Here is a 71,928-nt window from a genome sequence, read left to right as displayed (position 1 = left end):
GATGTCATGGGATCAGTGTTAAATGGGAGGGAAAGCCTTCCATGGCCAAAAATGTCCACAAAATATCAAGTTACACAAAATGCAGTCATTTATAAAACATTTATAATGCATATTGTAAATGTCCTGGAAGTTTGTCAACTATACTTAAAACAAACAAAACAAAACAAAACAAAACCTACTTAAAATAAATAAGTAACTGTCCAGGAAGGAGCTAGGGTAGGAAGCATGATATAGACTTCTTCAATCCAAGGACCAGATGGGGTTTTGTTTTTGTTTTCAAAGAACACGTGAGTCTTTTGAGGAACATAGTTTAGGAAGCTCTGCTGAGTCATTCATTTTCGGGTTTTACACCTTAGTGAGGGAAACAGCATGCGAGAGAAGACAGGAAGCCAAATTTCTTCCTTCCCAGACCTACGCAAGACCTCCCAGGACTGGCAAGACTTGCTTAAAGGGGGATGCACCATGCTGGCTGTGAGCCGTCATCCCCCCTGGAGCTGCTAGAAACAGCCCCGTGTTCTGATTCAGCAGGTCTGCTGGATCCCAGGCAAATCACACACATCTACATATATAAGATAGATAGAAAGAGATAGATAGATGCTCTCTATATCTTATATAGAATAACATAGATACAGATATTTGCCATTTGTGTTATGGTGATCATGAACATTCTCACTTTAAGAGTAATAGTAAGTAACCTAATGACTCTTGCTTTACAATACTCTTTAATATTTCTCTCTTTTTTTTGCTTTTTATTTTGAAATAATTTCAAAAGTTGAAAGAATAATATGAAGCCATATACTTTTTTTAAGATTTTATTTTATTTTATTTATTTATTTTTAAGATTTTTTATTTATTTGACAGAGAGAACACAAGCAGAGGGAGAGAGAGGGAGAAGCAGGCTCCCTGCTGAGCAAGGAGTCCAATGCAGGACTCGATCCCAGGACCCTGGAATCATGACCCGGGCCGAAGGCAGCTGCTTAACCGACTGAGCCACCCAGGCGTCCCAAGATTTTATTTTTGAGTAATCTCTACTCCCAACGTGGGGCTCGAACTTACAACCCTAAGATCAAGAGTCGCGTGCTCCACTGACTGAGCCAGCCAGGCACCCCAAAGCCATATACTTTTTATCCAGGATTCCAAAGTGCTAACATTTTGCCACTTTTGCTTTATTATCATCTATGTATCTATCATTCTTTCTATATCTACCATCTATCATCTATCTATTCATCCATCTTCTATCCGTCTATCATCTATCATCTTTCTACCCTCCCCCCCCCATGATAAGGAAAATCTGTGTCCTAAGATAGCAAACTGAGCCAGCGAGAGAGTCCCAGTCCTTGCCCTGGGGCTCTTCCGGGTTCTTCTCCCTGCTCTGCTTCCCGCGTGCACCAGTCTGGGTCCTTCTCCCTGCCCCGCTTCGCACACGCCAAAATTGCCAAATATGCGGAAGTTAAAGTGTATAAATTGCCCCTTTTGTTTGTGCTCAGGGCTCAGTCCTTTGGAGACCACTCTCCTCTGAGCCTGCCGCCATTAAATAAGCCTCCCATCCTCCAAGATCTCCGAGTGCCGCTTGGTTCTTCCATCGGGCGATCCAGTCCAGGTTCTGTAACATTTGGTTCCCTGACAGGGAAACCCAATTGCGCTGGGCCATTGTTGCCACCAGTTTGGGGGCAACAGCGGGGCGGTGATGGAACGAGGGATCGTAATGGAGAAGGTGCGCCCTGCCTAATTTTCGGCAGTCTCCCACCCCAGTCGCCTTGGGCCTGCCCCACTCTGCTGTTCCCACCGGACTCGAGGAGACTTGGCAGATGAGGACCTGGTCCCGACGTCGGATTCTGGTAAGGCCTGGGGCCCCAGGACCCAGACAGGCCCACCCCTACTGAGGTGGAAGGGGAGCCTGATCACCTCCCAGAGACCTCTTAGAGGTCTCACAGGTAGGGATTCCCAGGGAGGGAATGTAATAACTTCTGGAATGAATGTGCGAATGAATGTGCAGTCCGACCTGGCTTGCTTAAGCAAACTGATTCTGTGACTCCACGGGCGGGCACCCATAAGGTCCCCAGAAGCCTACGGAGTTGAGTGGGCCCGTCTGCGATTCCGTGGTGAACGGCATACAGTCTAGAGCGGCATCGGAATAGATTCTGATCATTAAGTCACAATGCTGAGACCACTACGGCTAAGCCTCACCTAAGCTCCTTCAGGACACGGCCAGACGGGCATCTGATTGGTCTCCTCATCTCAGGAGACACCCCCGCTTTGTCTGTCTCTGCACCACCACACATGGGGACATCACCATGGGGTCAGGGCAGAGTAAACCTACGGTTCTAGAGACCATGATCAGAAATTTTAAGAAGGGGTTTTTGGGAGACTATGGAGTCAGGATGAACCCTGGCAAGTTGAGAACCCTATGTGAATTGGAATGGCCCACCTTTGATGTCGGTGGCCTTTAGAAGGGACATTCGATGTCCCAACGATTCGTCAGGTATGGTGAGTCGTAACAGGAGAACCAGGACACCCTGACCAGTTTCCATACATTGACTCCTGGCTAGGAATTGCCCAGATCCTTCCCCCCTGGGTGCGATTCGCTTGCAATAGGCAGGGACAGGCCAGAGTCTTAATCATCTCATCCAAGCGACCTAAAGAAAATCAGCAAAAGCCCCTGTCTCCACAGATCCTAGCCGGAGATCCTGAGGACGAACTGACCCTGCTCCCACCGTACATACCCCCAAGACTGCCTACACCTGGCCCTTCAGCTCCAGACACTCTGCCACCATTGGTTTCACTAGTGCCTCCAGGCCCAGAGGATCCACTGGCACCCCCAGACCCAAAAGATCCACCTTCTCCAGGACCAGCAGCTGGGTTGCGGCCTGTGCCCTCCAAATGCTGGTACGAGAGATGAGAGACACGGGAACCCAAGAGACATGATGAAGATGGGATGGTGAAAAAGAAAGCGTCCTTGCTGCCACCCTGAAAGAAAAGGACAACACAAAAATGGGGAGACCCCAACCAGCAAAAGGGGGGAAACCCAGAACCCCCTTGGCAAGGGATCAATATGCCTACTCTAAAGAGAAAGGGCATTAGAAAAATGAATGTCCCCCCCGGGGAAAGGCTCAAAAGCCCAGCCACTACAAGGAAGAACCCCGAGAGGAGGACCTCATAGGCCTTGTGAGAATGGACTCAGACTGAGAGGGACCGGGCTCTTTCCTCTTTGGCCCCCATGAGCCCATGGTCAAAATGAATGTGGGGGGCCAACCAGTGACTTTTATGGTTGGTATTGGGGCCAAGCACTCTGTTGTCACCTCCCCAGTGGCACCTTTCAGCAAAAGGACTGCGACCATCCTCAGGGCCACCAGGACACGGGCAATACAAAAGCCCTTTTGCCAGGCTTGCCAGTGCAAACTCGGGGGCCACAAGGTCCCACATGAGTTCCTTTATCTGTCCGATTGCCCCATCCCTCTCCTGGGCTGAGACATACTCTCCAAGCTTAGGGCTCAGATAACCTTTGAGCCCACTGGACACACTAGCCTCTGATTGAACCCAAGGCAAGAGGAGATGGGGTCTCTAATACTAGCAATTACCATGCCAAGGGAAGAAGAATGGAGGCTATTCTGTGCCCAGGCCCAACCGAGCAGCCCGCCGGAGTTCAGACTCGCCTTCCCTTCAGTATGGGCTGAAAACAACCCACCTGGACGAGCCCGGAATTGGGCCCCTATCATTGTTGAACTGATCCCAGGAGCCCAACCTCAGAGGTAAAGGCAATACCCGCTTCCACAAGAAGCTAAGATCGGCATCCAAGAACATCTGACCAAACTCAAAGAAGCAGGTATTCTAGTCGAGTGCCAGTGAGCCTGGAATACCTCACTCCTGCCAGTCAAGAAGCCAGGAGGGGGATACCGACCAGTTCAAGACCTGCAGGCCATCAATAAGGTGACCATCTCTCTGCACCCAGTGGTCCTGAATCCATACATCCTCCTCGGCCAAATCCCCAGGTCGGCCAGATGGTTCACTTGTCTAGATTTGAAGGATGCCTTCTTCTGCCTCCGCTTAGCTCTCCAGAGCCAGCCACTATTTGCCTTTGAATGGTCTAACTTGATATAGGGCGCCATATGCAACTGACTTGGATGCGCCTCCCGCAGGGGTTTAAACACTCACCAACCCTCTTTGGGGAGCGCTGGCTGCGGACCTCACCAGCTTCCCAAGAGAGGCCACACAGTGCACCCTCCTCCAGTATGTGGATGACCTCCTCCTTGCCAGTGACACACAAGACTGCACAAAAGGCACAAAGGCCCTCCTATAGCTCCTGTCAGACTTGGGATACCGAGCCTCATGGAAGAAGGCACAAATCTGCCAACAACAGGTCCGATACCTTGGTTTCCTCCTCACCCAAGGGAAAAGAGAACTAGGGCGGGAGAGGAAAAGGGTCATCATCTCCCTGCCACAGCCCCAGACAAAAAAGGGCCTACGAGAATTCCTGGGGGCTGCAGGATTCTGCCACATCTGGATCCCTGGGTTCTCGGCAATAGCAAGACCTCTTTATGATCTCTTAGGGGGACCAGATCGAGAATCCCCTGCCTGGACTGAGGAAGCAGAAGCTGCCTTCACAGAGATAAAGACCGCCCTGGGCAGTCTCCAGCCCTGGGCCTACCAGATGTAGAGAAACCTTTCAACCTCTTTGTGCATGAAAAGGAAAAAATAGCACTCGGGGTACTCACCCAGACTGTTGGACCCTGGCAATGGCCAGTTGCTTACCTGTCAAAGAAGCTGGACCCTGTGGCAGCGGGATGGCCCCCATGCCTCAGGGCGCTGGCAGCCACAGGCCTACTCATCAAGGAGGCGGACAAACTCACCCTGGGGCAAGAACTTAACGTCAAGGTCCCTCATGCAGTTGTGTCCCTCATGAACGCACAGGGACACCGCTTCCTTTCCAACTCTCCTCTGTGAAACCTGTGGGTCACAATACCAAGGTCTCCTCTGCGAAAACCTGTGGGTCACCCTCGAAACAGTAAGGACATTAAATCCAGCAACTTTCTCCCCACAGAAGAGGGGGAACCAGACCATACTGTTCCGAGGTGATTGATGAAGTCTACTCGAGTCGTCCAGATCTGCAGGATCAAGCCATAAAGAATCCAGAGCTCATGCTGTTCAGCGATGGCAGCAGTTACCTACAAGAGGGTGCCCGGAAAGCGGGTTATGCAGTAACCACAACCACTGAAGTCCTAGAAGCTAAGGCATTAGCAGCTGGCTGGTCAGCACAACGGGCTGAACTATATGCCTTAGTCCGAGCCCTCACTCTTGGTGAAGGCAAGCGAGTCAACATCTACACTGACTCTCAGTACGCCTTTGCTACTGTACATATACACAGAGCCATCTACAAGGAAAGGGGCCTCCTAACTGCAGCAGGAAAAGCTATCAAGAACAAGGAGGAGATACTGAGACTCCTCTAAGCCATCTGGCTTCCAAAGGAAGTAGCGATCCTGCACTGTAAGGGACACCAGAAAGGAGACAACCCCATAGCGTGGGGAAATCGTCTGGCAGATGAGGCAGCCAAGACCGCAGCCAGTGAGGACATGGACAGAGCCCCTTCCCTCACCATGGCCCTGACACCCCTGGAAGAAGTCCCTCCGCCCAGTTACACTGAAAAGGAAAAGGAATGGGCCATGGCTGAGGGAGCCACCCTGACTGAAAAGGGATGGTGGATGATGCTAGATGGGTGCGTCTTTGTTCCAACAGCAACTGGAGGGCATCTAGTCAAGGAATACCAGAGACTCACTCATCTGGGAAAACTGCATTAGAGGCCCTTCTCAAGAAGCACTACTACATCAGTCAGCTGCCGGCACTATGCCAAGCAACGAGTGAATGATGCACAACATGTGCTAAAAATAACACTCGGTCTGCACCGCGGCCCCCGCCAGGTGTCCAGAGGATGGGAGCAACCCCCTTCGAAGATCTAGAGGTAGGCTTCACAGATGTGCAGCCGAGCAGGGCGTTCAGATATCTCCTAGTAATAGTATGCACATACTCTGGGTGGGTCGAAGCCTTCCCGACCAGGACGGAGCAAAGCCAGGAAGTAGCTAAAGTCCTCTTGCGGGAGATTGTGCCCCAGTTCGGCCTGCCATTAAGAATCCATAGTGACAATGGACCTGCATTTGTGGCAGACATTGTACAGGTCTTGACCAAATCTCTCAACATCACCTGGAGACTCCACACAGCTTACTGGCCCCAAAGCTCAGGGAAAGTAGAGCAGATGAATGGCAACCTCAAGGGAACCTTAGCAAAGTTTTGTCAGGAAACTAACCTCCCATGGCCGGATCTGCTACCCCTAGCTCTCCTGCATGCTCAATGCATGCCCGGGACATCAGGTTTCTCCCCATTCGAATTAATATATGGACGGCCTCCCCCGTGCTTGGGAAGCCTTCCAGGAAACTTGCATCAGGTTGGAGATAAAGGGATAAAGGAGCAGCTTCAGGCCCTGGGGGCCACCCTAAATAAATTACAAAAGTACACCATTGAGAGGGCCCCAATCTCCTTAGGGTCTCAGGTACATTCCTTCCAGACAGGGGACTCAGTTTGGGTCAAAGATTGGAAGAAAGACCCCCTCAAACCGCAGTGGACAGGGCCCCACACTGTTGTTCTAACCACCCCTACTGCCCTCAAGGTCTCAGGTGTCACCCCATGGGTCCACCACTCCAGAGTGAAGAAAGCTCATCATTCAGATGAGGAGCCACACCAGTGGGGAGTCCAGCCAGACTTCACGAACCCGCTCTGGCTTCACCTTCGACGAGACCCCAACGACTGATGGACACCTGCTCACCGTGGTCCCTGGCTCTCATTGGCATGATTTCCCTCATCTTGCGACTCAGACTCTACACTGTTGCCCCTCCTGACTGGACTTTCCCCCAGAGACTTACTATTGCCATTGCTTATTGGGTGTCCCTAGGGTGTATTACTGCACTCACTTGTCCACGGGTTTCATCTGCTGTCGGGTTAGCCATGATGGTTCCCTCTACCTAAGGTCATAGATCCCACTTATATTGGCCCTCTGCTGTCTACTCCTGCGTGTATTTCACCATGGTTTTCCTGGCCCCAGTCAGTCCCTGTCTTCTGCTGCCTGGTGTGCTGTTCCTCCGCACTGCCTCTAGCTGCCTGGCCAGGCAAGGGGGGCAAACTCTCATATCACTGCTACTAGCAAATGGACTTTCCAGCTTATCCCCCTCAGTCCCGCACCAGAGCCCCCACTGACTTCTTCCACCTGGGATGGGCACACACCAAAGGTTAACCTCCATTTTGATGGATGCCAGCTTCTTGATACCCCCTGGGAACCTCACAGACGGTGCTCACTCAGGTTACCAGCTGGTAGATATCTACATCTGTGGGGGCCCTATGCCTCAACAGCCAAACACCTGCCCTCAGTTCTGCTCACAAGCCGGGGGATGCGAGTCATGGTGGCAACTTGGCCGGGAATGGAACGACGGTCCACCAGGTGGTGGCACCTCAAACAGCACAGTGACATCCAGATTTCCTTGTCATGCAACGCCACGCAACGCCACCCCATCCTCTTGCTCTAACAATCACATGTATGTCAGTCTTAGAACCCAATGCCACATCATGGGCTACAGGAATCGTTCTCCTGTTGGGCCAATATCACCCTATGGGAATCGACCCCATGGCCAAATTTATGATTAAGTCCATGTTCACTCCAAGCCTTACAGTCAACCCCCAGAGTCAGACAGAAAATAACTCGCCCTGGCGCATCCCCGGGTCCCCCGCCCACACGCAGCAAACATCTATAGCGCAACTGTTAGGTGTGATTAATGCCTCCCACCAAGCACTTAACCACTCAAATCCACCCCTAGCGTCTGACTGCTGGATCTGTATAAAGCCCAGTCCCGTCCAATACCTAGGTGTCATCCTCAACCAATCTACCATGTCACCTCCCACCTCGGCACCGGGGACCTCAGATTATCCCTTTCTCGCTCTGGTACTGCTGTATGGAAACCCTTCCTCTCCCGTCATGGGTCACAGTCGGGTCTGTGCGCCTAACAACACTTTTCTGGCTTGTGATCAAGGTGTAGACATCTGCATCACCCCGCACAATCAATCATGCATGCTTGTCAGTCTCTTACCCGATCTTTCAGTCCTCCCCGGGAGCGATGCCCCACTCATACGGAGACTTCCTAGCCGCCCTCGATGCTCCCCTGCGGCCATCCCTCTCACCGTGAGCCTGCCGGCTGCAGCAGGTGTTGTCCTCGGCGCCACTGGCGTCGGGATGTCTCAGGTTCAGTACCAGGGGCTAACTCAACAACTCACAGAGGATTTTTCTGCCCTCACTCAGTCAGCCCTGGCCCTGCAGCACCAACTCGATTCACTGGCTTCAGTGGTCCTCCAAAACAGGTGCAGGCTCAACTTGCTCACGGCCGCGCAAGGGGGGCTCTGCCTCTTCCTACAGCAGGAATGTTTTTTCCTTGCTAATGAGTCGGAGGTGGTCCAAGAAACTCTGACCCAATTACAGGAATGAGTACATTGCCGGTGGGAATCACTCCAGCCCTTACTAGGTTTATCACTACTCAAACTGCTAAAATCAGACTCCAGTTACTCCTTACTATCGTCCCGTAGAAGATGAAAATGATGCCCTCTAATCTAGGTGTTTAAAGGGGCATCAGAGGGGGGGAAGATAAGCAAAATCTGTGTCCTAAGATGGCCGACCGAGCCAGCAAGAGAGTCCCAGCCCCTGCCCCGGGGCTCTTCTGGGTTCTTCTCCCTGCCGTGCTTCGCACACGCGCCAAAAGTGCCAAGTATGCAGAAATAGAAGTGTATAAATTGCCCCTTTTGTTTGTGCTCGGGGCTCAGACCTTTGGAGACCATTCTCCTCTGAGCCCACCGGCGTTAAATAAACCTCCGATCCTCCAAGATCTCCGGGTGCCGCTTGGTTCTTCCTTCGGGCGATCCAGTCCAGGTTCAGTAACACCCACATCTATCTATTTTCCCGAAACAATTAAAAGTTGCAGACATGATGCCTCAGTCCCACTAGAAATGCCAGTGTGTATTTACTAGAAGACAAGGACATTACCTACATAACTACAGGTCAGCCCTCAGATGAAGGAAGCTGACATATGGTACCACCACGGAGTCCACCTGCCCCATTCAAATTTCACCTATTGTTCTGGTACGTACGGAAAAAAAATTTCTTTTCCCTTCTGTTTCTGGATCCGATCCAGGATCATGTGTCACATTTACTTTTGATGTCTCTGTAGTATTCTTCAACCATTCTTTATCTTTCATGACTTCAATGTTCTTGAAGAATTCACACCTTTTTTTTTTTTTTTTTTTTTTTGTAGAATCTCCCTCAGTTTGGGTTAGAATGATGGGTTTCTTTATGATAGTATATGCATTTTGCCAGGAATATCACGGAAGTGGTGCTCTTCCTCTGTGCGTGTCATACCGAAGGGCACATAACGTCAACCTATCCCGTTTTTGACAATGCTCATTTTGATCCCTGGTCAGAATCAGGCAGGTATACTTATAATAAGAAACGAGGTTATTGCAACCATTGCAGGTAAGAGAGGTGCCTTTGCTCCAACCCCTGCGCGAGAAGATGAGAAAAGAATCCGGGCTAAAAAGAAAAGCCTAAGAAAGTGTGCTACTGAGGACAGCCAGATTCTCTCATTTAGTAATTTCCTTGATTGTGAACGAGAAGAAAAATATGGTTTTCCTTTTTCTCCCTGCTAACAAAAAAGGGTGTGTTCTGGTTGACACATTCAGGAAGTATCAAATTTGCTGTTAAACAGATTATAAGACATGTTTTTGCCATATCAAACCATGAGATTATTCTAGGTCATGTTTTTATTGCTGACTCAGTCATCCATTTGCATGAATCAATTTTAACCTCCAAACTTATCCAATATAATCCAAACATGAATAGTGCATAGGTTACAAATGGATCAGAGAAATGCCAATTTGGGGCTGGAAATTTGAATTCTGGAGCAGCTGTTTCAAAGATAAGTGGCGCATTGTGGAAACAAGGCAGATGGCCTTCTGAAGAGTACTCAGAAGCCCCGTGGGGGCGGGGGGCAGTGCCAGAGTCCCCGCAGAACAGGGGTCCTGGGCAGCAATCTGGTTAAAACGGGTGGCTGTGAGTTGTCTTAAACCGAGGTCATAGGCAGCGCACTTTTAAAACGTAAAATATGTACAATAGGTCCGAAAAGTAGTAAAGTTCTCTATGCTTTTATATCCACCTTATATACTACTGAGAAAATATCTATTATATATATCAAATAAGACGATCATTTTTATTTGTAGCAAATGGCCCAAATCAATCTGATCAACAGAGATTATGAGGTTCTTCCTGGTAGTGCAGTTTCTTCGAACTGGCCAGTCAGCATTATTTGAGCCCAACCAGTTGGTGGGTCATGATCCGAGCAAGTCTCAGAACAAATAGGTCAAACATATGCACACAGGGGCACCTGGCGGGCTCAGTCGGTAGAGCAGGCGACTCTTGATCTCAGGGTCGTGAGTTTGAGCCCCATGTTGGGCATAGAGTTTACTTAAAGCACAAAGCCAAAGCCGACAGATGCACATATTGTAGCTAGCTAGCAGGCAGGCAGGAGCACTCATGGCTTCGGACCGCTCCCTAGCTGTGGCTCCCCAGGTCAACCAGCATCCTACCAGAGAAGCATCTTACCTGGGGTCCTCTTCCTGACATACTCACAGGAGGAGTGTATAGGTAACATTTGAGTGAGACCAGGCAGGAAGGGTCGTCCGTGGAGTGGAGGGACCCAGGGCTAAGAGACCCCAGATCTGAGTGGGTGTGGACTGCTGAGCCCATGAGCGTGTCGCCCTTGCAAGGTCAATGGGTCCTGTTTCACCACTGCTAACTCACAGACAAATGTAACTCCAGTCCCGGGCTCCTTCTCCTGTCTGACCCCTGAACTCCAAATCCCACTGCCCCTTGACATTACAAATACAACATGTCCAAAACTGAACCCCCAGTCTTCCTCCCGATCTGCTCCGCCCATCTCAGTCAGCGGCAACTCCAACTAGGCCAGAAACCTCGAGCCTTCCTTCATCTCTCTTTATCTCTCATAGTACCCATCCAAACCTGCAGCAAGTTCCGTCAGGCACACTGTCAGAATAATGCTAGTCCCGCACCACGGTCACCATCTCTCTGCTCTGAGCCCCCAGAATGTTTTGCCTGAATTATTGAAGTAGCCTCACAGCTGGTCTTCTTCTTTGTGCCCTTGATCCCCTGCACCACCAGAGTGATACCACTGAAGAATGTGCCAGGTTCTAGAAGCCTTCTGCTCAAAATCAGACGATGGCTTTCCATCTCAGAGTAGAGCAAACTTCTTGAAAAGACCTTTGAAATCTCACATAATCAGTCCCATTTTTTACAGCAGGGATAGATCTTGAGGGCATTATGCTAAGTGAGATAAGTCAGACAGAGAAAGATACTGTATGAGATCACTTATAAGTGGAATCTAAAAATGCTGATAGAGGGGCTCCTGGATGGCCCAGTCGATTAAGTGGCTGCCTTCTGCTCAGGTCATGATTTCAGGGTCCTGGGATCGAGCCCCGTGTTGCGCTCCCTGCTCAGCAGGGAGCCTGCTTCTCCCTCTGCCTCTGCCCCCTCCCTCTGCTCATGCTCTCTCTCTCTCTCAACATCTTTAAAAATAATAATAATTTAAAAATAAAAATGTTGATAGAAGAGGGACTAGAGGGTAGTTACCAGGGGCTAGTGGGTGGGGGAAATGGGGAGATGTTGGTCAAAGGGCACAAGCTTCCAGTTATAAGTTCTGGGGATTTGAGGTGCAGCATGGTGATTATAGCTAATAATACTGTGGTATATACTTGAAAGTTGCTAAGAGAATAGATCTTGAATGTTCTCACTCCCCAAAAGAAATGGTAATTATGTAACATGATGGTGTTAGTTCAAGTTCTACTGGTAATCACTTAGATATATGTAATTTTGCAAATCAACACGTTGTACACCTTAAATTTATACAATGCTTTAGATCAAGTATATCTCAATAAAGCTGGGGAGGGAAAAATCACCCATAACCACACTATCCAGAGAACCATCATTTAAATGCATATTAACTCATCATTCTTTTTCCTGTAGTCATATGTATTTTTGGTGGGGTCACTGTAGACATAGTTTTAAAACCTGCTTTAAAATTATTTGTATGCATATAATTTAGATTTTAAACACATAGCCCCATATAGCCTTTAAGAAATACCAAGCTTGCTGGGAATTTATGAGGGTCCCTTTTGACATCTTCTCCTCCAAAACTCGATCTTATCAGATTTGTTGTATATATAATCCAACCAATATAATAAGTTTGACCCTGATCTTGAAATCTTTCTTAGCTGACGACTTTCAGTGGCTTCCCGGATTCCCCTGTCACCTTAATCGCTTGTCACTATAACACAAACACAAACACTTCCTTCATCCCTAATAATTACAGGGATCCAAGAGAATGAAAATTGAAGTCTTGCTAGAGAAAAATTTCAGAATTTGAGAATCTAGCTTGCTAAAAACTGAAAGAGCCTAATAGTTTGAATTAGGATGCATGGATTAGGATGCATGAATTAGCCAAATATGGACACAAGCTATTATTTCCTAGTGGGTATGTAGGCAAGCGTCATAAACCATAGCTGTGTAGTCAACGACTGTGCGTCGTATGACTCCAAAGGGTTCCATTTACACGGGCAACACTGAGAGGTCGCCCCCTGGAGTTGGGCAATGTGGTGCCCCCCCCCCCCAAATCTGGCCGGATTACACTTAATTCAGTTTTAGGAATCATTTCTAAGATGTTTTCTTTCTCTGGCTCTGCCCCCTGCCCCAATCATCATCTATTCAGCATTTGTCTAAGGAAAGCAGATTTTCTCTTATGATAGCCAATTTTTAAAAATTCTCCTTTTAGACCCTTTCTTCGGTGGACAGATAAGGGGATGCAAACTACATGGTCCAGTTAAATGACCAGACATGTCTGTCAAATGAGTCTGCTAACAGGGTGCTGTAGGAGAGTTGGGTGGAGAGCAAAGAGCTGAACTCTGAAACCTGTCATCTCTAGCAGGTCAGTCAGCATCTGGGAGGCTCCGTGTGTTCCTTCTCTCACTGGGGGCTGGAGGTCTTGCCTGCTTCTCCTGTATCCTCCATCCTTCTGCCCCGAACTCGGGCCCTGTGATGGATGTGATGGGTCTTCTGTATTTGAACCTCATCTTTTCCCCTTGCTGTAAGAAGTTTTTTTAGACCTGAAGATCCTTGTCTACCAAATTAGGAATTCGACAAGCTCTTACACAAAATGTTAGCAAACAAAACAGGTCAAGGCTGAGCTGCTCTGGCTGAAAATGTCCTACATCTCCCCCGATGGGGCTCTTTTTGAATCTGTAGGTCTTAAGGAAGCAGAATCTGAAAACCTTAGACCTCTGCTGGAACTCCCATAAAGGACCCTCCCTTTCCTCCCATCCCCACTCTGGCTCTGCTAGATTCCCCTGGAGGCTAGAGTCAGGCTCTTGCCCAAGGTGCAAAATTTTAGAGGGGGGCACCAGAAGAACTCAGCCATTGACATAAAGATTATTTTAATGTAATATTTTAAACAACCAAAATGAATGCAAGAAAATCCACAGTTAACAAAATATTAACATGTTAAATAAAGAGAGAAGCTGCAAGAGTGCCTTGCTGAGCCATACTAGAGTCTGAACCAAAGGGAAAAGTTAGTCATAATGATACCGTCTTTAGCACGAAAATATTCCTTATCTCGGTTACTGACATTTTGGTGTCCTTTTGATTTTGATCCGCAACTGAGTGCCTCACTCTTCTTGCCTGGCTCTCCTAGTACCCTTTACTTCCATTACTCCATTGTTGTATGACCGGCTGTTTTTCTTGTTCCTCATCCCCCTTAGACTGATGCTCCCTGAAGAGAAGGATCGTGTCATGCTCGGCTGTACCCCCAACATATTAAGCACATGGTAGACATTTAGTCAACCTTTTCTGAATAAAATGAATGGAGCCGGAAACTATTGGCCATGGGTTTTCTTTTATCTGGCTCAATCTCCAACGAGCCTATGATCTTGGGCAAAACATAACGTCTCCGGCTTCAGCTTACTCACCTGTGAAATGAAAGACGTGGCACTTTCAAATGTCCTTCTGTACCTGTCTCTAGGAGGCATCAGTCTGTAGAAGCCCATGTCTCCCAGACGGTCCCTGTCTGGTGCTTGTCAGCTTCAATATAGCAGTGGCAAGAGTGCTGGTCTTTCTCAAAAGATTCAAGAGCAAAGCTGTGGAGCTTTCTGTAAAATGCCCTTTTGGCTAGGGGCACCTGGGTGGCTCAGTCGTTAAGCGTCTGCCTTCGGCTCAGGTCATGATACCAGGGTGCTGGGATCGAGCCCTGCGTCGGGCTCCCTGCTCAGTGGGGAGTCTGCTTCTGCCTCTGCCAGCCGCCTCCCCTGCTTATGTGCTCTGTCTCTGTCAAATAAATAAATAAAATCTTAAAAAAAAAAAAAGAATTCTTGAGACTTTTTTGGTGCAAAATGGTGCTTTTATTATGGCATGGGGACAGGACCCGTGGGCAGAAAGAGCTGTGCTGTGATTGTGAGGACTGACTGATTATATATTTGGGGGAAGTCTCTAAAGGGATTCCCCTATGTTCAAGAAGACTTAGAGGATCCTGTTTGTCTGGCTATTGTTGAGCTAAGGTTGCTTTAGTCTCTAGCAAAGCATTAACATTAAGGTGGTTGTGAGCCCCTTGAGGAATGTCCCGCTCTGCTGGTCTCTGGTATTCATCAATGGCCTGCAGGTTGTAAGGAAATTTAATTTTATCTACATTTCTCTTGCCTTGGCTCTCCTCATCACCACCACCCTTGCTATGTTATTGAGAAGGAGGAAAAGTCACACAAGCGTGAAGCAGGTCATCACAGGTACAGAAACACATGGCCACCAGCACCTACATCTCTCTACCCTGTCAGAGGGATCACCTCAGGGGGAAGCGCATCCCACGCGGTTCCTGTCCTCGCTGAATTTTCAGACCGTTCCAGGAGTGAAAACGTGAGCCAGCAGGTGCCCTGAGTTTGTTATGTAATCAACTGCCAAGACAGTAAGAACGGTAGGAGTCAGAAAGGTGGGAGAAAAGGAAGAAGCCTACTGTGGGAGGACTTGAAAAGCTTACCTCGTGTAGTCTTGGTAACTATCTCGCTGAGTTAGGTGTTAACCTCTCTAAAGTACTGATCAGGACACTGAGGCTGAGAGCAAAAGCCAACCAGGAAGCATTATTGGCTTTCCCGGAGTGTTCACGTACAAGGTCTAATGTATTTGAAAGGAATTACTTGACCTGGGAACGGGGAAGTTTAACTGGATAAGGAAACGCCTTTCTCTGCCTTTCTCCCCCTCATGATGCAGGCCTTGGGTGGGCACCTGGCTTTATTTCACCATCTCGTTCGTGAAGTGTCTGCCTGTTGGAAGATCACCTGGGTTTGGAAAGTCCGGCTGGGGAACTTAAAACAGGCCATTAGTTTAATTTCCATACTACGTATGACCTTGCTAGGGAGCCATCAGAAACAAAGGTCTCCAAGCATCATGTGGTCATTCTGAAAGCTCTGGTTTCCGTGGCCAAAATTCCCCCACCTGGCTCCAAGCTCCAGGATTTTTCTTTCTTCTTTCCAGAGGCAAGCTAGCTTCTGGCTGTTTGCACCAGAGTGCTCAGGTGGAAAGATGCCTCCTCTGTCATTCTAAAGCCATAACCTTGAAATGACAGCTTTGGAGTGGCAAAGCCTGTAAAACTTGTTTGGTGCTTTCTCTCTCCCACTCTCTCTCCATTTTTTTTTTTTTTTTTAATGAGTTTGCCCTGTTGTTGCTATTCTAACTCTCCTCCCTCCTCCACCCTTGACCCCAGGCAGTGGGAAAAGGGGTTAGGATTTAACCATCCATGAACAATGGCAATTTTGCAGTCTTGGAATGGGGAGGTCTTTTTACCTAGAGGTCAAACGGGAGGCCAGAAGCAATACCCACAGCTCGTGCCTCAGCCTCCGTCTGAGGCATCCAACCTGCCCGCTGGGAAGCAGGGGGACTCCACAAAGCTCTCACAGGTTTCTAAGATATTGGCCTGTGTGCCCACGAAGTATTTCTAACTTTAAATAAAATCAGATGGATCAAGAGATAACAGTGACCACCCAACATTTGCGATGTTTGAGGTAGCTAGCAATTACATCAACAAAAAGGGGGCTTTTAAGATCCCACTTTGAAAAAATGATGACTTTGTTTCTGTAGGATGATGATTAAAACTTCTATTCCATATTGCTCAGTGGATTTTTTTTTATTATTATCCAATGAAACCCTGATGGAATTATTGGGGCAGGGATTTTGAATATAAAAGGCAAGTTATCATCACAAAGGCTAAGAATATGAAATAGCAGAGAGCTGGTATTTAATGAGGACTGTGGAACTTTCCGGGAAAGTGCTTTGGATGGTTCCTCCATGGAAGCAGCACGTACTTGCTTTGAGTCAAAGGCATGCATGTCTGCCCGGGTCTCGGGTTGCAGCGGAGAGCACGCTGCATCTGTCTACGGCCACACGGTCTTGCTAGTGCTGGTGGACAGAACGCGCGGGGGCTGACTAGTGAGTCAGCAGTGTAGCCCAAGACGGTGGAACACACTCTTTGGAAACACTCTTTAGCGCTTTAGCAAACACTAGGGACAATAGCAGACCTGTGGGAAAAAAGCAAAATAAGTAGAAACTATGGTCCCTAGAAGAGCTTATAATTCAATTGCATGAAAAGAACCCACATTCAGAGACCTTCTTATCAGCAGGTAGAAGATTCCTGATACACCAAGCACAGGGTGGTGGGGGGGAGCGGGGGGGGGGGGCCAAGGGGCCCATCATATCTGTCTCTGACCTGCACCACCTCTTGTACAAATCGGCGTGCCTCTCCCCACCTCCCTTTACCTGCGTAACTCCCAGTTATCTGAGCTTTTCCAGGAAGCCTCCTGACACCCCAGAAGATGACAGTCTTTGTGCTTCCACCTGTCTATCTCCATCTTTGCCCTTAGCGCCTTCTATTAGGCTATCTTTTGTGTGTGGACTGTGACCTCCATGAGGACAGTGCCTGGGGACTTACTCACCATGGAGCCCGTGGGACTGAGCCTCCTGCTGAGCGTAGGAAATACCCAGCAGTAAGAGCGCCAATCAATGGGCAAACAATGGCTAAGGGTTTGCAATGACAAGGAAGAACGACAGGGTAATCAGGGAACGCTTCTCAGAGGAGTTGAGTGTTGAGTAAAATTTTAAGGGTGTGGAACTAATTGGATTGGTAAGAAGAAGACAGAGCGGAGCATTTATGGGAACTGTCAATAGCTGCATTGTGCCACCCTCAGGGAACAGGGTCCAGGGCATTAATGAGAAGAGGATCAATACACGAAAGAGGAGGGTGGTTGGAGGACTTGAAAGCACTTTGTATTCTGGATTTGATGGGCAGACCGAGTAATTCTTTCTGCTGCCACAGAGGAGAGGGCAGCCACTACCAGCAGTGCCCTGATCCGATTCTCACCAGAGTCTATATTTGGATTATTTAAATCCCACTGTGCCTTCAGTTTAATGCAGCATTTCCCTCGTTTCCTGCCCGAAATCCTTATGCATATTTCAGCGGTGGCTGTGGATGGCTTCCCTGCCTACAGTAAACTATCTCCAGAGAGGTCCAAGCCGACTCAAGTTTTTCCTTAAGGCTACGCGTTCTTTATCAGCAAGCAACCTTAATCTCACATTTACTATGACTCAAGCATCATTTCTCATGTATTCTCATGTCATGAAAGCCTTACTTGAGTCCTGCAATCACGAGGGCACCATCAGGAAGAGGAAATGAGCAGGGTTGTGACCAGAACACGCTGTACCTTTTTAAACATTAACCATTGTTCAGGTCTGCAGACGTGGCTGCTAAAGGAAACGAGGCAAATCAGGAATTAAATGCAAAATAAGATTCTACCTATGGAAAATTTTAGAGTTCTCAGATCTGCCTTGATTCACTAAAGTTTTATTTTATATATATTATGTGTGATATATATATAACATATATGTTATGTATTATATATAATTTATATATTGAAGAAATAAAAGTATAACTAAATTGACCTCTTCTCTGAAAATAGCTCTGTCTGACCCATGTCATGTTCAGAAGAATAAAGTCATTCCGTGGGACAGCATTCAAGCTAGGATGACATCATGGCATTAGAACATTACTATGGAAAGAGCTTTTGTTCCATGAGGAACTTTGTTTTAGGAATTAGAAAGAATTTGATAATCTTCGATACTTGCCGGCATAGGCTAAGCATATATATTGGTTATCATTGATTTTTATAATTCAAGGAGCATTTTTTGGTGCTGTCTTGCTTTTATTTATTTTTTCTGTAAATGTGAATCATGGAAACCAGTATTTAAATGATTCTATCAGCCATGTGATGGCTGCAATCATCATCATTGTTGTCATTTCGTTATTGAGCGTTTCCTACTCTGTGCTGGATACCATGCACATGATTTTAATGCATTGGTTCACAGAACTTGGTGCTTACTTCTGTTATTGTATTTCTCAAGGTGAACTAAAATATGCTGTATAAGCATCTGTCTCCACCCGATCCTGCCTCCACTACAGTCTTCTGAATACAGAGTCTGTATCTTCTTCATTCCGGCATCCCAGCACCGTGCACATCCGGGTCACTTACATAAAGCAAAACAACTGAGGTAACAAAATCATAGTGTTTCCAGGATCTTAAAAAATTTTTTTAGGGTTGTACTACTTTGGTACAGTGGTATTTTTAACAACAAAATCTGGAAACAAACTATCTTCAAGCTCTAGGGGAATAGTTAACATATAAGCAACAGTACAACTAGTCTGTGATATTAGGGTGACTTTAGAAATAAAGATTTCTGGGGCGCCTGGGTGGCTCAGTTGGTTAAGCGACTGCCTTCGGCTCAGGTCATGATCCTGGAGTCCCTGGATCGAGTCCCGCATCGGGCTCCCTGCTCGGCAGGGAGTCTGCTTCTCCCTCTGACCCTCCCCCCTCTCATGTGCTTGCTCTCTCTCATTCTCTCTCTCTCAAATAAATAAATAAATAAATCTTTTAAAAAAAAAAAGAAATAAAGATTTCTGGAGAGAAACTTTGTAACCCTGAAAAACTTGTGCCAACGTCAGGTAAAATGTCCTGGTACTGAACTGCACCTACAGTTTGTATCTATGCAACCCTGTGAAAGAAGGGATATTATTTGTAGAGATGGAAAAAGTCCCTGAAATAAAACCCCAGAATTCTGATAGTCAAGGTTGCATAATTATGGACACTCTTTTCTTCTTTTTCACATTTTTTATTAAACTTTTATATTAAAAATGTAAACATAGCTTTTTTTTTTAAGATTTTATTTATTTGACAGAGAGACAGCCAGAGAGGGAACACAAGCAGGGGGAGTGGGAGAGGGAGAAGCAGGCTTCCCGCGGAGCAGGGAGCCCGATGCAGGGCTCGATCCCAGGACCCTGGGATCATGACCTGAGCCGAAGGCAGATGCTTAACGACTGAGCCACCCAGGCACCCCTAAAAATGTAAACATAGCTTTATTTTTTTATTTTTATTTTTTGTAAACATGGTTTTATTTATTTTTATTATTTATTTTTTTAAAGATTTTGTTTATTTATTTGACAGAGAGAGACACAGAGAGAGAGGGAACACAGCAGAGGGAGTGGGAGAGGGAGAAGCAGGCTTCCCACGGAGCAGGGAGCCCGATGCGGGGCTCGATCCCAGGACCCTGGGATCATGACCTGAGCCAAAGGCAGGCGCTTAACCAAATGAGCCACCCAGGCACCCCCTGACTACCTTTTTTTTTTTTTAAGATTTTATTTATTTGACAAAGAGACACAACGAGAGAGGGAACACAGCAGGGGGAGTGGGAGAGGGAGAAGCAGGCTCCCCACTGAGCAGGGAGCTCAACACCGGGCTCTGTCCCAGGACCCTGGGATCATGACCTGAGCTGAAGACAGACACTTAACTGACTGAGCCACCCAGGCGTCCCTATAAACATAGTTTTAAAAGAAAAAGAAAACAGCAACGTTATCATGGGTTAATGAAATAACGGGTGATAGTTATTTAGCTGGTCCTCACTACCGAAATCTTTCACCGTAAACATGTATACCTGTTTGATTAAAAAGTTTTCTGAAATAACACAGCAAGGACACTTGGCACTAAAACCACTAAAATCCATGTCTCTCCCACCCGCAGGGGTTCAGAAGACCCCTTTGGGTCATAAGTATCAACATCTCTGTAGAATCCCTCAAGATCAAGTTTGGTCTACATGACGGCATGCAGACCGTGAAAAATAACAACACCGAGAGTCTGGTTGTTTAATTTTAATGCCAGTTATAGGGAGACAGGAGCTTTCTTCTGTCTGCTGGATGCAAACTGTAGGGTGCAGTCGGCCACGCTGCAGAGAAGAGGAGTTCCCAGAGGACCAACACTCTGAGACGCTTAGCGTGACAGAAACACATTTACCGAGAAAGTGGCCACCAGGCAGAAATATAAATGGCCTGTGTGTTGGGACAGCCTCCCCTTCTGAGCCCCTAGCGGGGTTTCAGGTCAGAACTTTCTCCAGGCTTTGCCCCTTCAGATGGTCTTTGCATTGAGCGTTCTTTTCTCGTTCAACCCGCCCGGCCACTTGCATTTTATTTTATTTTACTTTGTTGTATTGTATTGTATTAATTTATTTTAAATATATATATTGTTTTGCTTCTTTCTCCCCACCACTCTTAGCCTTCCTAGGTACTGTGCTTCTTGCTTATTTGTTGCCACAGTTCTACAGGGAACAGTTACATCGTTCGCAGCAAGGTGTCCTGTTAGCAGACAGTCCCTGTCTTGGTTTGAACAGCCCTTTTTTGTGTGTACTTTACATAGCTCCTGGATTCAGTTGACCCTCATTGTCCAACAAGAGAGCTGCCCAGACAATTTTTGGTGGGATAAAACTGGACCTTCCCACTGCATAACAACAAAATATAATAAATACATGCACACCCTAAGGAAGCATTTGCTTGGTTCTGCACAAATCAGAAGAGATTATTTGCACCCCTCAGGATTAATGATCAATGAATTAGCAGAATTCCTGATCCTATTAGAAATGCTAGTCTTGTGAGAACAGAGAGTGCCATTTGTGGAAGGGGCTGAGCTGTCCAGGCTGTGTGAAAAAGGAAGGGAAAGGGGAGCAAGAAGAATATTTGTTCAGCACCTACTCTATTCCAAACTTTGAGCAAGGGGCTCTTGCACACTCTGTGTGGTTAATCCTCACAGCAATCCTTCACAGCAGGATAATGACCAGTCTTGTTCCTGATGAAAAACCTGAAGATCAGTGAGATTAAGTAACCTGACCTGGACCACACAGCCAGGAAGTGTCAAATTTGGATGTGGGGACTTGAACTCAGGATTTTATGAGTCCAAAGTCTATCATATCCTCATGGTAGCAGTTGCAGACGTTGGTTAGATAGCTGGCGGCAACATCTCAGGCTATTAAAGACCAAAAAGCAAGGTACAGGTTGACTCTTCGAGGCTGACTCCGGTCCCCTGCTGTCACGGACTCCAGGGCTCACTCCCACACTGACTGGCTGGCACGTGGCAGGATGAGAAGTCACGTTATCCCCGACAGACTCCAGGCACTCATGACCTTAGGAATCAGGATTTATGGCCACTGCCCTAATTCCGACTGACGGACGTCGTATCATTTGAGAAGCGGCCGGCCCAATGAGTAGAAAGGGCTTGAAGGCCATTGGAGCCATTCTTTATTCTTAACCAAGTGCTTCTTGTTTTGGGAATTCTACTATTATAAAATCACCCCTTAGGATTCCAAAATATCCTATTGAAAGACATAGACCCTTAAAAAGGTATCATCTGAAATTCCTTTATAACCCAGCATGCTTGCAGGAGGTGTAGGATGAGGCCCATAACGGCTGGTGCTGGAGTGGAGAAGCAAAGAGAGGAGTTCTAGAAGAGAAATTTTGCCTTTACCACATGAACCCTCACCTTGTGTTCAGTCCTATATGTGTCAGTTTTCCTCTTGGTCAAATATCGGTAATAATGGGACATTGGGACGAGGAGTGGAAGCCAACCAAAGTGGAAACCTGACATGGACTCAAATGATTGGTTTCACAGAACTATGAGCCAAACTAACTTCTAACATTTATTTTTTAAGGAGCATTTAATTTTAGAATAACTTTAGAATTATAGAACAATTGTGAAGATAGTACAGTGAGTTCCCATATTCCCCATATCTGGTTTCCCCTACTGTTAATATCTTTCAACAGCATGACACACTGGTCACAGCTGTGGAATCAAAAATGATACACCATTATTTACTAAAACCCATACTTGATTCAGATGTCCTTAGTTTTTACCTAATGTCCTTTTCTGTTCTTGGGATCCCACCCAGGACACCATATTACCTCAGTTGTCATGTGTCTTTTGGCTTCTCTAGACCGTAGCAGTCTCAGACTTTCTTTGTTTTTGATGACTTTGACAGTTTGAGGATTACTGGTTAGGTAATTTACAGGATGCTTTTCATTGGGTTTAGCTGATGTCTTTCTCATGGTTTGACAAGGGTTACGGGTTTGGGGGAGGACGCCTACAGAGGTAAAGCAGCCATCTCGTCACATCAAAGGTACGTGACATAGCACTGTTGACTTAACACTGATGTCTAAAGAGAATATATCACGTGGTAAGCCAGTCTGAACTGGAATGGGACCTGCACATTTTCTAAAATGACCGAACTGGTGCAAAATCAAAAGGAACTGATGTTTCATTCAGTCCAAGCCCCTGGTAGCACAGTTTATGCAAGCTCCTTTTGCAGACAACATTTGAAGCTCCTAAGGAAAAACGGCTGTCTCAAATATAGAATGTAGCTAGGATGCCACGTAGGAAGAATTTTGCTGAACTGAGAGCCAAGTGAGCACTGTCGATCCAGAACACCTGCTGTGGACCCTGCCTGTCTAGCCTCCAGGACTCCAGTCCCTAGAAGACATTAGCAATGAACCAGACTTCCACATTTCCTGCCTCCCCTTACTTGGAAACATTTCCAAACGGCGGGGCTGCCCTGAGAAGCCAGTGCCTTTACTTTGTAGGGAAGGCTCTGGCAGATTCCGTTTTCATTTGTGTTACATAAGAACATGATCATCATTTCAGTGATTTAACCCTGATTAAATTTAGCTGTCAGCCTTGAAAGTTCTCGGAGAAGCTTTCAAACTCGGGAAGGGAAGGGGCCAGCCGGCAGGTTCTCTGCGATCGCTTCCCTCTTACCTTCCTGCAAGCTCCTTTCCAAGCATCTGGGTGAGGCTGGCGTCCTTCGGAAAGCAATCCTGTGCCTGGTGGGAATGGATTCTCCCACCCAGCAGCCCTGCGGGAGAAGGGAGCCCTGCGCTGCCTGTCACTTTTACATTGTTCTACTTTTTTTTTTTTTAAGATTTTATTTATTTGACAGAGAGAGAGAGTGAGCGAGCACAAGCAGGGGGAGCGGCAGAGGGAGAGGGAGAAGCAGGCTCCCCGCTGAGCAGGGAACCTGATGTGGGGACTCTGGGATCATGACCTGAGCTGAAGGCAGATGCTTAACCGACTGAGCCACCCAGGAGACCCATACATTGTTCTACTTTAAATTGCCTCCTTTGCTTTCTTGCTTCTCAGGTAAATGCCTCCTATGGGTTTTGTATTGATGTGATGTGTATTTTCATTGATTTATTTTTCTGCTCTTTCCATTTTTCCTTTCTTGGCCGAGCCATCTTCTGTGTGGGTCCCCCCATCCCCAGCCTCATGCTTTCACTGAACACACAAGGACTGTCCCCCCGCCCCCAGGAGTGCCTTTCCCATGCTCTCCGACGCTGCCGTCCTGCCATCCTGCCATTAGGGAGAGTGAGGAGGCAGGACAGGAGCGGGGATGCGGTGTTAGCTCAGCCTTCCTCGCAGGAGAGGGCCGAGGCAGCCCCATCTAGAGGTGGCACGCACAGTGCCACAGGCCTCCTCCCACACCCTTTTATGTGTGATTTTTTTTTTTTTTTAATAATCGCAAGGGGCCCATTGCTGCAAATTGCATGTCATGTCAGTGTTTGCATCTTGTGCTTTCTGTGCGCTGACCATGTGGAAAACTAAGCAGAACTTCAGAATGACCTGAAAAGAGATCCTAGCAATCCTTGGAGGGGACTGTGGCCATTACGGATAGCCCTGCCATCCACTTAATCAGCATCCTAAAAGGATGTGTAAGAAGGTGTTTGTCATCAGGCCCATGGGCTCCAGGCTTGATTGATGATCAGGACAGATTGTAGATGGTACACAATCGACAACCGCTTTGATCTTCACCCTCCTAGTCGGTATACCCAGCTAGATAAATAACATTAGTCCAAGCGCAGCTTCCCGGACAAATGATTAAAACTGATAATGTCCTACATTTTTTTTTGAAGCACAGTTGTTTCGGATCAATGGGGCTAATCTTGTGGAAACAACTAATACTAAGCCTTTTTGTAAGACAAAGGGCTTTTGTGTTTACAGGTTCAGATTTGGGAGGTAAAATGAGTTTTCTGGGAACTAAAAATGTTCCTTTTAGAGCTAATGGATTGTTAACATCCAGTGTGGTTATTGAGCTCTTTTTTAAAAAAAGAAGAAAAGGAAGACAGCCCAAACAACAAAAGTAATAAAATCTGCATTATCATCATCAGCTTATTACAAGTTAACTTTCTGCTTATGAGTTTTTCAAAGATGACTCCCCTGACAGCTTGAGAAAAATATACTCTTATGAAACAGATAATCCTTCTCCAGGCTCACTCTTCTCAGAATGCATCCAAGTGGGATCGGGACTCCTGCTGGAGAAGGGCCCCTTTATGGTTGTTTAGAAATATTTCTTTTAATTGAGTAAATGACCTCATCATTAGATTCATGAGCGTCGGTTTGTCAGAACCCCACTCTCCATGGCATGGACTCAACTCCCACTCTCCAAAGATATTCCTCTGGAAATTTGGAGGCAAATACCGAAGACTCTTTCTAGCTTTTCTTGAGTTGGGAGAGGCCACGTGGAAGCAAAGTCTCATTCAGTTGGTGAAGACCTATTGTGTGATTGTAAGCAGACCCTTCCTCTACCAGGACGTCTGTTGCCTTGTGCCTAAAATAGGGAGTTGGGTGAAGGTCTGACTCGAATAGTCTGTGCCCGTAATTTGAACAGCTCCACCCCTGCGTAGATTTGTGTTGTTGAGCACACAGTTCCCCTTTGGAACCCCAATTTCCTCATCTGTAAAACTGTTATGATAGTAGTTCCAACCTGAACAGGTTGGCATAAAGATGGAATGAGAGAATTACATGAAACACTTAGCATAGACCCCGGCTTACAATAGGTGCTAGATAAACATTACCTTTCATTAGTAGAGGCCATATGATCATTCTGTGTGCTGCCCAAGCGAGCCCAGTCGAGACCATGTTATCACAACAAAGGTTTACCTGTGCGTGGTTTCTAGCCTACTCTCATGAAATTAATCAATTTTTATGGGGACGGATGAATCAGGCCAATGGGTCATGGAAGGCCAGGACTCTTACTGTTATAAATTCAGAGGAAATGTTGCTGCGATGAATAATTCTAGTGTTTGATGCAAAACAGTAATTAAGTTCGTAGTGTCCTCTCTGGATTGCTCTGTGTGACCATCCCTGCTGGGAAGGCCAATGCCCCACTCGCAATGGGGTTCTTTTCCTCAACTGTCCTCTGAGCCAGGCAGAGAAAGGTTTAAAAGTAATAATTTTTGACCAACGATGGTAGCAGATTACCAGGTTATGTACTTTCTAGGAGTGTGTGCATGTCGGGGGACATGTTCTGTGTCCCAATCAAAATACCGTGGCTGATCCCAATCAAACCCACACTAGCAGAGGACTTTGTGCCAGATGAAAAAGATGGTGACGAGAGAGGCGGAAGAGAAGCGAGGACCGTGGCGCGGGCCAGGACGGGGGGCAGTCCGGCTGCAGTGAAACTGGCTGGAAACACTGGGAGAGCTGAGTGAGCCTCCATCTTCTCGTCTGTGAAATCAGGGTAATATGTGTGCAGCCCTCCTCTCATGACCAAATGAAAGGGCTCTGCACAAATCACAGAGCATTCTACAAAGGCAAGGCGCTTGCTAGATTCCAAATGGGCCAAACAAAGAAATACTGAAATATGTCAGTGGAAGTAAGACCTTCCCTGAAAGTCTTTCTTTGAACTTACTTGCCATCAACAGTTGCCTGGTTTGATCGTTTCTGGCCTGAAGCGTTTGTCCTAATTGCTCCTTCACACAAACAACCATTTCTACCTGGAAAGTCAGGACATCAGACTCCCCTTAACCCACTGGCTAGACCCAGGGACTGCCCGGGCGCCAAGCAGGTCTGAAACTGTGTTTGTTTACGTCTCCCTCCATCGGATTAGAAGCTCCCCAGGGCGAAGCCCCTTGCCCACCTCGTTTACCAGTGCCTGGTACAGATTACAGTGCTTGGCACGTAATAAGTACTCAACAAATGTTGACTGAAAGAATATACGGAGACCCTGGGGGCTGGAGTGGCACCTGCAGCGAAAATAAACAAATTTTAAAAAGAAGAAATTTTACCCGATTGAGGAGGGCTCTGGTAAATGTTTCAGGAGCCTCCTCTCCTATGCACGCCTTCCCCCTTCCTTCCCTAACCTCCAGGAGGAGAAGGTTGGTTATTGCTAATCTAGGATACTTCGCAAACCAAAACTGAAAATAACTCCAAAAGCATGTGACATCTTAGGGATACAAAATGCCAATGCCAGGAGATGTTGCTTATAGGAAAGTAAAATACAGTCTCTTTTCTCAGTTTGCTGTCGTGCAGAAACCGTGGTTCCAGCTGACTGAAATTGCTGCCTAAATGAAGGACTGAGGATCTTCTGGGAAATGCAGGTTCCTAATGGAGGGTTGCGGTTTGAAAAGTTGCCCACACAGTGATTTTTTTTTTACATGCCTCTTGACCTAACTGCAGTGGCTACTTTTCCATCATAATCTGTTATATAATTACCATGCGGCTTTGGCTCTGCCTCTTACAAGACTGATTGAAACTTCCCACCTAGACCAGCACCACTGACCTTTTGCTAGAATCTGTGGGGCTTATTGGAATTACACTGGCAGAAGTAGAGAATCCGGTGATTTCAATCAGATTAATCCTGGGAAAATGGGGCTCCTTTGCCTTCCCAGGCTTGTGAGAATTGTCATAAAGCCAACATATGGGATGTGAATGGCTTGAGAAAAATTGAACTTGGTGCCTTAGTGAATGTTTGACCCTAAGTGACTCCCCCCACCTCCCAAATTTTGACCTTTAGCATTGCATATTGGAGCCTGTAGCATTTGAGAAGCTATTTTAGTCCAAATTCTGTGATGGAAATAACAGAAGCTAAGTCTGGATATCGTAAATAAACAAATGAATTTATTAGAAGGATATAGAGTAGCTCACGGAACAGGAGAAGCTGAGGATCTTCTTCATAAAAGTGTCAGGGAAGCTCTAGGAATTCCGGTGTTAGGAATAATGCAGTTTTCTTTGGCCGATGCTACCAGAGTAAATGATCTGGGACCATTCTGAGTTTTTGTGTCATTTCTCTTGACATCAGAATTCCAGGTCAAGAGCATCTGATAGACCTACTTTCAATCATGTATGCATCCTCCCCTTGGCCAGGTTAAGGGGAGGCACCATGATTGATAGTCATTTCTCCTATCAGGGAAGAGTCCTTCTCCAAAGAAAAATGAAGCCTCTCTGTCCTCAGGCTACTGTGGCACCATGGCTCCCCTTTGGCAGGGGAAGAAGTGGTGTGGTTCTGCAGGGAGAGGTGTGGAGGTGGCTCACACTATTTGTAGCTCACCGTCTTCCGGCTCTACCCCATACCTTCTCTCTCCTCCAAACCATGAATTAGCACACTCGGCATTCCCACACCAGGAGACCATATGCACAATCTGCCATGTGTGAGCAGCTTAGAATTTGGGAGAACAAGAAAAGTGGGCAAGAGGAGTGAGATTGGAGACAGAAGTGGGGATCATGCCCTCCTTTTGAGCTGTCGAGTTGATTTTATGTCTCCTCAGGTCAACACAGTTTTTTAAATTATTATTATTATCTAATTTGAGAGAAACTCAAATTATCTTTCTACTGCAGTACCTTGAGTTTTTTGTGATTTCTTCAATGAGAAAACAAAAATAGTCATTGTCAATATTTCTTTAATTCCTTTTTCTAGAACCAACCTTACTATAATTTTTATTACATCACATAATTACATCATACCTAATTTAACATCTTCTTTTATTGATGAGATAAATAAAAAAAAAAAAATTGAGCATTCCAGAGGAGTGGAAAAAAGTTAATGAGCAGAGCCCCCTCCCCCACGCCCATCCCCCAGGCAACATGCTCATTTGAATGCTTGCTGACTCTCCAATCCTAGATCTATTCTGTCTTGGGGTTTCCATATGAGTGACCTCTCTGCTGGTAGTAGCTAGCAACTTAAAATACACTCAGGACTTCATCCCAGTGGAACAAAACAACGCCACACTTTAGAGAAGAAATCTCTTCCAATGTTATGCCTGTGCAGGTTCCAATTTGTGGAATATCTAATTCTGTTGTTTTAGAAATATATATGGGCTTGTTTCTCCCTTTAACCCACTTAAAATTTTTTAAAAAGATTTTATTTATTTATCTGAGAGAGAGAGAGAGAGAGTGGGAGGGTGAGGTAGAGAGAATCTGAAGCAGACTCCATGTTGAGTGCAGAGCCCAACTCGGGGCTTGATCCCACGATCCGTGAGATCATGACCTGAGCCCAAACCAAGAGTCAGACGCTCAACCGACTGAACCACCCAGGCACCCTAAACATTTTTTAAACTTTGGTATGTTGTATATAGTTTGGTGAAAAGCTAATAATTGAGTTTGATTCATGTTAGAGCAAATCATTATGTTCATTCGGCTTTTCTCTCTTTTTCCTTTTAGTTCAAATTACCTACTCTAGCACTGCAGATTTCTCTCATGCCTCTGTCACTGTAAGCCACCAAAGCAGAATGTTCACTGAACACCTGTCACGTGACAAGCATTTTGACAAGTGTTTTTGCATATATTATTTCATTTACCCTTGTAGCATCTTCAGTGAACATACATGTAACCCAAGATCCAGAGCAGTTAAAAAAAAGTATCCAGGGTCACAAAGCTAGTAATTGGTAGGTTCATCTTGGAACCTACATCTGTTTGATTTCAAAACACATTCTTTCCATTCATTGTATAATGTCAAGTAAGATAGGTATCAGCTTATCAAGAATTCCTAAGCATCCCAGGAACAAATGCTTGTTACGAGTTCCTGAAGATCAAATGGTGACAGAAAAGATGGCTGAATGGGAGCAGAAAGAATCTTGTATTTGACATATAGTCTCTTGGTTCTCTCTCTCTCTCTTTGGGAGCACCCAGAGGGTGAGTGGACTGAGTACTACTGAGTTCAGTGTTGAGCAGGTTAGGTCAGGAAGAAGGATCACCGAAGGCTGGGGGACCATAAAGTAATTCCAGAAGCTTATAGACTAGACAAAAACAAAACTTTCATTTAAATGGACATTGATTCATTCTTTTGTACAATGTATAATGAATATTTACTGTGTGTATCTGTAGGAGGCCAGGCCATACAAAAATGAGTAAGACATGGTTCTTCCTTCAATGACTTCAGCGTCTATTGGGGAAGAGAGATAAGTTAACAAGCTAGTTAACAAAGGGATAATAGATATATTACCATTGCACTTGGGTGCCCCTTCTATAATCAACATATAGTGGGCACATGCTGATTTTTGAAAATTCATTATCTACTCCATTTAAAAAAATTTTTTTTTAAAGATTTTTATTTATTTATTTGAGAGACAGAGAGAAAGAGCATGAACGAAGGGAGAGGGAGATGGAGAAGCAGACTCCCCGCTGAGCAGGGAGCCTGATGCGGGACTCGATCCCAAGGCCCCAGGATCATGACCTGAGCAGGAGGCAGACGCTTAACTGACCGAGCCACCCAGGCACCCCTATCTACTCCATTTTTATTTCCTTTTGAAGGATTACATCTCCCTCACTGGAAAGTGTGATGAGACTGTTAAATCTGAGTGCCCTGAGCCCTCTACTCACCCACAAATAGCCACCTGACCAACTTGGAACAAATGTTCACTCCTTAGAATCAAAATCTTGAAAAGAGGATAGAAAGCTAGAAAACAATTCCCCAGAAATGATGGAAGATCATTCATTTTGGGGCAGGGCACAGACAACACTGTTGAACAGCTCCTACACCTAACCTATCCCACCCCCCACCATTTTCTATCCATTTCTGAGTCTTCTGGTCTATCCTGAGGGTTGATAGAAATACTCCCAACAAATTTCCATTATTAAACAATAAAAGATCCCCTTGATGAGATATGGGTTGTTGGGGGAGGGTGGAAAGCAGGAAGACCAATTAGGAAACTACCGCAGGAATTCAGGTGAAAGATGGTGACAGATTGAACTCAGTGGCTGGAGAAATGAGAAGGGGAAGATGGATTCCAGACTCAGAGAAGACAGAGCTAGTTGGACCTGGTGACTACAGATGTGGAAAGCCAGGAATATGAACAGTAGGATGAGGAGATTTTCAGTGAAACAGAGTAGGACAGCTCCCCTCACCTCTTTTCTGTTGGTCTAGAGGGTACATTCTGAGTCAGCCTCGGTTTTGGCAGCATTTTCTTACTCGCTAAGGCTGTCTTCTTCTCACTCCATCCTCCCAACCCTGGGATGAATGTCATTTCCTCTTAAAAAAAAAAAATCCTCCCCATTATCTAGAAATCTTGGCAAGGACACCAAATTCCTCTTTTCATCTTATCTCCTAAGCCCTGGGGGTACATGTTCAGTAGATTCTTAGAAACAGTCCTGGATGGCACGTAGTAGTCTAACATCAACAAACAAACTGTAATGATGACTATATGTCACAAGCATACTTACTATATTTGTGATCCCATTTACATTCTCATCTCTGCAACCACAGCCCACGTAGTTCACACAGCCTCACCTCTGGGGATTCCCAGAGTGCTCTGCGCCTACAGGCTTTGCTACAGAGGAAGGGTATTCAAGTGCTTGTGGTCATGTGGAAAGAATCCAACAGCACTTGGGTGTGCAGAGTTGGACTCGATGGACTGTCCTGTCCCTTCCAAAGGGACAGGCAGATGGCAACCTTTGTTGAGTCAGTGCCCTCTCTGCCTGCCTGTCCTTTGTACCAGTCTTTTGGACCAATAAATACAGTGACACCCATAACTACAACCTATCTGCAGGAAAATAAGCCAGTAGGAAGTTGTGCAAGACACACAACATCTACAAGAACTAAGGACTTCTCCGTCCCTAGAAAGGCCCTAAGCCCTGGATTTGGGGGGGCTCACTTTTGAGATGGAAAAGACAAATCGATAATAGCTCTAGTTGGATCTTTCTCTAGTTTCTCTTATTGGAAGATACGTTGGAACTTGAGTATCTTCAAACTAACAAACAAACAAAGGTAACTAGCATTTCCACAAACATGTTAGTTAGTGGTACTTGAAATATCCCATTTTTTCCTGGGCAATCTTCTGAAAAATAAAAGCAAGTGTTTGGTGTGTTCCAGTAGCTTTCAGAAGCCCAGCATTTTCAAAACCGTATTATTGAATAGCTCCCATATTTAATGCTAAGTAAACAATATGCTACAGACACCCAGATTATAAAGGAAATCTTGATGGATGGGAGAAGGAAAAGAACAATGTCTCATGTACAATTTATGCTCCAAGGCAATTTCTGCTAGATGATTAGATTATTGTATTTGTTACAGCTTGATCACCTGTATTTCATTTCAAACACATTTTCTTCAATCTCTCTGCCAACAAAGCACATTTGATAGAAATGCCTCAAAATCAATTTATACTACTTCACCAGTTTTATGCATTTTAAATTTAAGGAAACAACAATTAGGATATTTGCAATGATGAAAAGAACTCCATTAAGCTGCCACAAATGTCAAAAGTTCCTGGCTATGCTAATGCTTATGTAATTGTTCTGGAAACCCCACGCACCGGAATAGACCTACAACACTAGGCATGACTCACTGAATATTTCTATGCACATAGAAATTTAGAGCATCTCTCTAAAATGCTCTCCAGTTGGGAAAAAGACAAAACATAAAAACTCCCAGAGAACATGTGGGTTCCCCAATTTCCAAATGGTCCTCATTTCTTCTTGTGACTTTATTCCCCAAGTTTGTTTTTGGAGAAGTGGTGGCTGGTAGCATATGACTGGTGTCCTAATCCCCTGAGCAGTGTCAAGGAAGATGACATAACGCCATGAAGGGCTCAGCAGTATGGGTGGGCCTGGGCCCACAAAGTCAAGGCTCACTAGCAACATATATTCTGATCGTTTCTGTTGGACGCCTTGTGCAAGTCCAAATTCTTAAGGGGAATTTACAAGAGCTTACGGCATACCTGTGTCCTCAAAAGCTGATGTGTGGTGGTACTTTTAATACCGAGGTAACGCATTCATCATTGGCAGTAGTCGCGGCATTGGGAATTCACTCAATGGTGAACCAAACCCAGTTTCGTGGATGGGAAGGTTCTGAGGGCAGTTCCGCCAGGCAGTTGAAACAGGCTATCGACGGGAGTTTTCGTTTGGGCAGGGAAGAGGCAGGTCAGCCATTTGGAGGCCATTGGCAGGCCACCCCAAGAGGAGGAGTCTGGCAGGCAATTGCCATCGATGGACCAAACAGCCCGGAGTGAGCCCCAAGGCCAAGGACAGGGCTTGAGAAGAGACCCCAAGTGCTGGGGAGGGCTTAAAAGAAAAGGCAGAATTCCGGTTTCAGAGAAACTTAGAGGTGAAATGTGGAAGAATGACCGAGACAAACTCAGTGGGTAGGACTGGAACACCAGGGAGAGCCTGGAATAGGAATAAGGTGGGCACCTCACACCGTAATGAAGGAGCTCAGAACAGACTCCAAAGCCCAGCCCAGCCGACTGGAGAATGAGCGAGGTGGACTTGCGTGTCCTCCACCCACGAGCGGGCTTGGGCCCAGGACCTGGGCTGGGGCTGAGCTGCAGCTGGGGCCCTGCAGCAGCCGAAGGTCGGGCCTGAACAGGGCGGGGCGCCAGGCAGATGGTGGGGCACCACCCACACCAAAGTCCTTGTGGCCCCTAGCCCTTTTGTTTTCACAACTTCAGTCCCGTCTTTTTTTTTTTTTTTTTTTTTTTTTTTGAACTTTTAAGATATACTCTCTCAGCATCTTTTTTTTTTTTTTTTTAAGATTTTATTTATTTGACAGAGAGAGAGCACAAGCATGGGGGAGCTGCAGGCAGAGGGAGATGCAGGCTTCCCGCTGAGCGGGGAGCCAGATTCTGGACTCGATTCCAGGGCCCCGGGATCATGACCTGAGCCGAAGGCAGATGCTTAACCGACTGAGCCTCCCAGGCGCCCCTCTCTCAGCAACTTTCAAATATACAATACAGTATTATTAACTGGGGTCATCATGCTGTACGTGATCTCCCCATGACTTATTTATTTTATAACTGGAAGTTTGTGCCCTTTTTGCAACCTGAAATTCACAGCCCAAACTCCTCAGGCTGCTCATCTTTCAGGATCCAGTTCAAAGAGCATCTTCTGTGTGAAGCCCTTCCTGGCTTCTCTGGGTTCCAGGAAAACCTTATACAACTCTCTGTTGTGACACTTAATACACTTTGTCTTGTCCTGTTTTTCTTTACCCATCTCTCTCCCAACTAGCCTTCAAATTTCTTGCCAAATGAGTCTTGGCATCTCCTGAGCCCAGCATAGTACCAGCACACTGTAAGAGCTCAATAAATATTTGATGATAAATAAATGGGGTGAACAAGTATTTATTAAATCCAAATCGATCAACTGATAAGGTAATGAATGAAGTAATTGTTAACAATTCCATATACTGACAAAAACCACAAAATATTAACAGTCGCTATCATTTGTGCACTGTTTGCTGACTGTCCTGGGCTTCTATGCTCCATCCTTCACGTAGATTATCTTATTTCATCTTCACAACCACCCAAGATGTAAGTGCTATTATAACACCCATTATACAGATAAGAAAATGGAGGCATTATGCTAACATCTTTAAGAACTGGATCTCATCTGGGATCTGTATATTCTACTCAGCAATAGAATTCCTCATTCCTCGGGCCTTCCACTTGCCACAGGGGACGTGGTGGCTCTTGACAGTTGGGAGGAAGGTGTGATCAGGCTCTGCTTGTCTCTCTGCTTCCCTCCTTCTTCCCGGTGTCTTCCATTAACAAGGAAATGATGTCCCATGCAGTCCTACTGGCAAGTGCCACATTGGAAAGCGCCTTTCCTGATGGGTAAAGCCTCACTGGAATTGGCCAGAGTTCCCTACTCCTCCTTTGAGTTCCTTCCCTTGCTAGCTGTAAGGTGTAGGATGTGGCGGAAATTGAAGTGAAATGACAAGGAGTTTTCCGCTGCGTCTGATATTTACATATCTACCTTGACGTGAGGACTACACAGGACTTTACATACCTTACCCTCTTCAGTCCTTACCCTACCCTGTGAAGCAGGTTTCTTCATCCCTCAGCATACATGGGAGCCACCTGAGACTCCCAGAGGTTTAGCAACTTGCCTAATGTCCTAGAAGCTAGAAGCAGAGCCAGGATTTGAACCTCCAATCTGATGCAACTCAGCAAATATCTATGGATCACCTCTGTTTGGATGCGCCATCCCCTTCCCACACAGCATGTGGCCACCAGTACCCGATAATGTCGAGGACGTGGCCATAATCACCGTCTCTGGCTATTGGTCAGGGTATCCTTTAAAGCATGTCATGGAGGCAGTTTTTTAATCGACCTATTTAAAAAGTCACAGTGCTAAAAAATAAAAAAAAGTCACAGTGCTTGCTGCGGCAGCACATACACTAAAATTGGACCTGCACAGGGAAGATTAGCGTGGCCCCTGGACAAGGATGGCACACAAACTCATGAAACGTCCATATTGTTTCAAAGAGTGCACTTGCTGTGGTGAGCACTGGGTGCTGTGTGGAAGTGTTCAATAACCATACTGTACTCCTGAAACTAATATTACACTGTATGTTAACTAACTGGAATTAAAATAAAAACTTTAAGAAAGTCACAAAGATCCAATTCATTGGTGGAAAATTAGCAAAAATTCGAGACTGAAGCCATGGATGACAGTGGGTAAGATGAGCTGCGTCTCTAGTTAGAAAAACCCCACATCTCTCTCCTGACTTCTGCCCTTCTTTTCTGCTCGCTGGCAGCTCCCGCGCTCCTAGTTTACACGCAGGCACTTCTGTTGACCTGTTCATGATGGGTGGTGATAAGCTCTTACGAAATGATGCACCAGTGGGAGAGAGCAGATCCAGAGTCCACGCCCGCACTGCTTGCTTTGTGAAATTCCAGACTGTTTAATCGGCTCTACCTCAGCCTAAGAACTCTGGATTCCATTTTTCTTAATGACTTTCCCCTCCTTAAATGCCTACACAGTTATCTTTGAAGAAGGAGAAAAAGAATAGATGAATCACTTGCAGGAAACAGGGGGCAGAGACATGTGGTTGGAACGGCAGATGGCTGTGTGTGTGGGCACATCGCTGTCTCTGTTGTTCCTTCCACCACCCTCTGGAAATGAAGCCTTTGGAAGAGTACATTCATTCCAGAGTGGGGGCTGCGCCCGCTTTCAGGTGCTGACATGCAAACCCACATCCACACGGCTTCTTCTCAGACATCGGAACTCCGGGGAGAGTAGAAAACTCAGGCTCTGGCCCAGATTGGACCATTCATCCTCTCCTCCAAGTTTTGACATTAAACCTTCTAAAGATAAAGTAATAAGCTACATACAATTAGTGGCAATGGATTTCTCATGCTGTCTTTTTTGTCCTGCAGGATATGAAGTAAGTACATAAATATTCTTCCTATGTGTCACAGCGCAAGCTCCTGACCTCATAAGGGATTGGCAAACGCCTATAGGGAAGCTAGAGGGAGATTTACATTCAGATAAAATAGGCATTAAGCAGGAGAACACGAAACTGTTCTTGGTGGGGCTTTTGGTGGTGGGGGCGTGAAAAGGACATAAAGATAGTGTCCATGTGTTACTCCCCTTAACAAGTTAGCTTCCTGCCGTATGTATGGAGATGTCACCAACTGTGGTTGTTTCACTTGGATAGCTGAAATAAGTTTCTAGAATCCCAAGTATTCAAGAGAACACACAGTTTGATACACTGTTTTTCAGAAGGCTTCATGGAGGCCCTCCTGTTACTTCTACATAAATTCCCAAGTGTCATCTGGATGTATATGCTAAGATAAGTAATTGTTATTTTATTTTTAGATGTATGAAACTCACTTCACTGACAGACTCTTAAGAGAGTCCTCAGTCACTGCCATCTGCCCTCCCTACCCTAGACCCATGCTACAGGACCTTGTTGTAAGCACACAGATGTGCAGAAAGATAAGAGTTTGTCACCTTTTTCCTTGGTGCATTAGAAGTTTTGGTAAAATATGCATCTAGAAGTCAAAAAATATTCCTGAGCACAAATTACATACTATTTGGAAACAAAGCATTGAGGTTAGCAGTTTTAAAATTAATGAACACTCCTTTAAAAATTAACGTTATAATACAAATCATCTGATTAAGAATGAGTAAACTCAGTCCAGAAACCAATCTGAATAGCCATAAAAAATATTTCATCAATCATAAATCCCATTAATAATAGAATTTCTACCCCTATACTCATTATGATTTGATGACTCATTCATCTGAAAGTCGTTCATCTTAACCTTCACGAAAGCACTAATTCTTGAATCCTAAAATGCTTTAAAATTATCTTCTGTAATTTTAAAACATGACCATACTGGACTAATTTTTGTGCCTTTCAACATCCCCCCAGTCCCACCTGATCCCTGGGCTTCGGCCTCCTCCTGAATGGACAGACTCCTGAGGGTGCAGCTATGGAAAGACCACATCTCACCTGCTGCATCAGTAGCCAGGGGCTCCAGGACCCAGGTCTGAGCTGATGAGGCTCTTGGACCTTATGGATGGCCAATCCCCTCCCACATCTTCCAGGCAGCTCAGCACCATCTCCCTCCTGGTGAACTGCTTCAAGGTAACTTGTAGGACAAGCAAGGAAGTTCGCAAATTTCTTTGTGAAGTATTACCAGTTCCTTAACACACCACCTGGTATCTGCATTCCTTCCTTCCTGGCTTTATCTCTTTTTCTCTCATTTTTTAAAGTCTTGGGATTGCACCTTCCAACACAGTCTTAACAAGAGATCTTTGCCTCAGGTTTTATTTTTTAGATAATTTGACTAAGACAATGAGTTTTTTAAAAATCACATGTTATATCTTCAATCTGGCCTCCTGCCTACAGTCTGTTTTCTTCCTGGTTAGAATGATGAATGGAGATCTATAATCCCTGTTAAGGTTAACTAGAGCTGCTCCAGTGAAATGTCTCTGGGTTGAGAATATGTTTCCTAAATCTCATCTAACTTTCCTCTAAGTGAGTTTTTTTCTCACCGAAATAGGATTGGATATAGTAGCTCTTTTCTCAGATTGACTGCTTCTGCCCAGCTTGGTGTGGAGAACCAGGACAACAGACAGTGGCCTTTCCTATATCCACCCTGCTATTTACAAACCTACCTCCTGATTGCCATTTTATTGTCTCTGATGCTATCTTCTACCTTCATGGAGTCTTTACCTCCCTTCTCACTTACAGCGAATTCCTCCTATGTACTCGTGATAAAGCCAGTTCAAAGTAATATTCAAAATCCCTTTGACTCGGGATATGCTGTTTTGTGTAAAATATGTGTCTTTTAATCAGCAGCTAAACAGCATCAGCTGCCAAGAGCAATGTGGTACGTGGGGATTGTAAACAAGGCACTTCGGTGTCACAAGTCTTTCCCAGACTGAGAAAGAGAAGTCAAGGGACTTTTTCACTTCTCTGTTTAATGGGCCAGATCATCTCTCATGGAGAGGACTGGGGGTGAGGATAAACACTTTTAGATATTTGGTAGTATCACTCTTTCCGCCTGAGCAGGAGGAGGGTACTGTGAATGCCTGGAGAGTATATTAAGGCTGTTATTTTAATGAGTTAAAATTCCTTAGAAGGTTTGCATAGATAATAATGGCTGAGGCAGAGCTTAAGACAAACAACCCTTCTGGGATTAAAACTAAACAAAAACCAGGGCTCCTTAACGCTGAGCAATTCTAAGGAGTGAGAGCAGTTTTAATTACAGCATGAGATTTAGAATGAGTTGAGAAGGAAAAGTCAGGCATCAGGGAGTTTTGTATCAAAATGTGCTTTGGGATTATCCAGTGCCTCTACATGTTTTCTGTTCGAAACCAATGACTGAGGGATGCTTGGGTGGCTCAGTTGGTTAAGTGTCTGCCTTCGGCTCAGGTCATGATTCCGGGGTCCTGGGGTCGAGCCCCGTGTTGGGTTCCCTGCTCAGCAGGGAGTTTGCTTTTCTTGCTTCTCCTTCTGCCCCTCCCTTGCTCGTTTGCTCTCTCTGACAAATAAATAAATAAAATCTTAAAAAAAAAAAAAGAATTTATCCTGCAGATATACTCACGCGTAAAGGGGATAAATGTGCAGAAGACTGTATTCATTGCAGTCACTACTTGCAATAGCAAAAAAGATTCTGCACAACTTCAGTACCCATCAATAGTTAGGATCAGGTAAATAAATGATGCGTGCCCACACAATGGAATACTATGTAGCCATTAACATGAATGAGGAAGCTCTATGTTTTCTGATATGAACCCATCTCCAAAATGTGTTCAGTGAAAAAATCAAACTGCACCCCTGTGTGTTTAGTCTGCCACAATTTTGTAATGAGAACATCAATAATACTAAATGTATACGCTTATATATGCGTAGACTCTCTCTGGGCAGCTACACAAAAACTAGTTAACGGTGGCTGCCTCTAGGGAGAACTAGGTAGCTAGGAGAGCCTACTTTTACTGTATATCCCTTCTTTCCTTTGGAATTTTATTCCATGCACAAGTTATTACCTGTCCATATATAACTCAATAATGCTTTATTCTTTAAGAGAAGAAAAAACTCTGTAACACGTGCAGACATTTGAAAGGGGGCTCTCATCTAATGCATGGGAAAACTACATTCTGTAGTTCCAAGTCTGCTGACAGTAGCATACCCGTTGTTGTTTTTTTAAAATAGACTTTATTTTTTAGGGCAGCTTTAGGCTTATAGCAAAACTGACCAGGAAGCACAGAGATTTTTTTTTTTTAATATATATATATATCCCGTCCCCACACATACACAGCCTCCCCATTATCCACATCCAGGACCAGCATGGTACATTTATCATAATTGATGAGCTTACACTGACACATCATTATCACCCAAAGGCCATAGTTTATGTAAGGGTTCACTCTTGATGGTATACAGTGTATGGATTTTGACAAATGTACAATGACATGTATTCATCATTGCAGTATCATACACAATAGTTTCACAGCAGTAAAAATCCCGTGTCCCTCCAGTTCATCCCTCCCTCCCTCTAACCTTGAGCAGTCACTTGATTTATTATCTCCATAGTTTTGCCTTTTCAAGAGTGTCCTATAGTTGCAATCACAGACTATGTAGCCTTTTCAGATGGGCTTCTTTCACTTAGCAATATGCTAAGTTTCTCCCATGTCCTTTCATAGCCTGATAGCTCATTTCTTTTTAGTGCTGAATAATATTCCATTGGATGAACCACAGTTTGTTTATCCATTCACCAACTCGAGGACATCTTGGTTGCTTCCAAAGTTTTGGAAATTTAGAACAAAGCCCCTATAAACATCCGTGTGCAGGTTTTTGTGTGAACACGTTTTCAACTTTTTGGGTAAATACTAAGGAGGGTGATTGCCGGATCATACGACCAGAGTATGTCTAATTTTGTTAAGAAGTTGCCAAACTGTCTTCTAGAGTGATTGCACCATTTTGCATTCCCACTAGCAATATATGAGAGTTTCTGTTGTTCCACATCCTCACCAGCTTTTGGTGTTGTCAGTAGTGTTCTGGATTTGGGCCATTCTAATAGGTTGCTAGTGGTATCTCATTGTTGATTCAACTCACATTTCCCTGATGACATTGGATGTGAAGAATCTTTTCATAGGTTGCTAGTGGTATCTCATTGTTGATTGAACTCACATTTCCCTGATGACATTGGATGTGAAGAATCTTTTCATATGCCATCTGTAGATCTTCTTTGGTAGGTGTCCATTAAGAACTTTGGTCCATTTTTAATCAGGTTGGTTCATTTTCTTACCACTGAGTTTCAAGAGTTAGTTAACAGTCCTTTACCAGATGTGTCTTTTGTAAATATTTTCTCCCAGTCTGTGGCTTCCACATTTTTTTTTTAAAGAATTGAATGTAAACTTTGAAGACTGAAACAGAAATTATCAAATGGCTAAGTTAGTAACAAATGGATAAACTTTTATTATTTTCCCTTTATAACTGATTCTTTGTTGTTAGCACTGCCATGTTTCTAGATGTTTCCTGGAGCCTTTGTAGTAAAGGAATCTAACAACTAATGGACAAGCAGGTGTAAATGCAAACTATGATACTATGGTATTTCAACTGCCTTTAAAATATGATCTAATTTGTGTAAGGATTAAAAATTCTTCTTCTTCTGTAATTTGTACTCTCTCAATTTCTTCATGAGGAATTTTACCAGTAAGCTTTCCAAGAAGTTCATGTTAAAAGAGAATAAATGAATTAGAATAATTTACTGTACCAGAGCAAGTATTGCATTAGAGAGAATTTATCATTTATTACTTAGGTGAAGGTACCTCAGGAAGTAGCATATATTATCTTCTCTTTATGTGTTCCTGGCACGTCTCCTCACTCTATCACTCTGTAACCACTTAGTTGCCATATATAAAGTGAAGGACTCTGGATGGGTGGACTCTCACGTCAGTCATCTAACATGACCATCCTTTTGGATCTAGAATTTTGAACTGTCCTCATAGCATGCCAGATGCTACCTTTGTAATATTCTCTCTTATGTCACAATCCCATGTGTGGAGGGGAGTGTCCCCATGTGATTTATCATTTTATCCCTCAGAGTACCTTGCATCAACTCGCAGGTATATCGAGCATGGATTTTTTAAAAGGTAGAAGACAAAGTGATTTTGGCAAAATTTAAAGCATTTTCAGTCTGTAGTGCTTTCTGTGATAGACGCCCGTGTTACTTTTCCAAAGAGAAGAGAGAGTTCCGGTGTGGTCCAGGGCGGTGAACTGGAGATTTAGTTCTGAGAAAGGGCCAGGTGGCAGATGGAAAAGGCATGACCAGGTGCCCTTAGCTTTGAGGACAGACTCCAAGACCTAGAAGGCGAGCACAATCTGAAAGCCTTATCCCAACTCTCCACTTAAGTGACCGTGTGTAACTCCATCTCTGAACATCGATGCTCCCCACCCCCACTGCTGCGATAGGAACCATAGGAGTAACACTCCTTACACTCTTGTTTGTAATGAAAAACAATGAGGTGACAGGCTTTCTTTACAAAATGTCACTTTTGCAACCAAACATGTTGCTGTGACATTTTCACCCTAAAGGTGATGGACCCTTTTATCAGAAATACTACTTCCTGGGTGGTGAGCACCTGAAACTTCTGCAGCCTCCTCCCTCCGTGGAGTGTTTCTGAGGCTTTCACTCAGCTTTCTGCTTTTCTGTGGGGCTGGAAATTTTTTTTTAAGTAGGCTCCACGACAGGGCTTGCACTCACGACTCTGAGATCAAGACCTGAGCTGAGATCAAGAGTCAGACGCGTAACCAACTGAGCCACCCAGGCGCCTTGTGAGGCTGGAATTTTTGTAACAAAAAGTAAGAGGCAAAAGGCAGTTTTTCTCCTGGAGCAGAATTATACCACTGGCATTTAGAGTAACACTGTCCCCTCTTTCCTGGCTACAATTATAAGCATCTCACATACCTCCCTATGTGAGGTAAGGTAAGTATTTTGTCATCTTCTATTAATAGGGAGGGATTCTGAGTCACAGAAGGGCTAAGTGATTTTTCTAGCCCCAGAAATAAGAGGAATAAAACGAAGCAGGATGATGAGTACGTTATTTTAGGAACGTGGTGGTAGCATCATTTTCATGGACAATTGCAACTGCTTCCTAATTGGCTTTCCTGCCCCTGGTTTTTCTCCCCCCTGCAGTCTATTCACCTCTTTGTTATCAGAATCATATTCTGAAGTCATGTCACACCCTTGTATAAATATCTTTGATGACTTCTCGCTGCCTAATGAAAAATTCCAAACTCCTTAGCATAGCATCCAAAGTCCATTTCCATCGGGCTTTAAACTACCTTTCTTACATTCTTTGCCGCTCTGCGCCCTCCATTACAGTTGTCATGCATGTGCATGGCTCCAAACCTTTGCTTCATGCCACCTGTCTCTCTAGCCTAGATTGCCTTTCATCTCCTGTCCCTCTGGGATGAGGGAGAGGGCAAATCTGCTTATCCATGGGGATCTAACTCAGATACGGTTTTCTCTGAGACACTTCGCAACATCCAAGGCCCATGAACCATTTCCTCCTTTTGCTCCCTCCCACAGCACTTCCTTTCTGTTGCAATGATCATATTTATGGTTACATTCTAGCTACCTGGACAGGAGTCTAACCTACCCAATCAGACCGCCTTTTAGTGACAGCAGGGTCTGAAACCTGACTGATTTCCACATGTCCTAGCAATCATTTCAGTTCCAGACACACGATTGATGGGTGCTCAAGAACCTGATGCTGCTTTCAAGAGAAACCTTCTTTTAGGCAAATCCATAGGCAGTTTTGGGTCCAGTTTCAGGCCTCATGAATTGAGTTTTCAAGGACAAGCAGATTAGTTATGTTTAACACTGCATTCTTCTGTTAATGAAGTTCTGATGTTTGTGGGGAGAGCATGCTATTTGATTCCGGGTAACCATCCAAAACATTTCTGTACTTCCTGACTAGAGCTGATGGGCGAGCAACATGGCTGTCTGGGATATCATTCGGAGCTTTCCAAAGTCTGGACCACCTGTATGAGCCACTCCTGGCTGCTAGATTACAACAGTTGCCTGGGCCCCTCTCTAGACATTCTGAATCAGAGTCCTTGAGTTAGAGACCTGTGAGGCCTCTGGACTGACAGCAAGTACCTCCAAGGTGTTTCTAAACATTCGAGACCCCTGGTCTGGCTGGAAACCTCTCCCGAGGCAAGGGGATTGATGGGGGATGCATGTTGTGGATCCGTGCAAGCCAGTGGTTCTCAGCTTAGGTTGCATATGAGAATTCCCTGGTGGATTTTTGAGACCTACCAACACCTGCCCCCCCCTTACATCATTTAAATCAGAACTACTAAAGATGGGATTTGGGCATCTATGCTTTTTTGAAACCTCTCCTTCTGAACCAATTTGATGGTAGAATAAATGTCAGATTCCTTTGACAAAAATCATAGGTCTCTAGTGGTTAGAGCTCCCATTTATGTTGTACTCCTCACTGCACTCAACCTCACTCTCACTATAGAAGTAAATCTCATACCAAATTTAACAAGTAAAAAAAAAAAAATATGTTTCAGCAGCTAAGTACAGTTATGCAAACTGTGTGTGGCTGGGAAAGGTCTTTCCCTCTACCCTCAGTGCTTTGATTAACAGCACCCTGCACGAAAGGGCCATCCTAAAGGAAAGGCAGCAGTGCTCCAAAATCAAAACCAGTGGGTTTTGTAATCTCATGGGGGCAGGATCCTAGGGGATATGGGGATGTGGGGGGAGGTCACAGGACCCAGGGCTGGAGGCCACCCACAAGTAGGTGGGCTGCAAGATCGAGGGTCCTATCACACTTCCTCTAACAATCACCAATTTCAGCAACAGAACTAATTTTTTTAGAACTAATTTTTAAACATTTCTTACCCTAAGCTGAAACAACAACAACAATAACAAAAACAAATGAACTCCTCTGGTCACTAAGCAGAAGGTGTTGATACATATTAAAGAATGTCCCAGCTAAGTATCCACTCCCTCAAGCATTAGAGTACTACAGTTCTTAGTTACTTTAAATTAAATTACCATAAGGACAATGGAACAGAAGTCAGAGAAATCCCATCATAAAGGCTTTTCCCCTGGGAACTGGTTAGGCAAAATGTCGGAGAGAGGAAAGGGGGGAAGAGTGGGGCATGACTTAGCAAGCATTTAGACTTTTGGGGTTTGGGTAAAGAATCTAAAAGTTCTGGTAGGTCCGGAAAAACCTGATGGGAATACATCAAAAGATGCACGCTCGTCAGATGGTTAACAAAAATAACCTTGGAATCATACACGTGCAAAAATCACTACAGAAACTGTGCTAAGCAGCTGGTCTGCTTACTTAGGGCTAGGAGTGTTTCCACAATGTGTCCTCTAGCAGGGCATCCTTCCCCCACGAATGGAAGATTCCTTTCCATTTCACAGGACAGTGGCTCTCGTACCTGGCTCGGACCCACCCCCTTTTCCTTCCACCTCTGAAAAGCTCCTGCTGGGCAGGAAATCAGAGAAAAGAAGGAACTTCCCATAAGATGAGGTTTCTTTTTTTTATTATTATTTTTAAAGATTTTATTTATTTATCTGAGAGAGAGAGAGAGCACGTGAGCGTGCAGGAGGAGGAGCGGGGGTGGAGGGGAAGAGGGAGAGGGAGAAGCAGACTCCCTGCTGAGAGCAGAGCATAGTGCGGGGCTCCATCCCAGGACCCTGAGATCATGACCTGAGTCCAAGTCAGATGCTTAACAGACTGAACTACCCAGGTGCCCCAAGATGAGGTTTCTTAGATGTAAGGAGGTCTTAAAAGCATAAGGACCCAGTATATAAACGGGTGTTCCCATCAGAGACAGAGAACCCAGATTACTGAGAGAGAGTGGTTACATCGTTTGGGCGGTAAACTCCCAAGTCCCCTCTTGCAGAACATGAAGTTAACAGGACTGGCTTGAGGGGCACCTGGGTGGCTCAGTCGGGTTAAGAATCGGACTCTTGATTTTGGTCATGATCTCAGGGTCCCAGGATGGAGCCCCGCATTGGGCTCTGCGCTCAGTGCAGAGTCTGCTTGTCCCTCTCCCTCTGCTCCTCCCCCAGTGCGCTATCTCTAAAATAAATAAATAAAATCTTCAAACAAACAAACAAACAGGACTGGCCTGAGCTGACAGTGATGGGGGGTGGGCTGGGAGACATGTTGCCCCTTCACCAGGTGAGTCCTAGACTCTGCTGGGAAATTCCTCGGAAGCAAGCAGCAATCTCAAGGTCACCAATTTATCCAGGTCTTGACACATTGAGAAACTGTAATTTCTGGGGGAACTTACATCACCAGCGAAGGGGATGGTAAAGCAATTGACTCTTCTCTAAAATTTCATTTTTCAAAATCTTGTACGGATAGTTTTTCTATTCCTGAGAATAAACTAACACTAGTGTTTTTTACTATATAATCTCCTTTCAGCAGGGTCAATAAATATTTATTTATTAAGAACTCTGTGTGTGTGTGTGTTAATAATAAAAACAGGTAACTGTCAATGAATTATTGTTTCAGGACTGTTCCTACCCCTTTACAAATAGAAGTCATCTATTACAATAGCCCTGTAATATAGTATCCCCATTTTACAGATGAGGGCACTGAGGCATAGGGAGATTATATGATTTCCCCCAGAGTCACATGATTAGAAAACTGCTGAGTCAGGATTAGAATCCAGGTTGGTCTGACTCTGGAACTCCCAGTCTTGAGCAGCAAAATAAAATTTAACAAGTTATGTCCCCGGGGTTCCCTCAATATATTTTGGAGGATCTGCAAATTCTTAAATTCTATAAATTAAGCTGAAGCATGCCTTGTATTGTGGACACGCACAATGATTTTCCCTGACTGCTGAGGCAAAAAGGGCTGACAGGAAATAGTACCTACTTAGAAAAATAATCCGTCTCTCTTACACAACAGCTATTTGTATTGCTCACACCTGCGTAAATAAAGGAACACAAGATAAGGAGAAAAGTCACCAGAGGAACTGTGGCCCACACAAGGAGGCACAAGGCAAATATTCCGCATGTAGATGCAGCATGGCTAATGCCCAGGGAGCGAGCATCCATGATGCTTCATGACATGACTGAGGAGCTTCTGGAAAGACGACTACATATAGCTCCTTGCCTCCCTGGAAGGCAATGTAAGCCTAATTTCCCACTGAAGATATTGCTGGGCTTTGGAAATAATACAATGGGAAGCACTGTTCCGTTTCCAAACAACAATGACAGTAACAAAAAATAGTTAAGTGGGGTTAGCTGTGCTCACAGATGCTAGCTTCCTGAGGACTTCTTACATATACATTTACATATGCTTTTAGATTTCTTACTTTTTGAAAATAAAAGATACGAGGGAAGAATCAATGAATGTTTTCCCACTGGAAGGAAAGGGATGAAAGCATCCGAAAAAAGAAATCAACATTAGTATCTTTAAATGAATTTGTTAGAGCGTCTAGCTTCAAAGGAAAATTCTAGATGACGTCTCTATGGGCTTCTGAATGTACATTAATGTGCATTCCATTGGGTGATGGGAAACAAAAATACAAGAAAGTTGATGAAGACCATAGTTTTTAAAAGCTTAGCCTGATCAGGGCCAAGGTCTGAATTTCACGATAGTTTATATTTTTCTTCAGGTCCTATCATTCTGGCAAGGTGTGACGGTGCCATCTCGTTTATAGGAAAGCTCCAACCACTCCCTAGATGTGACAGTGGCTTTGTCACTGTGGCTCTGCTGCTGTCTAGCTCCCTGTTGGTTGCTATCTAACCTGGCCCGTCTCTCCCCCAACCTCTACATTGTTTGGGACAGTCATTAGCCTGTGCTAAATAAATTAGACCCTGCAGCTCCTCACCAAAGGGCAACCTGTTCGACAGCAAACCAGGGGCTCATATTTGAAACTCCCTTGGGCTTTCCCTCTGCACAGCCTAAAATGTGCAGAGGTGTTTCCTATAGGCAGTCCTTTGGTCCTCTTGGGTTCCACAGTTTCTGCTGCTCAGACATAACTTGCTGTCTTTTTGAGGCACCTGTCAGGAGAGCTCAGCTCGAGTTTTGTGAACCCCAACTGCCCTTTAAGTCAGACTACGTCAAACACATTTCTCAACTGCAGTGAAATTCTGTTCTGAGATTTAGCGGCTCAGAAAGCCACTGGCTGTCAATTTGAAGGCTCCCTGGGACTTCTAAAAGGGAATCCTGAATATGTCACAAGACCACATTTTAAGTCAGACCTTCTAAAACACGCTCTCCTTATTAGCGGAAAACTGTTTAACTATTTTCACATGATGTGTTAATAAATGTGATTGTATTCACAGAGATTACTCCAAGAGGATTAAAGGTCATGCTGACCCTTTTGGGTCTAGTAAATCGCAAGTGTCCTCAAAACACAGGAAAATTTCTGCAGAGTTGAAATGCTTCTCCAGTAGGCAAGCAAACATTCATAAACAAAAGACTTACTTTTAAGGAGCTTTCCAGGGGGAAACACCTAATGAAAGAAGGAAGAATTGAAGCACGGGTGCTTGGGGAATGCACACAAATACACACACACACATAGAGAAGTTAGGATGTAGCACGTTGCTTCTGTGCACTTATGAGGAGTGAGAGATGACCTGCATCGCTCTCCAGTCTGGAAACACAGTTCTCTGGACATGAATGATACCCTCAGCAGGGAACTGGGGCCTCCGGAAATGAGGCGGCCTGTGGTCCTTCCTGATGCTAGCTAGAACTCTTCTGAGCTTTTTTCCTGAGAGCCTGGGCAACAGGGCCAGGATGATGCGGTTCAAGGCAAGATCACCAGCAACAGGGAGTCAGCTTTCTGCAGGAAGGAGGCAGTGAGTTTTAAAAACATCATCTTTTGAATACTCACTTTGTGCCCTACACCTTTTGTGTCTCTAGTCCTCCTTGTTCTGTAATGAAGGTATAGCTAGTCCTAATTTTACATCCTGCTGAATTCCCTTCCTTGCTTTGCTTTTCTCCATAGCACTTTTACTTCCGAATATACTCTATAATTATTTTGTTTATTGTCTGTCTTCACTAGAATGTAAGCTTTGGCGGGGGATGGGGGGTGGAGGTGGTATTCTTGCCCATTTTATTCCCTGATTTTCTGGACCCCAGAATAAATGAGTGAAGGAATAAATGAATGAATGAATGGAGGTCCAGAGGAGCTAAGTGATTTTCCCCTATCAAACTACCAGTGAGTGGCAGAGCTAAGGTTGGAGCCCGGGCCCATGTGCTGTGCTGACACACTAGATTACAATGGCAGTTGTTAGGATTAGAATCTAAGACAAACTCTAAGGAAGAAAAATATGAAGCATTTAGGGAATGGTTGACTAATAAAGACGTGAGTGCAGAGAAAATCACCAAATGTAAAAGGAGCAGGGAAATAAATCTAACTTTTGATCTTTGACATTTATAGGGAGGGTGCAACAGGATATGTGAAGCTGGAGAAGCCTGGTGGTCAAAATTCAAAATGTAAAACTGAGTCCTTCGACTTTTGGCAGGGAACCGTGCGGTGCATGGTCTCTGTGTTACCCTATGAGACGCATATGAGGTAATCCTTAATGGTCTGTACGGGGTCTGGCCTCAAATCCTGACTCCACTGTTTGTTACTGAGTGACCTCTCGCAAATTCCTTAATCTCTGTGAATGGGTATGATTTACATGGGTTTTCTGAAGACTGACCAAAATTATGCATGTAAACACAGAAATTGAGATGTAGCCTTCCATGTAGTAAATGCCCAATTTACATATTATTTCTACTCTATCAGTTCGGTGTGGCTGGAGAACAGGGTGTTGAAAGGGAACCAGTTAGGGAGAAATGAGAAGGGTGGCTGGGTACACCGTGTGAACCGTATTAAAGGATTTTGACCCTGGTCTGTAACCACCTCCTTTGACAGCTGAATTGGGATGGCTTAAACTGCCTAGGGCAGCTCCTCCGAGGGCTTCTTTGTAGACTAGGGAGTTCCGGGCGGGCTGTTAGGCAGGCCTCAAAGGGCATTTAGATAAGAACTCAGAACAGTAGGCAGTTTGGGAATTCAGAACAATAAAGACATCAACAGCTAATAGCACATCTACATCATGCTAGGGCACTTCACCCATTTAACCATCACAGAGATCCTACGAAGAGAATATTTTCATCATCTTCATTAGGCCACGTGGAAGATGCCGTTCACAACGGATTTAACCAAGGGCACACGCTTAGGAAGTGATAGGGACACAATTTTAACCCTGGCCACCCCGTTGCAGGGACCCTTTATGCCTCACCTCTTAGAACCGAGTGGTCAGAATGCCATTTTATAAAATGTGCTGAGAAGGACCGACATTCCGTTGCCGTAGGGTTCAGAAGCACGGGTCAAACTGTCTCTATCTTTAGGTTTGAGAAGTGTTGCGAGTATCCTCCCCAATCTATGCCCAGGCTCAGGTAAGTACACTTTCAAAATAGCGAAGGAACAACCAATTTCCCTCCCTGTCTCTTCTGTTGGAGATCCCGGGCTGAAAGATTTTGCTCTTTGCAGCTCCCCTGCAGGACGTCCTGCTCGCCCCCAGGTCCCAGTGACTGAAAAGTCTCGGGGTGGGAAAAGCCTGTAACAGGTGGGGGCAGACTGGAGGCGTCAACTCCGGCGCAGGCCTCCTCCAGTTGGAACTAGATGATATCCAGTGAAATATGGGAATTTTGTTCCAAGGGATGCCCAAAAAAGGCGCGGGGAGAGCGCGCGGCAACCCCCACCTTCGTCAAACACGCTCCTCCAGGGGCGGCCTGCTTGCAGCAGAGCTCCAAAATTGGCAACCTGGGCCTCGCAGCCGCCTTTTTTTAGCCTACATTCCCCAAACCAGGGAAGAGGCGGGTGACTAAAAATGCAAATTGGAGCCGGGGCGTCAGCAGGCAGGCCCGTGGGTGCGGGGCGTCTGACTGGGGGAGACCCCGCGACCTCAGGTGCCCTCCGCTCTACTCGCGGTGGGCGCCGGGAGGGGCGCCGGGGGAAGACGCTCCCCGCCGAGCCGCTGCCCCCGCTTCCGCCTCCCGGGCGGCGGCGGGACAATGCGCGGCCTCTTTTCCGCCGGGGGTTAGGGAGGGGAGGCCGGATTAGGGCCCGCGCTTTCCGGCCGCAGGGCCAGCCCCCCCCGCCCTCGCCCCCCCGGCCCCAGGGCCGCGCCGGCCGCACACAGGTGGTTTTCCGCTCGGGAGGGGCAGGCCCCGGCACTTTTATATAACAATAGAGCTCTGCGCGCCGGGAATGCGCCTCCTCGCCGCCGCGGCCCCCGCCCGGCCACGCCTCCATCCGGTTCCCGGCCAGTCCGCCCGGCGGCGCCTCGGCGGAACGCGGCGCTCTGGCCTGGTCGGCACTTCCCCAGTTACCTGCGGGCCCTGCAGAGCGGCGGAGACGTTCTCTGCGACTCCCAGCCCTCCTTGCGAGCCGGGGGTCTCGGCAGGCAGTCCTCCTCGACCCTCACCCACCCCAGGCCGTGACGGAACCCCAGAGTCGAGCGTTTGGCTCCGCACCCCTCCGCAGGGTCGCCCAACACCCCGCACCAGCTGAGCCAGGAGGCGGGGGTGGCGGGATGCTAGGCAAGGAGCGCACCGCGCAGGCGCGGCTGGTGCTCCGCAAGTGCCCGGCGACCCGCAGGGGAGGGGGTTGCTGGGGTGGGACAGAAGGCTCCCCTCGGTCGGGTCTCTCTGTGCAACGTGACCAATCGCCGAGCCTGCGCGAGCTCCCGCAAGCCTCGCCGCTGGTGAGGACAGCCCGCCAGGCTCCCGCACGCCCTAAATGCACCTAGCCCTTGCAGCCCCGCCAGACCGGCTCCTCTGTCGGAAGCCGAGCTTGCTGCCCAGAAATGATTAACGAGAGCAATCCCCCAGCGCGCGGTGGGTGACCGCGGGAAGGCGGGGGCGGGGGGGGGGCACTTGGATCCCCGGAACAATGGCTCCTAACGCCCCAGGCCGCTGGAGAGGAATAAAAGCATCGGACTGTCCAACCAGTTTGTTTCTGCAGGCTCCACTGTTTAAAAACAAAATAAAGTAATTTAAATGCTATTAAGAAAAAAAACCCTTTCTTCCTATTATCTGGACAACCAGGCATTTGTTTGTTTGCTTGCTTTAAAATGTTTCAACAAAATCCTAGTTTGTTTCGAAAGATGTTGGATTAGCATTTAACACCTCATCGGTCACTAAAGCCCAGGCAGTTCACCAGCCCCAACACAGCCTCAGCTAAAAGAACATCGGAGCAAACAGAGCTGGGCTTTTTAAACTGGCAAACAAATGCCACACACCGCCTAAAGGAGGGCGGAGGAGGGGGGTTAAGGCGAACTCCGGTCCAAATGAGTTTAAAGGGAATATAAAGGAAAAAAAAGCACAAGTTTTCTTAAAGCTAGCTTGCGAGCGCAGGCGTCACGAACAAGGGCTTTTGTGCCTGCTAATTGCACCATTTGTGCGCAAAAGTTCCGACGCAAAGTGTGAACTCTCAACAGAAGGAAACATGAGACAACTGAAGTGCCCTGGTTTATGTGCCCTGCTCCTCCTCCGCCGCCGCCTCCTCTTCTTTCTCCTTCCTCCCGCCGAGCCCGCTGTTGCAGCTTGTTTGCACTGGGGCTTATCCGGAGCGGAAATTCCTTTCCGTTTTTGTGAATGACAAACTCATTAACAATTCATCAACACAACCTGTTCCAGCCGGCCCGTCCCCACGGCAACAGCCCCTTCCGCAGCGCGCTCATTGGCTGGCCGAGAGAATGTATCCATTGAGACGCTCGCTGTTTGTATCCATTGAGGAGCTGCCTCGCGCAGGGGGTGTGCGAGGGCTGAGTCCAAGGGAGAGTGAGCAAATCGAGGTTTGAATAATTCGAGGAGAAAGACGCCCGGGTGGATTTGAGGTGCAGCCTTGAAGGGAGGGATTAGGCGCCGCTGGACTTTTTTTTTTTTTCTTCCTTCCCTCCCCTCCTTAGTAGCAGGGAGTCCGAATTAATTGGATTTCATTCACTGGGGAGGAACAAAACTGTCTGGGCAGCTTCATTCAAAGAGATTCATTGACACCAAGAGGGAGCGGCTGCAGCCGGGAGCAGAGGGAACCGCCGGCTTCACTTCTGTCTCGCTTTCCCCAACCGCTAACCCGGTCTGGGAAGGGCAAGGTGGAATTAAACCCCCGCTCGCAGAGCGGCAGCTTCGCGCGGCGCGCTCGGCCTATGCCTGCCCCGAGGGGCGTCTGGTAGGCACCCGCCCTCTCCGGTAGCTCGACCCCCATGATAGATACGCTCAGACCCGTGCCCTTCGCGTCGGAAATGGCGATCAGCAAGACCGTGGCGTGGCTCAACGAGCAGTTGGAGCTGGGCAACGAGCGGCTGCTGCTGATGGACTGCCGGCCGCAGGAGCTGTATGAGTCGTCGCACATCGAGTCGGCCATCAACGTGGCCATCCCGGGCATCATGCTGCGGCGCCTGCAAAAGGGCAACCTGCCCGTGCGCGCGCTCTTCACGCGTGGCGAGGACCGCGACCGCTTCACCCGGCGCTGCGGCACCGACACGGTAGTACTCTACGACGAGAGTAGCAGCGACTGGAACGAGAACACTGGCGGCGAGTCGGTGCTTGGATTGCTGCTCAAGAAGCTCAAGGACGAGGGCTGCCGGGCGTTCTACCTGGAAGGTACGCGCCGGGGGAGTCCCGCGCGCGGGGCCGGGCGGGGGTCGCGGGGCTGTGGGGTGGGTGCGGGCGAGGCACGCGGACTGCCAAGTGCCCCTGCTGCGCTCGCCTGGCGCTTCTGAGTCGCGCTGCCGGGCTTGGGGGCCCTCCGCCGGCTCCCGGCTGCGAACCTCCGGCGTCCCGCACCCGCGAGCAGGCTGGCGCAGAATCCACCAGCTTCCGGCCACAGGCACGGGTTGTTTCTTTCTAACGAGTTGTCCTCCTGCTTACCCGTAATATCCTCCACCTGTCCCTGCTTTCTATCGTTCGATTTCGAATTACGATTTGCAGGACAGTAGAAGTCACTGGGGGTGTAGATTGCATCCCCTAGCCCCTCAAAATATTTAGAAAAGTTGCCATTTTGTGCATTTCCGGATTTAAAAGAATAAGGGTTTCCAGGGAAGGCGGGCCTGTTCGTTCCACTCCCAAGGGTACCCATTTAAGTGTCTCTCTCTTATAATTGGCTCTGTGTGCAGGGGGTTTCGTAGGGTGCTATGGTGTTTCCTGCGCCCGGTTGCGGCTCTCACAAGCTGTGAAAACTACTACGGGATCTCAGGTTACACGATTGCTTTTCTCGTCCTGGCAGGTGGCTTCAGTAAGTTCCAAGCCGAGTTCGCCCTGCACTGCGAGACCAATCTAGACGGCTCGTGTAGCAGCAGCTCGCCACCGTTGCCAGTGCTGGGGCTCGGGGGCCTGCGGATCAGCTCCGACTCCTCCTCGGATATTGAGTCTGACCTTGACCGAGACCCCAATAGTGCAACGGACTCGGATGGCAGCCCGCTGTCCAACAGCCAGCCTTCCTTCCCCGTGGAGATCTTGCCCTTCCTCTATTTGGGCTGTGCCAAGGACTCCACCAACCTGGACGTGTTGGAGGAGTTCGGCATCAAGTACATCTTGAACGTCACCCCCAATTTGCCGAATCTCTTTGAGAACGCAGGAGAGTTTAAATACAAGCAGATCCCCATCTCGGATCACTGGAGTCAAAACCTGTCCCAGTTTTTCCCTGAGGCCATTTCTTTCATAGGTGAGACTGATGAACAGTCCTTCCTCAGACTTCTAAATGCAAAATTCCTAGCCATTCATAGAATTTAAGCTGTTAATCTCTCTTGCTGCTTGCTAGCTTGTCGGAGTGCAGGTCTCTAATGTTACAAGGGGGTTCTTAATTCTGGTTTATGCTCTCACTAAGAAAAGAAAAAAGTGCCTTTTTGACATGGCTGCAGACCACAGGTGTATTTGAGAATGGGGTTTCTTGAGTCTTTGAATTCAGTCATTTGAAAGCAGGCTGTACATGATCAGACAACAGGATTTTCTCCCAGTCTTTGGACTTGGGACCGGCTAGATGGAAGTACTCACTACTGACAGGAATTTTAGCATTGCTTTATAATTTTAAAAGATCTGGGAGTTATTTTAGGACATGGGGTTAGTTGTTGGAAAGCGCTATGAATGCTAGATGGTGTAATCCAGTTGACTGTTACTGTGATACCCGTTAACAGTGAGACAGTGAGGGTAACCTGAGCCCAGCAGGAAGGACTGTGGGCTGGAAGCCTGGAGAAGCGAATCTCCAGGCATTGTAATGCATTTCCTATTACAAAGGAACTCATTTTCAGGCCATGTCGACATCCTGTTCCTCCTAATGGGCTGTCCCCTGTGACTTCCCTCTCTCTTTTAAAATGCCTGAATACCTCCATTGTTAGCGGCACAACAGTTGGAGAATAATTTAATAGACCCTTGCAGTCTGCTTGTCTGTATAAAAGGCATTCAAGACCATATTGCAGGGTTTCTGGTATTCACATGCTGAGGCAAAGAATGCACACATTAAGGATTTTTTTTTGTTGGCAGAAACTTAATACAAAAGCTCCCTTTTCAGAAAATATCTGAACTATGTAATTGTGCCCAGTGTACATGTTTTATCGCAATGATGCATCTGCTGCTGCTTGTGGGGCTCAACTGCCACACGCGGTTCTTTTTTTCTTTCTTTCCTTCTTTTTTTTTAAATTCAGTTTTTAGACCGATCGTTCACAAAGAGTGGTTTTTGGTCTGCTGAAATCTTGCTTTTCTTTTTGTGTTTACAGATGAAGCCCGGGGCAAAAACTGTGGTGTCTTGGTGCATTGCTTGGCTGGCATTAGCCGCTCGGTCACTGTCACTGTGGCTTATCTCATGCAGAAGCTCAACCTGTCAATGAACGATGCTTATGACATTGTCAAGATGAAGAAATCCAACATCTCCCCCAACTTCAACTTCATGGGCCAGCTGCTGGACTTCGAGAGGACGCTTGGACTCAGCAGCCCCTGTGACAATCGGGTCCCTGCGCAGCCGCTCTATTTCACCACCCCCTCCAACCAGAATGTCTACCAGGTGGACTCCCTGCAGTCCACGTGAAAGGCCCCACATCCCCTTGGTGGGATGTGTCCGTTCCTTTAGCCGTTTCTCTTGGCAGCATCAGCTGGGCTGCTTTCTTTGTATGTGGCCTCAGGGGTCAAAATGACTCCAGTTGTCTGTATTAGACAAGGTTCCCACATGTGGAATTGGTTATTATGATGGGAGAGATTTGCTCCGCTCTTGTTGGAAGACCAGAACATGCTATGTAGATCCAGGCCGTAGGTTTGCTCCATACCTACGTGTACAGCCTACCCATGCAGGGACTGGAATTTGAGGGTTTCCAGGTATATAGGGTAGGACCAAATGGTAGGGGTAGGAGCGTGTGTTCTTTAGGGCCTTGTGTGACTGTTTCCTTCTGCATCTGGAACTGACTCTATATTGTCTTCAGTGAAGACTGATTCAATATTGCATATAGAGGAGCCAAAGAGAGGTTTCAGCTCTGTATTTGTAGTATCAGTTTGCAAAAAATAAAAAATACAAAACAAAAATAAATAATAATAAATAAAATAAATCTGATACTCCATTTGATTATTGTAAATATTTGATCTTAAATCACTTGGCAGTGTTTGTTTGAACTGTGTTTGTTTTTTCTTTGATGGGTTTAAAAGAAATCATCCAAAGGGAGAAAGAGCAGTATGCCACTTCTTAAAACAACAACAACAAAAAATAGAAACATTTGCTCTTTTCTAATCCAAAGGATATATTTGCAGCATGCTCGACTTCACCAACTCTGAATGACATTTTCATGGACACTTATCACTGAGACCTTGGTATGGTGCAGCCTTTAATCTCTTTCATATATCTTCCTTGTGATTTTTTTTTCCCCCTCTTAATGTAGTTTGACTATGCCTTACATTTGTAAATATTTTGGCTTGTGTTGTCTCAAAGGGGATATCTTGGAAAGACACCAAAATCATGGGCTCACTTTTTTTTTTTTAAACTTCAGCTGTGCTAAACAGTATATTACCTCTGTACAAAATTCTTCAGGGAGTGTCACCTCAAATGCAATACTTTGGGTTGGTTTCTTTCCTTTTTAAAAAAAAAATTTGTATAAAACTGGAAGTGTGTGTGCGAGCATGGGTCCCCGTCTGATGGATGAAGTAAGTGCATATGATTGTGAAAAGAGAGTTAGGTTGCTCCATATGTTCATGGTGTAAAGTTTTGAGCTGAAATTTATTATAAGAATGTAAAACCTTAAATTATTAATAAATAACTATTTTGGCTATTGAATGTGTTTTTTTTTTTTTTTTAAATCTCTCCTTCATTGTACCTACATGTGAAATGATACTTCCAAGGAATCTTTGAGTGGGGGAGTGCCAGTGACTTGTAAAGTCCTGTAGGAACAGCGGGGCAGAGTTCCCGTGGTTTTAGTAACCCCAGGAATGTTTTTCAGGTGTAGTTTATGAAATTGATCTTTTGCTTCAAATAAAGATGACCTCATAGAACGAACTGCCTATTATGTGTCCCGACAATATTTTATGAATACGGTTCTGGCTTCTTTAAGAAAATAGTAATGCTCTTGAAGAAAGTGAAGCCATAGAGCATACCTTGCTCAGGTGTAAGGTTTGGCGGCTCATGACTGGTCATAAAGGGGGAGGGGGGTGCCAGAATAAGAAGACACTCAGAGTGTTAACCTCTCTCCTTCCCTGCCAGGGTCTTCTACTCAATAATACACAGGCCAGGGAGGACATAGGGATACTTCTCTTCCCAGTTTGTTTCCATGGCAATTCCACCTGCAAATTATCCTGGTGTCGGAATACCAAATGAATCAGGGATGATGACTCCCCCTTGCCTTTCTCAGACACGTGGCAAGGCAGAGCTAAGCTCATTGAGCCTGGATGTGGGCTTTAAAATTTCACGTTGGCACTTGAGATCACACTTTGCCAGTCCCTTTCTAATGTGCTTTGTGCTTCACTGGTTTAGAATGTAGGCCAGAAACCACTATTGAACCTATGTCAAGGTTATTTCGAACAGTGCCTTTCAAGGTAAAGGCTTAATACCCTGTCATTTTCCTTGGGACATCCCCTCTCCTTGTCCCAAGCGTAAAAATACACAAACCAAAACAAAAGGCAGGTGTATGAAATCAAAAGAAGTAGAACATACCTACATTCCAGGCTCTTTTCAAATGAACTTAGTCCCTTTACCTGCCTCGAGGAGAAAGAGGAGCTTTTCACCCACGGGGTGCAAGTTGAGATGCCAGGGGGATGGTTTGGTGATCTACGTTCTAGGAGGTAAGCAGCTCTGAGTTTAGAACAATCAGATCAAACCGTCCAGAGTGACTTTGAGCAACTAAGCATGCATAAAAAGCAAACAGAAACAGTGCAGAAAAGTACCAACTCAGTCTTTCCCATTTGGGTGCCCCAAGTCAGCCAGAGCTTAGAAAGGAGAAGTGGGTTGCAGTTCAACTTGGCTCGTGTTAATCCAGTTCTGAACGGTTTCCGCTCCTGGCATTCCCTAAACTGCCTGTTCAAAGTAGGGATTTGCAAGCAGCGTTAGCAATTTCCTGTCCAGCTGCAGCTCAAGTAGCTGCGTGCTCCCCCCGCCCCCTTTCTTTTCTCTGATTTCTTTTCTCTTTCTTTTTTTCTTTCTTTTTTTCTTTCCTCTGGGCGGTGGATAATTTTAGTGCATTTCCTCTTTGTGGATTATCATCTCCTTTCCTCCTGGAACCTGCATACATTGAGTTCCTACTGCTCTGCCCCAGCCGACAGCTGGCCTCCCCAGCACTTCCTCTCGTTTCACTGTGGGTTTGTTGTTTGTCAGTCCACTTCTGAAATTAATAATGTTTTCTGGCCAAGTGCCACAAGCCATTACCACAAAGGGGAAGTAACACATATGAATAGCAGGAAGCCATGCAGGGTCACAGTGTGAGCTGAACCTGTGGGGGGAGCATAATTGAGCCTGGCCCATTCAGCAAGTGTCTGACAGCGATTTGGGGAGAAGGAGCGCCCCGCATTTAAGCAGCTCAAGCTGTGAAAAAAAAGTTTCCAATAAATTGGTAGCAAATGGTCTTTGTCATCAGTCTGAATAAAGGAGCGGGAGCAAGAAGAGTTTAGGGCCCCCATAAAGTTGCAGCGTTTGGGATTTCTGCCCCCCGTCTTCTGGCATATTGTTTCATAAGGCTGGTAACAGAGGGGTGCCTGCTTCCCTCTACGGCCACAAAAGGACTCATATTAAATGGGTGGTTTTTACGGTTCACTCAGGCCAGAAGATTCAAAGAGCTATTCTCTTGCTTTCTTTTTCTTCTATGCGAGGTGGAAGGTTCTAACTGACAGCATGGGCCCCCACCTCGCCCCGCGCCTGCCTTTCTCCTGGCCTTACCTCCATCCCTTTGGCGCCGTTGTGCTTGCAGGGGCTGGGGAAGGCGGTCTTTCTGCCTCTTGGAGTTGGGCTCGCTTCCTGAGCGGAGCCTGCACGGTTACTAGGGAAACCTCTGCCAACAGCTGCAGCTCCCCAGCCCCCCTCCTCACCTGCTGTCCCCGCTAGTGGCTTCCTGAGGTCTCTTCCTCAGGAGAAAGCCTTACCTTTCCTGGCCTTCTGCAGGGGCCCGGGGTCCGGGGGGGGGGGGGCTGCCTTTCCAGAGAGGAGGTTATCTTCAGGGTTCATGGGGCTCTAGGAGACTTAGGGAATGCACTGCTTCATGGGATCGACTAGTCTTGAGGTTAACAATCAGACCGAGAAAGGGTTATCTGGGGATAGAAAGATCAGCACAGCCTCCAAAGGAGTGAAAATTGGACTGGACCCTGACCCAACAATTAGGAGCCTTGAACTCTGACTCTTGCTTTCTCACTCATGCACCGGATAGCCTTGGGCCAGTCACCCGACCTCACTAGTTTCTTCTTTCCTGTCTGTAAAATGAGAGCCTTCCCCTTTCATTCTAGGATTCTCTTATAATTCCAGCCTTCTGGTCATGGATTGGCGACACTTGTTTGATGACAAATGAGGTACAGAGCAGGAGGAACAAGTGACATTTACGGAAGGTATCAGATACTGTACTTCGTGCACAATATCAGCTCATTCCATCCTCAGAGGAGCCCTGTGGGGTGGTTCCTATTATCATCCTCATGTTGCAGGGAGGAAACTGAGACCGAGAGAGACCAACAGCGCCTGAAGTCATCTAATGGGAAGTGGTAAAACTGAGCTTTGAAGCTTTAGCTCTTCTTGCTATAAACAGCAGTCTTTGCTCATCTTTACAAGGTCTCCTGATATAGACTAGGAAGTGGTGACCCCATTTTATAGCTGAGGAAGCGGAGGAAGCAGAGATTAAGTGACCTGTCAAATCAAACCCAAATTCAACAGCAAAATCATGAGAGAGCCACAGGGTCCCCCGCGGATGTGTCACCAGAGAGATGTGGCATCTGCCTGGAGGCTTCTACCTTTTCTCTCTGTGGAGAACTTGCCCTATCTTGGGGCCCATGAGCACATAAATTACAAAACTGATTTACCTAAGGATCTCTAGCATGGCTAGCCTGCTGTCCAGTTGACCCAGACCCCTGCCCACGTACCCCTTTCAGGATTACACAGTGAACTGACCCCAAAGAAATTCATGTCCTCATTCTGATTCCTCCTGCAGGAAAGCTGGTTTGTGGGGGGCACACACATACACACACACAGAGACGGAGAAGGAGGAAGAGAGAGAGGGGGAGAGACAGAGACAGGGAGAAGAAGGTGGGGGACAGAGGGGGAGACAGAGAGAGGAAGAGGAGAGAGAGAGAGGAGAGAGAGAGACAGGGAGAGGGGGAAGAGACAGAAGAGATGGGGAAGGAGGTAGCGAGAGAGGGAGAGAACATACAGCAAGGTTTGCAGACTACGAGAGGCAAATTAGAAACCAGTGGAGAAGTGAAACACAGCAAGGGCAGATTATTTGGTAGCTGGCTGTTAAGTATTCTTGAAAATTCACCTTAAAAAATCATTCTTCAGATTAAACTGCTTCAAAAGAATTGCTTTGGGTATAAATTTGTTTGCAGGTGCTCACACAGTAATAATCATTTTCCAAAAGATCCTGCAGACTTTCAAATACCCTTACTCTTGTGTTCTTACCGCAATTGGCCCTGAATCAGTCTAGTTCTGCAGCTGGGATCTTCAAACTTCTTTAAAGTCCAAAACTGATTTCCTAAGAGTATTTAGGGGCACAGAACAAAGTTCAAACAATCCACAAATATTTACTCAGGCCTTGATCTGTGTTGTACTGATTCGATGAAACAAGGTTAAAATAGAAGGCAATGGAAGACTTACCAAGCCCTTGAAGGCTGAAGGCAATCTCATTTTATCCCCCCTCCCTTTTTTAGAAGGAGGGGGGCAGGGGGGGCAGAGGGAGAGGAAGAGAGAGAATCGCAAGCAGACCCCACACCCAGCATGGAGCTGAAGCAAGACTCGATCTCACAACCCTGAGATCAGTGACCTGAGCCAAAATCAAGAGTCAGATGCTTAACCAACTGAGCCACCCCAGGTGCCCTGGCAATGTCATACTAAGTGTGATTGTTTAATCTTTCTGCTAGTGTCCCAAATCAAAGCAGAACCCCCAAGGAACTATGGGGCAGGTCCTTGTATGTCCCTATGTGCTGCAATAGTCAAAATAACATTTTAGACATGGTATTTTATACAGGAGAGTATTAATAGGCCACATGTATGCAATTTGGCCCACCCACCTCCCTATTTTGTCATGGAAAATACCTTTCGAGAGTGTATCTATCGCCAAAGCTTCTTAGGAGAAGTTTTGGACCACCGTATCTTCAAAAATGAACCCTCGGACACACAAAGGAAGAAAGAGAAAATATCATTCATGATTTGATAACATCCTAAAAAGCATCAAGCAAGTCTGAAAAAAGTTGCTTCTTCTAAGCTAGAATTCCCTCTTTACTGTTTTTGGAGACAATCTAGGTATTTATTAGATTAAGCATTTTTCATTAGGTCCAGTGTAATTCCTACAGCAAATATTAACAGGAGAAGGAAGAAAGAAGAGAGGGCAAAGAAGGGGATTTGGGGGAGCACATAGCTCCCAGGACAATTATAACTAACCGACTGAGCCACCCAGGTGTCCCTTACCAGGAATGCCCCTTTACCTTATGTTCTGGTTACGATTGCTATGTAACAAACCACAAACAAAACTTAGTGGCTTCAAACCATGACAATCATTTATTTTGTTCCTACGTCTGCATTTGAGCAGACCTCTGGAGGGAAGGCTGATCTCTGTTCAGCGTCTTATTATCTAGAGCAGCTCGACTGTGGGCCAGAGGCTCCATTTCCAAGATGGCTCCTTCCCATGGCTGGCAAGTCGGTGCAGGCTGTCAGCTGGGAGCTCAGCCAGGGGTTAGGGCCAGGGACTCCGGTTCTTCTCCATGTGGCCTAAATTTTCTCACAGTACGGTGTCCGAGTTCTGTAGGTGAAACTCCCAAGTGTGAGAGCCAGGTGGAAACTGTATTGATTTTTAGAACCTGGGCTCAGAATTTACTTCTGCTGTATGCCAAGATCTACCTCTGTTCAAAGAGGAGATGAAGGAGGGGCAAGATTCTGGAAGAGCACATGGGATGGGAAATATTGTTGCAGCCATTCGGGGAAAAAACAGTCTGCCACATCCTATGTGGAAACTGTTTGAATGTAAGACCATAAGAAGCAATAGTGAGACCCCAAATTAGTCTCAGGACCCCATCTTAAAAACATTATAGTGGTCAACAACTGCTGAAATTATTTTTCCAATCCAGCCCTTTTTTCATCTGCCTCTAACCTTCACAACAGAGCAATACCATCAAAATAATCACTAAGATTGATCCGTAAAATAGAATATAGAATAGTTTTTGAAAAGAATATTAATGTTTTCATTTTGGCAGAGAAAATGTTATGTTTGAGATAGATCCACCAAAGTTATGGAGTGCAGTGATAGTTCATTGTTTTCAAGCAAAATAGTACTCTATTGTGTTTTATAGTATTCCATTGTAGTAGACCATCCTACTTTGATAGACATTTGGGTTTTTTCCATTTTTAACTATTATAACCATTATGAAGACTTTGGTGTGCATACCCCAATGATGTACATGTGGACATGTTTCCCAGGGGTATAAAAGAAGCAAAATAGGTATAGACTGTGTAGATCCCCAACTTCAGAGAATGACGAATTGTTTTCAAGGTGGTTGTGCCAATTCACATTACTAGCAACAGTATTTGAATTTCCATATCGTTCCATATTTTTGTCAACACTGGATACTGTCAGACTTTTTAGTTTTTACTAAAACTAAAAACTTTTTAGTTTTTACTTATCTGGTGGATGTGAAATGATTATTTATTATGATTTTAATTTTCATCGTCTGATTCCTCAAGAGGGTGAGTCCTTGTCTTATGTGGATTGGCCAAAGGATGTTTTTTTTTTTTTTTTTTGCGTAGTGCCTATTCAAATCTCTTGCCAAGTTTTCAGTTGAGTTATTTATGGGTTTTTTGGTTGATATAAGGAGTGCTTTGATACTCTAAAGACGGGTCTTTTATTGATTATATGTATTGAAAATATCAGTGCAATGCTTTTCAAACTTTGTTCCTCTGTTCCTCTCCAGGGAAGGGTGTCGCTGCATTTTGGGGCAGGTTGTACCCTGTACAATTCTAAAAGGCGCCAATCAGAAAGGCAATGACAAAAATGCATGACCAACCTGCATAATCTTACATGGATGTCTTAGAGGCCTGTGGTTTTTGAATCAAGGGACTTGTGGCTAAAAAATGTGTGAAAACTATTGATTGAAACTGTTTAATACACATGGAAACAGAGAGATTGAGTTGAAAGGATAGCTATGTTTGATGATTTAGACTAGAGTGGGCCTGGTGTAGAAGTGTTTTGGGGTGGACTAAATCTTGAAAAGTTTGGAAGGCAGGGTGGTTTTTCACAGAGAAGTAAAAAGGATGCCAGAGTTGTAGGTGATGAATTGTGCCTAGCTTTGGAAGAGTGAAAGACAAATTCCTCAGAAGGCCTGGCAAAAGTATTTTTCAAGGTATAGAACAGAGAGCAAAAAAATAGAATGCTCAGGGCTGTGGGGGATGACATTTAAAGAGACTTTGCAGAGTGCAGAAATACTTGGGGTTTTGGTCAGCCTTGCCTCTCAGTTACATCCGGAACTGGAAACACTCCAGTTCTTCCTTCCTGTGAGTCTTTCTTCTATGTATCTCCTTGACTACTCACACAGAACACTTCTCTTCAGACACTTCCGGTCACTAAATGTGTGGAGGTTTTTCCCACGTAAAGCAATTCTCTATGATGCCAGCTGGGTGTCCTACAATTTAATTCAACTCTAACACCATCTACATGGAGATGGTGTCCGATCCCACAGGTTAAGCGCTCAGTCCCCCAAGACTGCTTCAGATGTCCACAGCAAGTAGCGGGTCCCCAAGTTACACACAACTTCTGTCCAACTTGGCTACAAATCAGAGGTGCCCATAGCCCTCTCCTCAGGTTTCATTAATTTGCTAGAACAGCTCACAAAACTCAGGGAAATGCTTATGTTTACCAGTTATGAAAGGATCTATTAAAGGATACAGACAAATGAAGAACTACGCAGCCAAATGAAGAAACAGACAGGGCGAAATCTGGAAGGGTCCCGAGTGCAGAAGCTTCTTTAACCACGGAGCTGGGATGTGTCATACTCCTGGCAGGGATGTGTTCACCTACCTGGAAGCTCTCTGAACCCTAAACTATTGGGATTTTTCATGGAGGCTTCATCACACAGGCATGACGGATCATTAACTCCATTTTTTTTTTTTTTTTTAAGCCCTTCTCACTTGTCAGGGGAATGAGAGGTAGAACTAAAAATTCTAAGCTTCTAATCATGACTTATTTCTTCGGGGGACCAGCCCTCACCCAGCAGCCATCCAAGAGCCCACCCAGAGTCACCTCATTAGAATGAAAGACACTTCTATTACCCGGAAAATTACAAGGGTTTCAGGACTCCTGTGTCAGGAACTGGGACAGAGACCAATACATCTTATTAATCGCAATATCACACATCTGGTCACAGAATCCTACAGTTTCAGAGAGAATTAGGTTCAGAAGCTTAAAATAGGGAACAAAGACTAAAAAGTCATCAAAACTAATGAGGGTTTATTGTCTTCTGTAAAAGTCAGGAGGTGGGAAATCCTGGCCTGGTAGGACACTGCATGGGATCATTTGAAACTCAAGCTTATTCTAGCTTTGATTCCCACAGTCAGAAGATGGTGGCTCCGTGCTAGTCATCATATTCACATTTCAGTCAGTAGGAAGGAGGAAGGAGAGAAAGAGAGTGCACTTCTCTGTAGAGTCAGTTCCCTTAAAGAAGCTTTCTGGAAATCCTATACCTGACTCCTATTCTATGTACTCAGTGGCCAGAATTAGCCACATGGCCGTAGTTACAGAGGCTGAGGAATATAAACGTTTAGTTGGGCATCTACTTCCCTTAATATAATTGAGGTTCTGTTACTTGGGAAGAAGGGGAGAATGAATGTTCGTTACCCACTTTCTTTCCTGGGGAGAACCCTACTCCCACCGTACTGGAGGATACAGGACCCAGGCCAAGGCAAGAAGAGGGTCTCATTTTCCCCTCTCAGTGATTGGTTCAGGGATGAGACATGATTCAAATCCAGCCAATCAGATTACACTCTGGATTTTTTCAGGGATAATATTTTCCTCTTAGAGTTGCCAAGTCCCCCATCTACTGAATTAGACCTGGGAATCTGGTTTTTGTTTTGTTTTGTTTTGTTTTGGCTTGGTTTTTGTTTTCAAAGATCCACAGGTGATTCTTTTGACTCATCGGTTTGGGAATTGCCAGATATGCCGTATGTATTAAACCAGTAGTTAATTTTATGTAGCATCTCCTCTCTTGGGGTCTACAAAGAACAGAATGAAAGGGAGCTTGCTGGATGTCTTTCATAACATGGACATCGAAAGGTTGAGCATACAGTTTAGCTATAACTGCATCAGAAGTTATTACGCGCTCACTGCTATAGGCTCTCTTAGAGTTAAGGGTTTTTTTTCCTGGTTTATTAGTAATCTGCTTTATAAAGTAACATTTGAAAACATAAATTGCCCTAAAAATACTTTATTTTAATTTCACCAGGGCTTCTAAGTCTGCTTTGCTGGGATTCGGTGTCACAATCTGTGTTCGCTCTATCAGCACCCTCTATGATTTTGTAGACGCTGGCCCACCAACTCTCATATTTTGTCTTTTCAGGCTGAAGGGTTTTAAAGTCTCTCTAGTTTCTTTGCAAACCTTAATACTTTTGAGTGACCTTCTTTGGATATGTTCCAGTTTCGTTATGACATTTTTGAGGTTGAATGACTGGAACTCTATCCAGTGCTTCTGGAGCAGATGAATTCTGGTGTCTCCGTGTGTCTATGTGTGTGCGTGTGTACGAGCACTCGTAACACTGTGCTTTCTATTTTGTTTTTAACATCCTTCCTGATGATGCTTGCTTTTGTAACTGCCACAATACTTTGGACCGACTTCTTCAGGGAATGGTTTGCGATGATGCCATCATCCTCTTCCTGGATCACGTCTGCACTCAGAAGCCTTGGTCTCCCGAGAACAAGGTGGGTTCTCTTTCCTGTTGGCATTATGTGAACTGCTTCCACTGAGCGTAAATGTTCTCTGCCCACTCACACAGCTCTGTGAGATCTTCTTGATGTTTATTCTTGTCAGGTTGGTTTTGCCATTGCCAGAAAATCTTGGTGTCTTTTATAAATTTGAGACTTCACTTTATTGATGTTTAAATCACTTTTAAAAGTTTAGGTAAGCAAGACTGGTCCACACACAGATTCATGGAATACACATTTAAAAATATATCCTCAAACAGAAGAGCAATTATCCCTTTAATGTGCCCATTAAATATATCCATTGGCAATCCACAAATAACACTAGAACCTGATTACAAAATAGTGAGGCTCCTATGAAAATATAGCTTTATGCTAATTAACAAAAAATCCTTGCCCTCCCCCGCCCTCCACCTCAATTGCAATAAAATTGTTATTCCCAAACCCTTCCTATAAGGAAATTTGGGAATTCCCACTAATCTCTACCCCAAGTTTCACATCTTTAAGCTCTTCTAGCTCCTTGGCAAAAGCAATTAAGAGTTTAAAACGAGTTAAAAATTTTATTTATTTATTTATTTATTTATTTATTTATTTATTTATAAGTCGGCTCATGACCTGAGCTGAAACCAAGAGTCGGGCGCTTGGTTGACTGAGCCACCCAGGCACCCCGACCAGGTTCTCAACCTCATTAAATTTTTCCTCTTTTCATCTGTGAAAAACTGGAGATAATAATAGTACTAACATCATAGTGTTATCTTGATTAAATGAAAAAAAATGTACATAAAGTACTGAACACTGTCTTCAGCACATAGAAAGCCAGGTCACCTATTTCCCCAAAAGAGATGGAGAAGAAGTACGGCAGGAACTCAGAGGAGCCAGGGAATGGTTTTTCTGCATGAGGGAGGAAAGAATCATGGAAGACTTCCTGCTGGTGGCTGACAAATCACAGAAGCAATTTATAAATTTACCAGAAAATATGCATTGAGCTATTACCATGAGGCTGGCCCTACTATCCTAGGAGATGGATTTTATACAGAAATTTAGAGTTTAAATGGAGTAACTTGCCAAAATTTGCCCAGGTAAGTTGTGGAGAAGCTGGTATTTGTTCATAGGTCTGTTTACTTCAAAAGCCCAGGTTCTTAACATCTGCTGTCCACCCCTCTACCGTGATGTGAATATTGCTCATCCCATGGGCCACTGCCTTCCCAGCATGAGGGCACGGGGAGAGCTGAATTCGTCATCGCAAGGTAGCTGACAAGCATGGAATCAGAGTCCAGGGAGTTTGTGGCATACTTCATCCAGGTTATATTAGGGTTGACACAAATATTCCTGTTCTATGGTAAAACAAGAAAACAAAACAAAACCCACACCTTTTTAGTCACTGGAATGTTGGGGTCCATTGGGTGGTGCTGGATAATCCTAACAAATTTTTATCTGCTGACTCTCTTGTCCTTGTCCTTCTTCAGGAACTCCAAACCCTCCACACTGACTGTCAAGCTATAGCTAATTGAAACACAAAATAGTTAATACTACTTGTAGATTAGATTCCTTGTTCTGCTCTAATCCCTTGATGAGAGACAGGAAGTGCTCTAGGTTCATCAACAGCACGTGGACACATCACATTTTTCTCATAGTAACAACGACATCTACTTTTTTTGAGCTCTTCCTTTGTGTGAGGCTTGATGCTATACCCAGATTTTCTCCTGTAATCTTTGGTACCCTCCTATGAGGTAGAGATGGCTCTCATGCAGTGCCTAGTGCGAGGGCTCTGGGGCTAGACTGCTAACTTCAAATCCTGACTCCACCACTTACTAGCTGTTGGTTAACCTCTTCATGCCTTAGTTTCCTTATTTCTAAAATGGAAATAATGTAAGAATGTGGTGGGGAAAGAAATGAATTAATGCACTAAATGCTCTTAAAACAATGCCTTCCTTATTATTAGTAGCTCTGTTGGGGAGGGAAAACTTTTTTTCTGATCTCTTAGGTTTAATAATCAGAGATCTGCAGATTAAACTGACCAAAAACAGATTGGCAAGAAAAAAGACAAACTCTTAGTTGTAGGGTTTTTTTTTTCTTTTTAAAGATTTTATTCATTTATTTGAGAGAGAGAGAACACGAGTGGGGGCAGGGAGGGGCAGTGGGGGAGAGACAAACAGGCTCCCTGACATGGGAGGGCTCCATCCCAGGACCCCGGGATCATGACCCGAGCCCAAGGTAGACACTTAACCAACTGAGCCACCTAGGCTCCCCAGAAAAGACAAACTCCTAATCATTTATGTTTGCTGGAATTCACAGAAAAGTATTACTCAAGAAGGTGGTTAGAATATAGGGTTTATATACTATCTTAATAGGGGAAGGGGAGAGGGTGAAGGGCACTTACGGAAAAGCAAATGACTTTTAGGAAAATAAATGGGTCCTTAGGAGAATAGATGGGAGGTATGATAATTTTGTGACAATGTCTGTTTAGGTGATTTCTTATCTCGTTGCTGATTTCTCTCCAGTGATAGGAGTCAATCTTTCCTGGCTGTGAAACCTCCGGCAAGGACACGTGTGACCGCTGAATTCTTTTGGGAGGCTCTGTTTTTAGGCAAATAAGAGGAGTTAAAAAAAAAAACAAAACCAACTCTTCACATTGGTGTATTCTGGATCCCTCCAACTGTTATCATCTCCATTTTGTAGATGGGATGATAGAGGCTTAGACAAATTAATTGACCTAGGATCACTAGGGCAGTAAATGGTAAATCCAGGATTTGAACCCAGGCAGATCTGGCCTCAGAGCCTTTGATCTTCTGATTGTGAGAGATCAGAAAAGGAAAAACTCTAATCTTATCTCAAAATTTCTCAGGGAATATAAATTCTTTGGAAGAAATTTAACATGTCTGGGCCTCAGCTTTATCATTTGTAAAATGAACTGTTGAACAATGTGACTTTTAAGGGCCTTTCTGCCCCCCTCAAATTATTATTTATTTTAGGTGTTTTAGCATAAGCCATCATTAGAGAAGAAATTATGGGCCTGTTTCTAAGAATGTATCAGCGGAGACATTGCAATGTGTATTTGCGTGTGTGCGCACACCTGTGTGCTTGTGCATGCGTGTTCATGCATGCACACCTGCACGTGTGTTTCAGTTGCTCTAAAAAGAATGATTGTCTCTGGAAGGAAAAGGGAAGATCCCAAGATGTCGATGCTTTAGTTGTTTATTTCTGCCAAACAATCCCTTGAACTAGGATTCTGCACGTCCTCAGGGAGTGTCTCTCCCAGGCTTTTTCCAAAAGGTGATTGGCAAGGGAAGTCCTTCTAAAAGAGATAAGTGGCTTCTTAAAGTAAACTCAGAATAAATGGAGCGCAAATGCTGTTTACTGAATATTTCCTGGTTGATGGATACTAACGTGCAGCCCCGCATGGCATGTTCTTCAAGGAATGGAAGAGATGAGGCTGAATTCGCTTTCTCTATCATTTGGGAAAGATCATTATAAGCTGCCCCAGATAGAAGATTACATCATTTCAGAGCAGAAACTCAGATCTATAGAAATGGATGCTACCATTTTTTTTATAAACCAACAGGAAAACATTTTTTTTTTTAATGTAAAAAAAAAAAAAAAGAAATGGGTGCTACCATGTGGGACGTTTGATTACTTTAGAGACCACTGAGAGATGTCAGGCTTTTGAAAGCTCATTATAAAATTTGTTACATGTGTTCTTTGTAGTTTATTAAATTTGTAGAATTTTTTACACAAAGACAAAACTTTCTTTACGGTGTACTTCTTTTATGCCAAATACACTTGGCATTTTGCATGGTTATATTTCAGAATCACAGAGTTTTGCTGCTCGTGGTTCTTCTGTTCCCCAAAAGCTTTTTCCTGACCCCCGTGAGGGTGGATAGGAAGGCTGCATGCTTGCGCCAACTGACTCAAACTTTCCCAATTCTCTTTTTCCTCTTCTTTCTTTCTTTTCAAAAAAGATATATATTTTTAAAGATCTTATTTTTTAAAGTAATCTCTACACCCAATGTGGGACCCGAATTTACAACCCTGAGATCAAGAGTTGCATGGTTTACTGACTGAGCCAGCCAGGTGCCCCCCAAAATATGTTCTTTTTTTAATATTTTCTCTTCAGATGTTGGGCCCTAGTAATGTTAATGTAATAACATGATGTCTGTATTGGTTCTGACTTTTCAAGATGATTTCTTTAGCCTAAACATAGTCGAATTTAATCCCTGATTGTCTGGTGTAGGGAGGCCTATAATTAAACTAAAAAACAAAGGCTCATATAGGAAGAGAAATCAAAGGATTACTAGCCAACACCCAAAGTCGTAAGATAGTGAAAGGAAAACACAGTTTGGCTTTTTACGCCACAGGAGAAGGAAAAACAAAACAACCAAAAACAACCCAACAAAACATAAGGAGAATTGTAAATCAATCACCATGGGCCTCCAAGGAGCCTGCCTGCTCCGGAGGAGAGGTGGGTTATAACCACTGAAGGCCAGAGAAACAAGAAAGGAAGTGGGTGGGATTGCTAAATGAGTATGGTTCTGAGGAACCATTAAAGCAAAAGGAAAAATAAATCCCACTGATGTGTAGATTTGAGGCTTGCAGAAGCCCTCACCAAAGCGGGTGGAACTCCCAGGTCATCAGAAGGTCACAAAAAGGCAGCGGAAGCCCAGGCAACTCAAGTCCCGCCTTCTAAGGGAAACTAGAGTTGGGTCAGTTCTGACATAGCTTAAGGAGTGTGAGTAGATCCACTGTAGGGAGGTGCTGGGGAGAAGGGAGGTTTAGGCAAAGAGTTTTTTGTTTTTGTTTTTTTAACATTTTGGAATCTCTTCCCTAACTTGAAGTGACGATCAGCATTTTTTTAGGATTTGATGATTTTATTTCAGGTAAACCTATGATTTATTTTGGGGGAAGAACAAGGTTCTTGACATCTATCTAAATAAAAATTTTCTCAGTTTCTTTCCTAAAGTCACTCTTGTCCTTAGAATCCAGGACTTTGGACTCATAATTTAGAAAACTTGTACAGAACCTACAGATCTTGGGAGTCAGGCTGAGCTGGGAGTGTAGCCCAGCTTCACTCTTAAGGAACAGGATGTTGCCAAACCCTAGGCAAGACCCAGCGGCAGTAGTGTTTATTGGGTGGGGTTGGGGGGGCGGCGGGGAGGGGGTTTCTGAACCACAGGGCTGTCGTAAGACCAATGGCTGTGAGATGCTTGGCACAGAACCTGGCATGTTCCATAGTGACTGTCTGAGCCTGAGCAAGTCCTTTCAGTGATCTTGACCTCAGTCTTCTCATCCATGAAAGAGCCATAATGGCCACCCTCCAGGGTTATTGTGTAGCTGAAATGTGTTGATGTGTTTGCCAGCCATCTTGGCAAACTTTTCCTCTTCCTTCAAGTCTCAGCTCAAATTCCACTTCCTCTGGGAAGCTTTCTGAATTCCTTCAGTAGATTTTAACATGCTCCCATGACAATTTGTCTTTATCTCCATTGTACAGTACCTCATATCCTATTATAAACGTTGGTTCAACTGTGTCACTTCATCTATGCGTTTTAGTGTCTTTTCATGTAGTATAGTTGAAAACTAGGCTTTGAGATGGGTTGAGAATCTTTGTTCAACCAATACTCTCTGATCCTGAGCTACTTACTTAACTTCTCTGAAACTCCATTTCCTCAACTGTGGAGTAGGAGCAATAATACCTAGCTTGTAAGTACTCTTGTTAACCCATCGCCTAGAATAGTGCTTGGTACATACCAGATGCTCAGTAGATATTTTAAATGCATGAACAAATAGGACTGTTGTGCATATTAATTAATGCAATGCATATGTAAAACATAGTGTAATGCACTTTGTAGATCCTTAGTAAATATTTATAATGTACATGTTTGTAAAGGGTCTGGGTGACTACATTTCATTAAATAGATATGTATACTTGCTTATGTTCTAGGGGGTACAAACAGTATATGAGTCTTATATAGTTTTTGCCTAGGACAAACATGCAAATCAATGAATGTTTGCGAAATAGAATGATGGGTCACCCAAACAGAGATAAGAAGAAAGTCTTTGGGAATCTGATATCCTAAAGGCACATAGAATTACATAACTTTTTGGAAAAAAGGGATCTTAAAGATCTTCATCCAATCTTTCTATTGTACTCATTTTTTCTTGTTTTGCATTTCTTTGATTTCTGCTCTTATTTGAATCATTTCCTTCCTACTACTTACTTTGGATTTACTTTGTACTTCTTTTTCTAGCTTCTAATTTAGGAACTTGAGATTATTGATTTTAGACTTTTCTTTATTTTATGTAAACATTCAAAGCTATAACTTTCCCTCTAATCACTGTTTTAGCTGCA

General features: G+C 45.2%; 1 protein-coding gene and 1 non-coding gene across 2 annotated transcripts; both read left to right on the top strand.

Moving 5' to 3' along the window:
* Positions 1 to 34,900: 34,900 nt before the first annotated feature.
* On the top strand, positions 34,901 to 35,007 carry LOC116640157. The gene has a single exon (XR_004300982.1). It is a non-coding gene; the product is annotated as a U6 spliceosomal RNA (small nuclear RNA).
* Positions 35,008 to 51,013: 16,006 nt separating this feature from the next.
* DUSP6 (dual specificity phosphatase 6) lies at positions 51,014 to 55,539 on the top strand. The gene is made up of 3 exons (XM_032416734.1): positions 51,014 to 52,635; positions 53,258 to 53,695; positions 54,744 to 55,539. The coding sequence occupies exons 1-3, from the start codon at positions 52,236 to 52,238 to the stop codon at positions 55,049 to 55,051; spliced, it is 1,146 nt and encodes a 381-aa protein (XP_032272625.1). The 5' UTR covers positions 51,014 to 52,235; the 3' UTR covers positions 55,052 to 55,539.
* Positions 55,540 to 71,928: the final 16,389 nt, after the last annotated feature.

The sequence above is a fragment of the Phoca vitulina genome, unplaced genomic scaffold (assembly GCF_004348235.1).
Source record: "Phoca vitulina isolate PV1807 unplaced genomic scaffold, GSC_HSeal_1.0 scaffold19, whole genome shotgun sequence".
NCBI lineage: Eukaryota > Metazoa > Chordata > Mammalia > Carnivora > Phocidae > Phoca > Phoca vitulina.
Note: the sequence above shows the minus strand (reverse complement) of the source record. Positions and strands in the feature narration are given on the sequence as shown.

Bases quoted from the DNA above. Each gene is read 5' to 3' on its own strand.
- DUSP6 (XM_032416734.1), top strand. From the start codon at position 52,236: ATGATAGATACGCTCAGACCCGTGCCCTTCGCGTCGGAAATGGCGATC. The intron at 52,636-53,257 runs GTACGCGCCGGG...TCGTCCTGGCAG, and splicing joins CCGGGCGTTCTACCTGGAAG to GTGGCTTCAGTAAGTTCCAA. The intron at 53,696-54,743 runs GTGAGACTGATG...TTGTGTTTACAG, and splicing joins TGAGGCCATTTCTTTCATAG to ATGAAGCCCGGGGCAAAAAC.